We start from the raw sequence: 72,089 nt of genomic DNA, 5'->3' as shown, positions 1-72,089 counted from the left end.
ATCAGAGCGGGTTGCTCTTGAAGGGTCTAACAACCTTGAGCTGATCCTATTGACTTTGAATCATGTCTAAGTCTGAGAAATGGAACTCCTCTCGACCTCCCATGTTTGATGGTGTTAAATACGCCTTCTGGAAAAATAAAATGATGATATATATCAACTCCATAAGTAGGGACGTATGGAACATGATTGAGGAAGGTTGGGAACCTCCTGTGGACACCATAGAAATTAATGGTATCTCCACTACTGTTCCAAGACCATCAAAGAATTGGTCTGAACAAGACAAAATTGATAGTAGTAATAACTTTAAAGCACTTAATGCTATAACTAGTGTTATTTCCGTTAATGAGTATCAAAGGATATGCACGTGTTTGTCGGCCAAACAAGCTTGGAAAATCTTAGAGGCCGCACACGAAGGAACTAGTATAGTTAAGAAGTCCAAACTCCAACTCCTCTGAACTAAATTTGAAAACATTAAGATGGAGGAAAGTGAGACTGTCCAGGAATTCTATGCACGGCTAAGTGACATATGCAATTCTATGTTTTATGTCGGAGAGTCTGTCCCACAAGGTAGGATATGTGCCAAAATTCTTAGATCCCTACCCAAGAGGTTCGCCTCTAAAGTTACCTCAATTGAGGAATATCGAGATGTGGAAACCATGACTGTTGAGGAACTCATGGGTTCACTCACAACCTTTGAACTCCATCTCGACGGTCCTCCCTCTAAAGGGAAGACATCGGTCCTTAAGACCTCTTCATCCAAGGATCCATCTAAACGGTCTTCTCGTCATTCTATCGAATCCTCCTCCCAAGACAATAGTAAAATCGTGTATGAGGAAGATGACGAGAGTGACCTTGAAGAAGAGGACTTGGCCTTGCTTGCCTCAAAATTTAATAAATTTTTCAAGAGGAAAGGATCCCATAGCACTAGTAGAAAGAGTTATCCGGTGGATAAATGACCAACAATAGGAAAATCTTCGTCTAAATCCAAGGAAGATACCGAGTGCTTCAATTGTGGTGGAAAAGGGCATTATTCCACTGTTTGTCCCTCCAAACCAAAATCTAAAGGTACACAAAGACCTAAATCTAAGGGAAAAACCATGGCTGCAAAAGCCACGTGGGATGACGACTCAGATGAGTCAGAAAATGAGAAACAAAAATCATCGGATTCTGAAGACTATAAAACTCTTCGAATCCATATGGCCTCCACCACAGTCTCCATCCCAGATGAGGATGAAATTGAAGAGGGACTAGATTCTAGAAATCAGAATCACCCTCAAGATGCCTCTTCCTCTGATGAGGAAAGAGAAGATGAGGATGATGATGATGATGAACTCGAACTTCAATCAGCATTTGATCAATTGTTCATCAGTCATGTAAAACTGATCAAGAAACACGGTTAAGAAAAACTCCAAAAAGAACAGTGGCAGATTAGATATGATCAAGTCTATGAGGAAAAAGGGCTCCCTAGGACTTCAATTAGAAGACATTAAGATTCAACTCGCAACAGCCTTGGAAAGACAGTCTAGCATGCTCTCTGTGTCTGAGACAACCTCGAATGAGAAGGATGAGATGCTCAAAAATCTTCAACATTTCAAGAATCTTATTTCCATGGCCAACTCCACAATAGCCCGTCAAAACTTGGAATTAGCAAATCTTCGTGATGACAACAAAGTTCTTAAGTTTGACATCAATGAACTACAAAATCAAAACACTAGACTTGAGCATAACTACACTCACGGAAGCTTAGAGTTACAAAAACTTCTAGGAGTTCAAAAATCCTATGGGGATAAAGGAGGCCTGGGCTATGATAGGTATACTTCTACATCACCTCCATCTCCCACTGTATTTGTTCATGGAGAGTCATCAAACACTAAGAAAAACTCCAAGAAAGTTATCACATGCAACTTCTGTGATGGAATGGGTCACATGAAATTTGAATGGATCGAGTTCAAGACCATCTACCAAACAACCTCACAGACCCCTATTGGCAAATCATTAACGGTTGAAAAGAAGAAGCATGATAAAGGAAAGTCTCCTCTGCAAAACAAAATTGAAAATGCTAAGAAAGAAGAGTTTCCAAAGTGGAAGGGAGTAAAGAATTCATCTCCTCCCAAACAAAATAACAATATTGGGGAACTCTTCAAACAGATTGCTCGCCTGAACCTAAAAGCTAAAGAACTTGCTGAATCAAGTAGAGGCAATCAAGGTGGAAGAAGGTATCCAAAGAAAAATTCACCTTCGAGATCACCCAAGAAGAGTAGGTCCCCTAAGAAAAACTCACCTATTCAGGAGAAAACTGAGTCGAAAAGAAAAATTCCTTCCCCTCCTAAATGTAATCCTCAACCCCCCAAGATGACTTTACAATGGAAAATCAAAAATGGGGATAACAAGTGCCTTGTAATTCACACAGCCCTCAAGGCTGGAAATCTTTCGTGATGGTACCTTGATAGCGGTTGTTCCCGACACATGACGGGTGACCGAAGTCAATTTAGCCACTTGGTTGATTTTGACGGAGGGTCAGTCACCTTTGGTGATGGTAGCACAGCTAGGATTATTGGGCGAGGAACTGTCAGTGGTCCTGGATTGCCCACGGTGGAAAATGTGTTGTGCGTTGATGGTTTGAAACATAATCTTCTTAGCATATCCCAAATATGCGACAAAGACCACCGGGTGAGTTTCAATCGTGAAGTCTGCGAGATCTCTACCCCTAACGGTAAAATTATTATGAGAAGCCTTCGCACTTCTGATAACTGTTATGTTATCGAAAACACAAGAGAAAACATCGTCTCCTATGTGAGCGACATGGCTCAAGTTGATGAAGTCCAGTTATGGCATCAACGACTCGGTCATGTTCACTACAAGAACTTGTTTCAACTTGCCTCAAAAGGTTTAGTTAGAGGATTACCCAAGTTGGGTAAACAAGCAAGAGATGTCTGTGGGGAGTGTCAAATTGGTAAACAAATTCGAAGTACTCACAAAAAGACAACAACTCTTGCAACCTCAAAACCCCTAGCTCTTTTACACATGGACCTTGTGGGCCCCACTAAAGTACGAAGTCTAGGTGGTAAGAGACATTTCTTGGTGATTGTTGATGATTACTCGAGATTCACTTGGGTTGCTTTCTTAAGAGAAAAATCTGATACTTTTGATGAATTAAAAAAGATTATTGAGCGAATCCAAACAGAAAAAGAATCTGTCGTAAGTAGAATTAGAAGTGATCATGGTGGAGAGTTTGAGGATAGTCGGTTTACACAATTCTGTGAGGAAAATGGAATCCGACATGAATTCTCAGCTCCTAAGACCCCTCAGCAAAATGGAGTTGCTGAGAGGAAAAATCGCGTTCTTCAGGAAATGGCCACAGTCATGTTGCATAGTAAAAATCTTCCCAAAAGTCTGTGGGCTGAAGCTGTAAGTACTGCCTGTCATATTATTAATCGAGTGTATCTTCGAGCAGGCTTAAATAAAGCAGCTTATGAACTGTGGAACGGCAAAACTCCCAGTGTCAAACACTTCAGAGTCTTTGGTAGTAAATGTTATATCTTAAAAAACTGCGAACACTTGGGAAAGTTTTATTCAAAGAGCGACCAAGCAATCTTTCTAGGATATTCTTCAAATAGTCGTGCTTTTCGAGTCTTTAATCAGAGGACCTCATCCATCCAAGAATCCATAAATGTGGTAATCGATGATAAACCCATCAAAGACAATGGTCCTTCTGATCCAGAGGTTGATGATGAGGGTATATTCCCAACTCCATCCACACCTCCCCCAACATCTCAGGTTCTGGAAACATTACCTGTAATCAAGGATCATCCCGCCAGTCAAATCCTTGGAGATCTTAAAATAGGTGTTAAGACCCGGAGACAACTTGAGATGTTGAACAGTCATCTCTACTTCACATCCAAGATAGAGCCAAAAAATGTTGATGAAGCCCTCACTGATGAATATTGGCTTCATGCCATGCAGGAAGAACTTCTTCAGTTTACTCGAAATCAGGTGTGGTACTTAGTACCAAGGCCAACTGATAAGAATGTTATTGGAACCAAATGGATATACAAGAATAAGTCTGATGAACTTGGCAATGTTGTCCGAAATAAAGCTCGTCTAGTGGCTCAGGGATATTCTCAGATTGAGGGTGTTGATTTTAATGAAACATTTGCCCCTGTTGCTAGACTAGAGTCGATTTGGATTTTGATGTCCATAGCGTGCTCCATGAAATTTAAACTGTTTCAGATGGATGTCAAGAGTGCATTTCTGAACGACATTTTAGATGAGGAAGTATATGTTGAACAACCCAAGGGTTTTATTGACCCTAAGCATCCTCACAAAGTTTTCAGACTAAAGAAGGCACTCTACGGCCTTAAACAAGCCCCTCGAGCTTGGTATGAACGGTTGACTCAATTCTTGATCAATCATAACTATACTAGGGGTAGTGTTGATCAAACACTATTTCTTCAAAAGGTCAAGGGTCACACCCTTATTGCCCAAATCTATGTGGACGACATCGTGTTCGGATCTACAAATGAAGAGATGGCTCACAAGTTTGCCCACTTGATGCAATCTGAATTTGAAATGAGTATGGTGGGTGAGCTCAATTTCTTCTTGGGGTTGCAGGTTAAACAGCTCAAGGATGGTATGTTTGTCTCCCAGACTAAGCATGCACGAGAATTGGTAGATCACTTTGGTCTTCAGTCTGGACGAATTCACCACACTCCTATGAGCACCACACTTAAACTTTCTAAAGATCCATTTGGTAAAAGTGTGGATCAGCACCTCTACAGGAGTATGATTGGCAGTCTCATCTACTTAACATCCAGTCGACCAGACATTTCCTATTATGTTGGAGCCTGTGCCCGTTATCAAGCTGATCCTAAGGAATCACATCTCATGGCTGTCAAACGAATCATTCGCTATATAGCTGGCACCTCCGAGTATGGTCTCTGGTACCCTTTTGATTCATCCTCTATTATAACTGGGTACTCTGACGCCGATTGGGTCAGAAATGTTGATGATCGAAAATCCACTAGTGGTGGTTGTTTATATGTTGGTAACTGTCTCGTTGCTTGGCAAAGCAAGAAACAGAATTCCATTTCTCTATCCACCGCTGAGGCTGAATACATTGCTGCCGGAAGTTGTTGTGCACAACTTCTGTGGATGAAGCAAATGCTTTCGGACTATGGGTTACCTCAAGATATGATGAGCTTGTTTTGCGACAACACTAGTGCCATCAATATTTCTCGGAACCCTGTCCAACACTCTCGGACTAAACATATCGACATTCGCCATCACTTCATACATGAACTTGTTGAAGATCACGTTATATCTCTCGAATATGTTCCAACCGAGCGTCAACTTGCCGATATTCTCACAAAACCTTTGGATTCGATGCGGTTTGAACACCTTCGAAATTCCATTGGGGTGTGCTCCCTGTGAGCCCCCGATTCGAGATTTTGGCAGAGTGCTTGATAGCACTCCCGGAAATTCCAATTTTTGGATTTTCGCCCACTATGGGCACTTTTGAGTCCTATGACTCATTTTTTAGGCTTCCTAGTTACATCCGAGGTTTTTGACCTCTCCTTGTCGCCACATGCTTTTTGGTAGTGTCGGTCAGACAAAGGCACCGTCGCTTGAACCTTCACAAAATTATGAAAATTGGTATATTTGGGTTCCTAGACCCATCATAAGTTGGTTCTTGCACCTTTGTCATCTTCATTGAAAATTCGCTTGCAAATTCTTTATCCTTCAAATTTTTGATCGAATCTCGTCGCAACACACTTTTGTAAAAATTCTCTAGCCTTAACAAACGAGAGTTGCGGGACGTACAGTACCTTTTTCTTTAAGTAAAGACCTTGGGGAATTCAAAAAAAAAATTACAAAAAAAAATTTTGAGCATTTTTTTTTCACCTCGGCAGCACCGTGCCCATGCACTGCGGCTCACGGCGGCACCGTGCTACAGTGACGGTGGCACCAACAGCACTCTATAAAGTGCTTCTTTTGCTGTTTTTTTCTTCATTTTTTCTTGCTCAACTTCCTCTCCACTCCTCCTCCTTAGCTACTCTCTCTAGGTATCATCTCTCTCTATCCATTTTCATCATTTCCCTCTTCTCCATCATCATATTCACACCATGTTCTTCCTATGGATTCTCCTTTCCATTTGTTCCATCACCCTAGTGACCCTCTTGATGGCAAAAAGAGGTACTAATCCACCAAATCCACTTACTCGACGCTCATTAAGGGCTAAGAAAGCAAAGACCGCAGCTTCTTCTTCTCGTCGCTCCCCGACACCGCCCTCATCTTCACCATCTCTTGATGATGCCTCAGACTCGGAAGGAGATATATCACCGGAGCATGCACATTATCTCTCTCGTTGTATTGCCCTCAAGAATCGCCCGTCATATGCGAACTTATCGTTCAAGAATCCACGGCTCTCAAGTGTGGCGTACTTGATATGCTTCATAGAGTGGGATGGGACGCGTTGCTCAACTTCGGAGGTGACACCTACCCCATGCGCGTGACGAATTTCTATGCCAGTGTAACGAAATCCACAGAAAATCCTCCATCCTTAGTCGTCACGGTGTTTCATCTTCGTCCTCCTGTTCACACTGTGGTGACTCCCCATACTATTGGTCGCATCTTAGGGATTCCAGTCACCGGTGAACCAATGCCTACTCTGAACCCCGATCCATCAATTCGCTATGATCAACTTCAACACATCCTCGGTGGCCCTAGCAATCGGCTTCGTTGGGCTAGTAATGGTGCTCTTCGTGTAACAAGTCTGCGTACTCCATTGCGTATCCTTCATCAGATTTTGCTCCGCAACCTCTATCCTCGGGCTGGCAACTTCACCGAATTGGCCGCACACCAATATGACATCTTATACTATGTGGCCTCAGGTATACCTGTGTGCTTACCAACACTTATACTTCAGTATATTGTAGGTACACTTCAGCTCCACTCCAAACGAGGTCTAGGTTTTGGTCACCTCATTTCTCAGCTCGCCTTTGAATGTCAACTTCTTGTCGGTCTCCCCCGTATGATTTCGGCTAAGACTTTTGGCGATGCTAACCTGGCTCGGTTGCTCCGATCCCCTACTGAGACACCTCCGCCGCCATCTTCCCCTCCCTCCGAAGAGGAGCCCCAACCTCGCCTTGATACTTCAGAACCTCCCCTAGACAGCCTTAGACAAGAATTTGATATCGAGGCTCGCTTGTCTAGTATTGAGCGTCAGCAACAGGTACTTGGTGAGCAACAACACCGTATACTCCTGAACAAGGAGTGGCTGGAACGTAATGTTGAATCCCGCATGAAGAAGATCCAGCACTACCTTCGTCGTCTCATTCAGTCCTGTGGCCCCATGGCCCCTTCTCCCGATGAGAGCCCTGCTTCTTCTGGTGCCTCGGGTGACGTCTAGGTCACTCCGAAGATGTTAGAGTCTAGGCTTAGTGTGTTTTGAGTCGTAGAAGGCTTGTCTGTCTGGTTGAGTCCTGTTCATGTACCATTGACTCACATTTTGTAATTCAGACAATTCAATATAACTTTAATAGTAACATCTTTTGGTTATGTTTCGTGTGAACTGGATCGATTATTTGCATTTCCTTTATTTCGTGCACGCACATATGCATGTTTTTGACACGGCTCTATCTAGTTATATATTTTTTTGTGTCATTTATCATGTCATGCCCATGCTTCATAGTCATACTATCTTTGGCATGTTTATATGTGCTTCCGCCATGCATCTAGCTCTGATAGTCATATTAATTGCGTGCATGTATACTTTCCCCTGTGCTTATTGGTATATATTTTGTATCGGTTTTGGGTTGATTACGCCTTTTGTCAAATACTGACAAAAAGGGGGAGAATATTATTTCCACCCATGTGTACTGTCTCAATTGATTTTTACAGGTAAAACATTCAGGGGGAGCGAAACAGTTAGAATCTTAGGTTTTATTTTTAAAACACATTTGTAAGATTCTAATCGGGTGTAAGTCATGTTGGTCAGTCTGGAAATGTTTCCCAGTCTTTTTGATCTACTTTAAGGTTTTGTCTCGTAATTGACAAAGGGGGAGATTGTTAATTCCATATTTTGTCCATTACAAGACATATGTTGAGTGTCAGATCGATCTACCATTGAAGACTAATGAAGACTCCGGTTAAGCTTCTCAATCGCACGTGGCTCGACAAAAACCTCCATTGTATGTACAAGAAGCCCAAAAGGTAATGAGACCACCCAAGACCATTTTCCAACATTTAGATGAATGATAGGTCGACCCATAATTATTAGGGAAACTCGTTCTTCGACCCATTCTATCATCCGACTTTTTGGGAACCAAATGGCCATAGAGGGGACATTAAAGTTTTTGACCACCCTAAACCTATTTTCTATCCTTAGTGCTTTATATGTGGCATTATATAGATAATATCTAGTACACCTTCGAACCATTTTTGCACCGGCCTTCCTGAAAGCCCAATTTGATCCAAAAAGGTAAAAAGGGTATTTTGATCATTTCACTCATTATTCTTAGATATAACCCTTTGTTTCAGTTTGGGGATGTTCTATATAGTAAGATCTATCACCTCCCCGAACGACATGCAAAACAGACTTACCGTTTGGAAGTTATGGCCAAAATACTCCTCCAATGGCATTTCTGTAATTTTCACGGTAGCACTGTTCATTAGGCACGGTAGAACACTGTTGGAGCACGGTTCCACCAAAAGAGCCGTTGGAACTTCGAAAATGACTTTAAAAAGGTATTTTTGGCTCATTTCTCTTATGGTTATAGCTCTAGAGAAAGCTCACACTTCATATCTACATCCCCTTGCTCTCTCTAAGTTTGAATAGGCAACATACTTAGTTGAACAACCTTAATCCAAGTTTATTCAATGGTGAACCTCTTCATCTAACCACACCCTTGCTTGTGCACACATTGGTGAACCCAAAAGGAAGCTTAAAGCATCTCTTTGAAGCAAGGAGTACAACAAGATGAAGATGTCACTCTCAAGGACATGAAAGAACTCAACGTTACATTGTGGTAGATCGATCCATTGAGTCGAGTCGTGTGAGTATGATTTGTTGTTGTTAGATTTCTATTTTTCTACAATCAAAAAGGAGTTTCTTGGTTTCATCCTAGAACCAAGCTCTTGAGAAGAGTTGAGGACTCTACTCAAGAGAACAAGGTTCTAACTTTTCCAAAGAACAAAACTTAGTGTTTGGATGAGGTGGTACCTCATTTGAACAAATCGATGTGGGGATTCTACCGATAGAAAAATCCCATTTCGAGAGAACGTCATTTTCTCGATCTTAAGGTTTAGAATTTGTCCTAGGCTTAAAAAATTGTGTGTAAGGTTTCGAGGTGAACCATAAACCTCCATTTTGATAGTGGAACCCAAGACCCAAGAGTAGGGTACTTGGTAGTGGATGTAGGCAAGTTGCCGAACCACTATAAATCGTGTGTTTCCTTTACGATTATGTTCTAAGCGTTAATTTATATGAATGCAACTACTTGCTCATCAAATGCTTGATAAAATGCTTATCTTGTGATGTATGATGTATGATGTAGGCTTTAGCTCATAAGATATTATTCTTGTACATCTCTAAGTTGTATACATTTTAGTATAATCGAGAAAGTTGAAACTTCGTGGGGTGTTTTGTAGACTTAAATTTTAATTAACCTATTCACCCCCCCTCTAAGTTTAGACACGGTTAGACCACTTTATTCCTAAAAATTCTCAAAAAACTTTATAAATAATCCTACTTTCTATGAACAATGCATGCTCTCAAGCCCCCATCTCTCGACGTAAAACTCTACTAAACTCCTTACTCATTCTCTCATCTATCAACCTTTAACTCCTTAACCCCTAACTACATCATTCAATTCTCAAGTTCATCTCTCAAAGTTCAAGTTCATTCAAGACTTTTAAAAAGACAATGTGGGTGTAGATTAGGTCTTTCTTTTATTTTATTTTAATTTTTGCATATTCTTCTTCTATTCCTTTCTTTTCTATTTTAGAAGCCTTAGGATGTAATAGAGAATCCTTCTTCATCCTGAGTAGATTGAACCCCAACCTTGGGCATAGAATGCTTGAAGCAGTTTGGTTGAAAGGATGGAAATTGAAGCCCTTTTAAACCCATTTTATCCCATGCATCATAATGTACACTATGCAAACACACCACACATATTTGGTCGTGATAAAGAAACGTGTAACTCTCTCGATAGGGTTGAAACACTAAGTTTCTAGCCAAATATGCATACATTAAGGTTGTGGATCTAAGGAAACTCCAACCATGGAATTTCTTTAAAATCGTAAACCAATATTTCAACTCATGCAAAAAATGTGTTGACTCCTTAAAATATCCTCTTTCATAGGATATTTCTCATGTCAACACTAACATTGAACCCTCTTTCAAGGGGGTACATACTCACCATGTGCACACACTCACTTTGTGCATTTCATGCATTTTATTGTTATGTTAATCTTTTAAAAAATGGACGAAATTTAAAGGACCTTAGGTGGAGAGAATGGGGTGTTTAACACCTTTCTCATTCTCTAACTAAATCCCTTTACTTAGATCTTAAGTAGACCATGTCCTTTCCATGTATGAGAGTCACTACAATGACAAAATCAATTTCAAAAAAATCATTTTGGGTGCCCATTTACATTTATTTTCAAAAAAAATGGTGGCAAATCTAAACATTGTAGCATTGAGGTTTCATAATGAACTTCTCATGTCTATAGCTAGTAAATTCATCTTCTATGAAGGCGATTAGATTAGGGGTCATGATATATCCCATTGTTTTCTCTAACTCTTCTAGTGATGTAGTCTCAGGTATGTGTGCGCCACTAAGAATTTTAAGTAGTGTTTCCCGATGTTGTTCAAAATTTATTAAAAGGTCAAAAATACTAATTTGAGCTAGCAATTTGTTCAATTGTCTCACTATGCTATACTTACTTTTTTGAATGAGTTTAAGGAGATCAGATGCTTCTTTATCAGTTATTCTATTTTTATTTTTTTTACTCCCTTTGTGGTGTTTGTTCATTTTTCTTAAGCTTTTCTTTCCCTTTTTTCATCTTCCATAGTCTACTTTTTTGTTTCACCTTTCTTTTGCTATTTCTTTAGAGCTTATATCACTTTCCTGATTTGGTCATATGACAAAGTCTGTAACCATAGCCTCATTTGGCCATTCAATCCTAGTTGAGATAACAATCATCGCCTCATAACTCCATGGGACGGTTTGATTTGAATGGTATGGGAAATGTTTAAGAGATATGATGGTTATTGGTAAAGGTTCTGGATTTGGATGAAGGATGAGGTGCAGTAGACTAAGTTTGGTGATTGATGCAATGGGATTAGGGATTTGTGGGGTAGGACAAGGTAAGACGAGAGGAGGTTGTGAGGAAAAGTTTGAGATTTTAAAGGTTGGTATAGTAAAGGGTACGATAAGAGGTGGTTGTGAAGGATTCAAGGTTTAGGAGTTGGGGTAAATGGTGAGATCAACCATTTTGATAGGGAATTGTGAGACTTGGGATGGTAATAGGTTAGTAATATCTTGGCGTAAAATGTTTATATTTGAAGACGATGGCTCTCTTCTCAAGTTGATCCTAATCCCTGAACCAACGACAGCTATCAAAGTTGAAGGATCAAAGCTTGGTTCATCTCTATCTATAGCATTTAATATAGGACCATTGCCTCATTCATTATTTATTGGTAATAGATTCTAATTGATGTTCTACAGAGGTACTTGGGTTGCTGGTCCATCTAGGGCAATTTGTTTTCTATCTATCAAATTCAAGAGTTGGTGTTTAAGCTGCCAACATTAGTTTGTGGCATGTCCTGGTGCACCCATATGAAATTCGTAGAATTGATTAGAGTTGTACCCCGATCTTTTTATCGCTTTTAGGTTTGGTTGTCGTTTTGTGAGATACTCTATCCGTAGTAATACTAGAAGTAGTTCTGATAGTATCATGAAGTGAAAACCCAAGGGATCCTATTGTGTATGTGTTGCTCGACTTTATGGTTCTGAACAAATTATAGGTTCTGACCAAATTGTGGTTCTTATAAAACTAATGCCGCTTGAGGTGGGTTAAACCTAACAAGAATGCGAGGCGTTGTCAACTTCTAGTTTATTGTTGGTGCTGAGATGAAGAAAGGTCAAATGGGTTGCAGATTATTAATTTGGCATTCTTCTTTCTTCTTGCTCAAAACTACCAATTTTCATTGGGTAGACCCTAAGTGGAGATAAATATGGTATTCATCTCTTGTTTTGTGATTGGTGGTTTCACCTTAAAGGCAGATTCACACCACCTTTGAGCATAATCTTTCATGTTTTCTTTTGGCTTCTAAGTTATCTTTGCCATGTCGTTCTTGTCTAATCCCATGTCAATATTGAATATGTATTCCGACGAAAAGATTTCAACCAGATCTTGTCAACTCTTAATCCAAGAGTAATCTAGTTGAGAAAACCATGAGACTGTTGCTTTCGTTAAGCTTCTCTAAAAGAGTTGAACCAACAATTTATCGTCATCCCAAAATTGGCACATAGAACCATAATAAATATTCAAGTAGGAAAGAGGGCAACCGATGCCGTTATACTTCTTGAAATCATGGCACTTGAATTTCAGTGGTAACGGTGCATATGGGTATAGGTAGAGATCCTTAAATCTCATTCTGCTTATGGAATCTTTTTCTTCATTTTTTTTATTTCTTCATTAACTGGCTTAAGTTTGTTGACTAATTTCTCTGAAGTAGCGTTTCTCACTTCGGTAGCTTTAAACTCACATTCTTAATCTTGAACGACCTCATGTCATTCTTGGTTGCAGTGAATGGGAATTGAGGGTCTTTGATTGACGGGAGTCATGGGTGGTAAAGTATTTTGCATTGGTTGTGGCTGTTACTGCTGTTGTTATTTCAACATAGCCTGATTTGAGTAAGAAGCTTGATGCTGAACAACTTGAATAATTCTTGGATTTAACATTGACATATCCAGAATTTTTTCATATTTTTCTAACGCCTTCACTACCACATCTAGCTTAAGTGTAAGATATATTATTACTTATGTCATTGACTGTTAAGGTTGCTCCGAGCTACTCATGGTTGGTTGCGAACATAAAAAGTACGGATGATCATCAGGTAGCAAGTACTTCTTTTTGGGTCATTTGACCTATGAATAAGAGATGGAGCATTATTATATTATTTACATAATGAGAATCCATGATGATTCATTAAGTCAAGTTGGATTAATTAACAAATATTGGTAAAATTGAATTAAGAAAGCTCTAAATTGGGTTTGGAAGAACGATATTGAATTTGTAAAGGTTCATCAACACCGAGCTGGGGATTTATTAGCACGAGGCAAAAGGATAATCAATACGGAGTTGGATATTTATCGACACAGAGCTAAGGTTTGTCAGTACAGAGTAGGGGTTCATCAGCACGAAACTAGAGGTTCATCGTCACGGAGTTGGTGTTCATCGACATGGGACTGTGATTTATCAGCACGGAGCTAAGGTTTGTCAACATGGGACTAGGATTATTAGCACGAAACTGAGGTTTGTCAACGTGGAGTTGAGATTTATCAATACAAAGTTGAGATTTGTTAGTTGGTAATGAACCCAATTTTGGGTTGATTATGGGTAGTAGCCCTTTTTAGGGTCGATGAAGGTAGTAGAGCTAGTTAGGGCCGAAGGTAGTAGACCCAATTAGGTCCAAAGAAATATGATGGACTTGATTAGAGTAGAAGAAGGGTAAATAACTCAATTAAGGTTGATTTGATTGGTTGTGGACCCAATTGGGGGTCAAGAAAACGTAAACAACCCAATTAGAGTCGATTTGATGGGTATGGACCAAATTAGAGTCGAGGAAAAGTGAATAACCTAATTAGGGTCAACTTGATTGATGTGGACCCAATTATGGTCGAAGAAGAATGGATAATGATTGATTGAGCCTAAGCGAGATATGTTATCTTCTAGGCTTCATTAAGATAGGGTGGGTCAAAATCGAACCTTGCACCTATGGTGGGGCGTCGAACATAGTAGTTTATGGGTGGCTAAATGAGAAGTAGGTCCTAAAGAGGACTTGAATTCTCTCCTTGGAAAATTGAATTCAGATGGGCAAATTGGGAGGTTCATGTAATGAGGTATGAATTGCCGACTTTAGGAATTGATAATTGGTTAATAGAAGTCCCCAAATCCAATGAACAGTGTCTCAACCCATAGGTAAGGCTTCCTATAGTTTCTGGTCTGTGCTGGAGTGCCTGCAACTAAAAAAAAATATTGGTCCGTACTTACAATATGGACCGAAATGAAGTTCTCAAGTTTGTACTATAGATACATACCTTTGTTAATTTCTTCAATCCGTGTTGTATGCACAGATCAGTAGTTATATTTCAGATACCAAATGACTTTATTGCTTATTTTTTGGACTTAGTGCTCATTATTATTTTTTTATTATTTAGGCCTCAATCTTCATGGTCTTGTTTGTTTGTTAACATGCAATTGAGTTACAAAAGAAAATAGATTTTGAAAAGGTTGTTCCCTTTTTACTTAGTGGAAAAAACAAAGGAAATCCTAAGGTTTATACAACTTTACTTGCAAAGGCTAACAAAAAAATGACAAACTACCCAAGGGTTAATACATCTTGAAACATTTGTGACTTATGCCCCTAATCGTATTGATGCATGCGGTTAGAAGTGGTTTAAGGTTACCCAATCTTCAAATCTCCATGCACATTGAAATGTACATTTCTTAGGTTGGTGATTGGGATAATGTTTTCCTCCCAACCTCCCCAAATAAACGATCTAGGGGGTTTGAGAGTACCGACATCCTGAGTTAAATATTAAATAGGAGGGAATGGTTTGTGCATTGAGCTATAAAGCGAATATGTACAAGGGCATTTACAAATATGTATAAAACCTTACAACTTTAAATCCATATAATAAAACATAATAAAGAAATAAATATTACACACACTCCTACAAAGAAAGAAAAAGGCAATCCATATAATAAAAACAAACACGTTAGAAGAAAAAAACCCACAAAATAAAAAGTTGATTATTTTCGAAAATGGCTAAGTAAAATTGATTTGGACCCACAACTCCCCAGTGGAGTCGCCAAGTTGTAGAAATGAGATATTTGGGGATTTCTAAATGTGTTCCAAATTCCAAAGGTATTTCCTAGCGACATGACGTTTCTAAGTATGAATTTATCGTTAAGAGTATTTTGGTCCTTTTGTCAATTTGTGCAAATTTCGATGTGGGATTTCTTTCAGTCCCAATGTGATTATTTCTAAGTCTCGAGATAACATTTTCCTCACGCTACAAGGTTTCTAAGTTATCGAAATATATGGTGAACTTAAGCGTACGTACTTTGTAAATCGAATGTAGGATGTGACGATCTTAAGCATGTATAATTCTATATCGAGCGTGCCATGAAAAGAAGAAGGGGAATCACGAGGATTGGGAAAGAATTGAAGAAAATCGAAAGAGAGTCTCTTACAAGCCTTCAATTTCTTCATATAGTCTGCGCTCATAATTAGGAATTCACAACAATCGATAACGAATTATCGAATCAAACAAATGCAAAATGGGGTGTCTACACTCCCCTATACTCTTTGAGCTTTCGTTAATCGAACAATCCACACCACCACCACCTACTCCATTTGGATTTTCTTAGAGGATGAACTTCAAAGTAAAAGGTTAAAGAGTTAAAGAGTTTAGAGGTTAAAGCCAAATATTTGAAATGTTGAGTGTGCTTTTGGGGGAGTGATGTTACTGAAATTTTGATGCATAGAAGGTGTAGATGTTGGCTAAACTTTTCAACTGAGTGAAAAAGTATAAGAGAACTCAAAATTGTGTTTTACAGAAGTGTTTTGCTTCAACCAACCATGGTTTGATTAACCATGGGTTGGTTCAGTTAACAACACATGGCATGGGTTGAGGTAAGGCCACCATGTCTTAAGGAAGGCATGCCTTGTGACACTCGAGGGATTATGTGTTAACAAGACACTTAAGTTTACCCTAGGTTACCACATCTCCATCTAATGAATTCAGACTTTGATCAAACTCGGTTGATCTAGGTGATTTCGGAATTCTACTTCAAAACCCTTTATCGAGTTCGTTTCTCGTCGGATTCTGACATGCGTATAGTCCATCTAGATTAATTCTTCGAGATCTATCCAATGGTATTATCGGTATCCCAAAATTCTATTTTCTTCTATACCTTGTCCAAAAGACATATTCCCACTTGTATCAATTTTCTATCTATCTTTCGACAATACTTGTCTTATTTAGTTGTTACACAACTCTTATGTTACTTTTAGACTTATTAATTTAATGTTTTAATATCTATGGTCTCATGTGTCTTAATGGAGATTTTCACGAAATACACGATGACTCGACGGGGTCATCACACTTGCCTTTTGAGTAAAGTAAATTTTATTTGTTTGAAAGGAGTCTTACGACATCAACACCAAAAAAATCATCAAACAAATTCCTATATTTTATGAAATGGACTTCTTTTTTATTTATAAATTGGAGAAATTACCGTAAGATTTTTATAATTTTGTAAAAAAAGAAATCCTATGCTTTATCTGTCACCATATTATTACATCACCGTATTCTTACATCTATTATGTCTCTACAACCAACAATATTTATCTAAAGAGTCGTGCTGGAGAGACTTTAAATTTTACATTGATTCACACTTTGCTGACGTAGAGGTGTGCATGGAACCATAGATGCTTTTCACATGTATCTCGATGAAAAGCATCTATATGTTTCGTACACACATCCACATCAGCAAAGCAAGGTGTGAATCGATGTAAATTTTAAAGTTACACCAGTATTATTCTTATAAAAAAATACACACTTCAGTAGTAAAAGCTCATACACAATTGTAGTATTGATTGCCTAACATGGACCCTCCATACCATGTTTAGGCTGTCCCACACACATGATCAAGAGATGAATTTCAAGGGCCTCATCATAACATTGTCTTCATGATCCAAGATCTGCAAAGAGAATAAAATTTGTTATGCACTTCCATATTCCAAGTTATAGACAAAGCTTTTGATAGTTTTGAATGGCCCAGGCTTGATCTAATCATGAGCCTTCTCCCATATTAGGGTCAGCTAAGTGACTCATGGTCCTATATTGGGTTTCCGTTCACTCTTTTAAAACCTTCAAGGAGTTATAATTGGTCTCAGTTGAAATTCTCAAAACTATTTCCATCAACTTTACTTTCTCTTACCTTATCCCCTATTGGAGTCACTCCTATTTTTATGATTTTACCTTTCCTATAGTTTCAACTCATACTTGTTATGCTCAATTTATTATAATGATCCTTCTTGATCATCCAAAAAAGTACCTCCAATTTAACCATGAAGATTTGATTCCATGAAAACGACTAGAAAATGAAATTGCATAATTGGGTCCAGAGCCCACGTCGATGCCGATTCATCAATGGGCTACTTACTACAACTCGTGAGCTTCGCTGTTTTCTTTGAAAGCATAAAATGTAACAATGTTTTAAAACTCAGAAAATTAGATTCAATTTGACTTTTCCAAGTCGAGTCAACTTGACGAGTTGGAGAGTTTCTTAGTCAAACCCGGTCAAGTTTCTACCAAGAGAACAAATTGATTCCAACAAAAAATTTTAAGAAAAATTACTTAAAAGTCCCTGTAAAGGGATTTATTTTTAAGTAATCCCTAAGTGTTGTGCAGTAACATGATACGATATTTAGTAAATATTTTATTTCTTAATGGTACCTCATTATTTTTGTATTTACCATCGAGTTCACTAATTTTTATTTATTGTCTAACTCAATATTTTTTTTATTTAGAAAAGTCAAGGGTTGATTTTGAAAATGGACTTTATGTGATTCACTGATTTTCAACCTGGCCCGATCAAGTTACCAACTTAACTCGTCCAAGTTTCTGAGTTGCCTCGACAAGTTGAGCTTGAGAGTTTAGTGACTGAGTCACTTCATAATCCAATCGATTTGACTCAGTAAAATTTAAATTTAACCCACCCCACCCCAACCCACACCACAAGTTTTAATAAGGGTAATTTAGTAAAAGGAAAATGCTGCAGTAACATTAAATTGTACAGTGATTCCCACATCGCTGATGTGAATATATGTATGAAATCACAAATGCTTTTTATCGAGATACGAGTGAAAAAGCATTTATGCTTAGGTGTACACTTAAATGTAACAATCGATGTACCTTTCAATGTTAGTCCACCACGACTCTTTAGAAATGATCCAGCTACATGTTAGCATATTAAGTTTACCCCTACTAAATGCAAGATTAACATTGAAGTTTTTTTTTTTTTTTTTTAAATATAAATTTAATTTATTAAAATAAAATCTTAATAAAATAAAAAATTTAGAGTTAATTCATAAAAAGTAAGTGAAACTTTGGATCAACGGTAAAGCTAATCTTGCATTTTTCGGGAGTAAATCTAATATCATAAATTTTGTGGGGATTACTAAATTGCCCTTTTAATAATTATTATACTATATGTGAAAGTAGCACTAATCGAACGACTTTGAGAGTTGAAACTTACATGGCAGTGGTACACATAACCGGGCTCCGTAGTTGCATCGAACGGATAGGATGCATTAGAGTGGATGAAAGAGAATCTGACTAGTATTTTGGTTGAGAAACCGGGTCTCATCTTGAACACGTTTTTCCACCCCCGCTCGTGTGCTGGAACCGCAATCTGTTTACCACGTGCGTACTTGCTTATGTGGCACTTGATCGCGTCGTTCATCTTCATCATGCATTCTCGAAACTCGTCTACGTTTATTAGCTCCGTTTGATCCAGTGCTACAAACAAACCTAAATGAATGTGCAATGGGTGATTATCCTTCGTTAGATTAATCACATTCCACACTTCTGTGGTCCCAGTCTTAGGTGTCTCTGTTACTGGTTCGTCGTACGATTTCCCGTTCAAGTACAGATGAGTTGGCTCATCAATGTTGCTCTTGTACTCATACATCGCTATGTATCGCGACTTAGAAACAGTGGACATATCTGGTTCAGCATACTTGATCAATCTAGTAGGAACATGCCACGTGTCAGTCTCTCGTTCTCTCTTGATGAAAAACTTCATGACTTTTCCGTTGACTTCGTCAACAGAATCTCCGTCTGGGAAGGGATAAGGAGCATCATTGGCTAAGATTGCCTCGTCAGATGTTGATAAGGAGAAATCAACAATTACGTCAGCAATCTCTGATGGAGAGAGTAATAGCTTATTAAGGACGACTGGTCTTGCAAGGTAAGCCGAATCAGCTGCCACGTGGATGAATTTCATGCCGTTGGTGAAAAAGAATCTGAAGAATCTTGCGTTGCCAGCATTGAGGATCCGAAACCTGTACTTCCTACGGCGTACCGTCATCCTAGGCCAAGCTTTACCATTAACTATGATAACGTTACCAAAATACTCCGGTTGCCATTGTGGGTGTAATGTGGGGTTATTTCCAGTGGAGTTCATGTATATGGAGCCATCGTTGCGAAAGCTACGATCGAAGATGATCAGAGGATGATCAAACTCATCACCATGTGGGAGCCCAAGTGGGCCCTCGACTTCAGGTTGACGAATGATATAAGCACCCAATAGACCAGTTAGAAGGTTGACACGTGTCAGACCCATGGTGTGGTCGTGGTACCAAAGGTTACCTGGGTGTTGTACATTGTGATAGTGGTACGTTTTCTTGGTCCATGTGGGGCCTCTCTCTTTGAAACCAGCTGTAAACCAAGAATTAGGGTTCCCATCACTCTCTGGCTCGTGGATGCCCCCATGAAGGTGAACTACAGTTGGGATGCCTTTATTTGTTGAAGGTATGGCAGTTGGGATGGTTGGGTCCCACGGTAGGATATGTTGTGAAGGGAGGTGATTTCGCCACGTCACATAGGTGCTGACACCATGCTTGGCTTCGATAGTTGGACCTGGTACTGTGGCAGTTTTCTTGGAAGAACCGTAGGCGAAAACTTGTGTTGGAGGGAGGTCTCTGTGGAATTTCTGCAATATTTAAGATAAGATAAGATTGTAGAAGCAAATTAGATCCGTAGATTAACAATACTTTGACCACATTCAAAAGAAAATAGTTGTTAAACATGACTTTGGAGTATAGTTTTGTTAAACTATCATCTGCAAATTGGTCATTTGACTATTTCTCTAATATTATTGATTTTATTTAATGTTAAGTCATGTGGTCTGTTATTTTATCCTAATCCTTAGGAGGTTTTTTTTATTTGTTTAGAGTTTCCTAGTCATAAGGTTGTATCTCCAGTAGTGGGGAATGTGTTTTTAAGGTCCTACTTTTACGAAATAGTGGTTGAGTTCTTTTATCAAATCAGTTAGTTGTACAACCTATATTTAGGCCACTCTCAGTATGAATAAAGAATAGATTTTTGCTCTGTTTATCTTAAAAGTTCAGCAACCAACAGTGGTATCAGAGCTTGGTTAAAGTTAGAAGAGTGGGTACCAAAACACAGAGAGAGAGTTCGTGAGACAAATAGTCATATAGCAGCAGCTTTTCTTTGTTTTTTTTTTCTTTCAACAACAAAGAACAAAATAAAAACCATGGCATCTGACAACTTTGTGCAACTTGTAATCCCACGTTTTGATGGTCACTATGATCATTGGAGCATGCTAATGGAAAATCTCTTGAGGTCTAAAAAGTATTGGCAGATTGTTGAGAATGAAGTAGTATAACCAGTAACAGGAATGGCAATTACAACACAGAAAGCAGAGTTAGAAGGGCAGCGGTTGAAGGATCTTAGGGTCAAGAACTACCTCTTTCAAGCAACTGATCGTTCTATCTTAGAAACTATTCTTGGCAAAGAAACTTCCAAGCAGATTTCGGATTCTATGAAGAAAAAGTACCAGGGATCAATAAGGACAAAAAGGCAATAACTTCAAGCACTCCGATCCGAGTTCGAAATGTTTCGAATGAAGTTGGGAGAGTTAGTTTCTGATTTTTTCTCACGAACAATGGCAATCATTAATAAAATGCGGATTCATGGCGAGAAGATGGAGGATGTAACTGTTATTGAGAAAATTCTTCGGTCAATGACGCTGAAATTTAATTATGTCGTTTGTTCTATTGAGGAATCGAAAGATCTTGATGAACTATCACATGATGAGTTGCAAGGATCTCTATTGGTTTATGAACAGAATATTATCCAGGAAGACAAGGATGAGCAGGTTCTAAAGGTTTCAACTAACCACAATACTTGGACAACCAATAGATCAGCAGATCGGGGTAGAGGCATAGTCCGGGGAGCTAGGAATGGAGGTAGAAGGAAAGGTAGACGAGGCAATTTTAGAGCTGATGAAGATCAATCAGATTTTCAAAATAGAGGCAGAGGCCGAAATCAACAATTTGACAAATCTAAGGTAGAGTGATTTAGATGCCATAAATTCGGTCATTATCATTCTGAATGTTATACAAAATTGTAAATCGACAAAGAAAAAGGAGAGAAATCGAATTTTGCAGAAAAGAAAGAAGTTGAATCCTTGTTGATGGCTACTCAAGTCGATGAACAACCTCAGGAAGAAGTGTGGTATGTGGATACAGGCTGCAGTAACCACATGTGTGGAAGTAAGTCTTCTTTTTGTTCTCTAAATGAAGGCTTTCGTTCTATAGTGAGTTTTGGTGATTATTTCACTGTAAATGTAATGGGAAAAGGCAACATTAACATTAAAACCAAGAATGGTTTTGTAGAAACAATTTCCAATATTTTTTTTGTTCCTGACTTGAAAAGTAATTTGTTAAGTGCTGGTCAATTGCAAGAAAAAGGTTATGTAATAACTATTCAAAATGGTGTTTGTGAGATATATGATCCCTCTAGAGGAGCTATTGTTATTTTTCAAATGAGTTCAAACAGGTTGTTTCCATTAAAGAATGAAAGTGCCCAATCTTGTTTAAAACCTGAAGTGAAAGACTTGTCATGGCTCTAGCATTTACGCTATGGTCACTTGAATTTTGGTGAATTAAAAACTCTCCAATAAAAGAATATGGTGACAAGACTCCCTCAAATTGTCGTTCCGTCTCAAGTTTGTGAAGAATGCGTTATTGGCAAACAACATTGTTCTCAATTTCCTCAAGGAAAGTCATAGAGAGCAAAGAAAGTCCTGGAGCTGGCTCATTCTGACATTTGCGGTCCGATTAATCCAACTTCTAATGGGGGTAAAAGATATATAATTATCTTCATTGATGATTATAGTAGAAAAACTTGGGTTTCTTTTTTGCAGGAGAAATCCTAAGCTTTTAGTACATTCAAAAGCTTCAAGGGACATGTTGAAAAAGAAACAGGGAGATCCATCAAAATTCTTCGAACTGATCGTTGAAGAGAATATTGTTCAAAATAATTTGAACATTTTTGTGATAATCAAGGCATACGAAGAGAACTTACAGCTGCTTATACACCACAACAGAATGGTGTATCGAAGAGAAAAAATAGAACCATCCTCAACATGGTGAGAAGTTTGCTGGCAAAGGGCAAAATTCCAAAGAATTTTTGGCCGAAGGCAATGAATTGGAGTGTTCATGTGTTGAACAGAAGTCCTACATTTTCTGTTCAAAACATGACACCAGAGGAGGCTTGGAGTAGACGAAAACCAGATGTAGATCATTTCAAAATTTTTGGTTGCATCGCCTACGCACATGTCCCAGATGAAAAAAAGGAAAAAAAAAACTCGATGATAAGGGGGGAAAGTGTGTTTTTCTCGGTGTAAGTGAAGTGTCCAAAGCCTATAAACTGTTCAATCCACTTACTAAGAAGATTGTGACCAGCAGAGATGTCATTTTTGACGAGGAGAACACTTGGAATTGGAATGGGCAGCAGCTTACTTCAGTCATTTTTTATAGTGAAACTGAAGAAGAAGGGGAGCAACTACTACAACAACAATTTCCAGCAACTTCTATACCTGAAATTCCACCAAGTGAAGTTCCAACAACGGTCGAAACTTCACCACCACCAATAGTAGCTATTGATGCAGCAGTTGAATCTTGTATTCGTCGTATTCGGAAGAGGCCCTCATGGATGACAGATTATGAGGTAACTGGAATTGACCCAATTGAAGTTTCAATCACTTACTTTGCTTTATTTTCATATTGTGATCCCACAATCTTTGAAGATGCTGTCAAAGAACTAAAATGGCAAAAGGCTATGAATGAAGAAATTATAGCCATTGAAAGGAATAATACATGGGAGTTGACAGAACTTCCAAAGGGACAGAAGACGATTAGTTTTAAGTGGGTATACAAGACGAAGCTGAAGGAGAATGGTGAAGTTGACAAATACAAAACACACCTAGTAGCAAAAGGTTACAAGCAAGAGTTTGGTGTCGACTACAAAGAAGTATTTGCTCTTATTGCAAGACACGACACAATCAGATTGATGATTGCATTGGCAGCTCAAAACTCATGGCCCATTTTTCAAATGGACGTGAGATCGGCATTTTTACATGGAGAGTTACAAGAAGAGGTATTTATTGATCAACCTCCTGGTTATGTGAAATTAGACAGTGAGCATAAAGTTTATAAATTGAAAATGGCTCTATATGGACTAAAACAAGCACCTAGAACTTGGTATAGTCGTATAGATGCTTATTTTTTGAAGAAAGGTTTTCAAAAATGCCCATATGAGCATACTCTTTATATAAAAATTGGAGTTGGAAGAAAAAGGCTCATGGTATGCTTGTATGTAGATGATTTGATTTATACAGGAAATGATTGGGCCATGTTTAAAACATTTAAGGAATCTATGATGCTTGAGTTTGATAAGTCTGACCTTAGTAAGATGCGTTATTTTCTTGGCATAGAAGTAGTGCAATCAACCACTAGAATTTTTATTTTTGAAAAAAAATATGCCCAAGAAATTTTAGATAGATTTCAAATGAAGAATTGCAATCCTATCACCACTCCAGTTGAAAAGGGTTTGAAGCTTGTCATGGATCCACCAGGGAGAAGATTTGATAGTATTCTTTATAAGCAAATTGTTGGGAGCTTAATGTACTTGACAGCAACAAGGCCTGATACAATGCAAGCAGTGAGTCTCATTAGTAGGTACATGGAGAATCCAAAAGAAATCCACCTTCTAGCTGTGAAGAGGATTCTTAGATACTTGCATGGAACTACTGATTTTGGCCTTTTCTATAAAAAAGGTCAAAAATCAGATTTGTTTGGATATACAGACAGTGATTACGCTGGTGATTTGGATGATAGAAGAAGCACAACTGGATATGTGTTTATGTTAGGGTCTGCAGCTGTTTCATGGTCATCAAGGAAGCAATCAATAGTTACATTGTCAACAACTGAGGCTAAGTTTGTAGCAGCCACTTCTAGTGCTTGTCAAGCATTATGGTTGAGAAAAATTCTTGAGAAACTTCAGTTCAAGCAACCAGGATCTACTCAAATCTTTTGTGATAACAGTTCAGCTATTAACCTCTCAAAGAATCTTGTTTTTATGGAAGATGCAAGCACATAGATGTGCGATATCACTTCTTACGTGATCTCACGAAGGATGGAGTTATTGATCATCTTTACTACAGAAATGAAGACCAAGTTGCTGACATTTTTACTAAACCCCTCAAATTGGATAGTTTTCTTAAGTTGAGGGAATTACTTGGAGTTTGTACTCTGGAGGATGCAATTTGAGCTAAGGTTATTGCAGAATTGTTAAACTGAATATTTGCAAATGTTCAGTTTAAGGGAAGGTGTTAAAGTATCATCTGCAAATTGGTCGTTTGACTAAGTCTCTATTATTATTGGTTTTATTTAATGTTGAGTCATGTGGTCTGTTATTTTGTCCTTAGGAGGTTGTTTTTTATTTGTTTAGAGTTTCTTGATCATAAGGTTGTAACTCCAGTAGTGGGGAATGTGTTTTTAAGGTCCTACTTCTACGAAATAGTGGTTGAGTTCTTTTATCAAATCAGTTAGTTGTACAACCTATATTTAGGCCACTCTCAGTATGAATAAAGAATAGATTTTTGCTCTGTTTATCTTAAAAGTTCAGCAGCCAACAAGTTTTAATACTTTTGACTTAACTTCGATAGCCACTAAGACGAGTCGAAAACTAGCGAGTTAGGTATTATTGTTGACTAGTTGACTCAGAATAATGGACGATTTGAATCAACAAGTTGAAACAAACGAGTCACGAGGTTGAATCAACTCGAATTTCAAATGAGCCAAGTTGACAAGTTGAGTTTTGAGTTGACTCGACAATTTTATAGATTTTCTTTTAGAGTTTACAATTACTTTATCATAATAGTCCTTTTTGGGCTTAGAATTCCTTCTTAAACGTTTACTGTCGACTAAGATTAACTATGGTTGCTTTTTAAACTGAAAGAAAGAAAGATTAAATCAAGCCGCTCGGTTACTTTTATCTTTTCAAAGTAGTAATTGAAGTATGAGTAGGGATCCAGAATCGTGTCCCGCTCCCATTTTATTTTTTTATTTTCCTTTTTTTGTCATGTGACATATATATATGTGGGGTCCCGTTCGGCACCCAACCATTTACCCAACAATTTGCCCAATCATTTTTGTCTTACATGGGTTCGAAGTTTTGGAATGGGGTGATTTTTGGTGAGAGTGATCTCTATGGTGAGGAGATCATCCTCACCAAAAATCAGCCCATTCCAAAACTTCTAACCCCATGCTTACAAGTTGAAAAATCGTGGACCGTCCATTTTTTGTAAATCATTTGTGATGGGGTTAGAAGTTTTAGAATGGGCTGATTTTTGGTAAGGATGATCTCCTCACCATAGAGATCATCCTCACCAAAAATCAGCCCATTCCAAAACTTCTAACCCATGTAAGACAAAAATGGTTGGGTGCTGAACATTTCCCATATATGTATTTCTTTATGACCTACTGACCGTATAGATATGTGGTCCATCTCTTGGTGAATCTGCATACAAAAGATCAGTTTGACTGGTGATATGCATCCATTAATAATAGTATTATTTTAAGAATGATTTTTAATTGTTTTGATTTAAACTCTTTTTCAAGAGTTTAGATTTAGCGGAGACAAGTTATCAAACTTAATGATTTTTTTTTTTGCGTACGTTTACCAAGGGATGGACCACATATCCATGCAGTCAATGGATCTCCAAAAATGCCACATACCATAAAATGAGCTGCCACTTGAACTTGATTACAAACAGGACAATGTTTGCAATCTCTACTCTTGAATTATTTAGAACTAAGTAAGTGGTGTGGATACGTGTTTTCGCGATTACGATAGCCACATCTACTAAGGTTTGGAGTCGCCACCATTCATATTGTAAGTGGGTGTGAATTATCACCCGATGTACATTTTTGAAAAATTACCATTTTTGACATTTAGTGAATCTCGATAGATAAGGTATCAATCCAACTTTGAGATTCGGGGTAAGCGGCTCGATTGGAGAAAATGGAGGTGTTAGGCACCCTTTTCTCCCCGCCAAATGGCGGTAACCTCAACTTAATCCGGTCATTTCGATTAACAAGTGAAAAAAATAAAGTGTCACGTGTTGTGCATTTGTACCCTAAGTAGGGATTCATTTTTGGCTTTATTATAGGATCATCCCATTGAAGGGGATGCTCCTTATATACCTTTGCCTTGAGGACCAAATATGATTTGAAAAAATATTAGCTAAGGTTGAGGGTCCATTCTCATGAATTGAGAAGGAACCTCATACCAATGGCCTCAAAAATAGTTTGGGGGTTTAAAATTGATTTTGTTTTAAAAGGAATTACAACCCTTATACTTTCGATTGGACCAAAGTTTGATCTATCGGAGATAAAGTAGGGGGAGCATTCATCCTAAGTCCATCTAAAATAAAATAAAAAGAGGAGGGGATAATAGAAGAGGGAGGAGGAGAGGGTAGAGAGAGAGAAGGGGGGTATTTTGTTGCACCCACCTTGAAGCTTCAATCTTTCTTTTCTTCTTCTTCTTCAATGTCTTCTAAGATCCTTAGTAGTTTTGAAAAATGTTACTTTTTTGTGTAATTGAAGGAGTAGAGAAGAGATGATGAGAGAATTAAGTGGAATGTAATATTTCTTTGTGAGATTTGGGAGGATTTTTTTGAGTCGAAGTTGATAACCATTTTTGAAAAAAGGAAAAATGTATTTATAGATGTTGAGGGGTTACTTTAAGGAAATAATGGGATAAAGTATGGGAAGGTAGAGAATGTCACATGTTTTAAAGGTGGGGGATATGAAATTAGGAGTTGGGAAAGGGGTAATTATGTAATGGAGGTAAATGGGTTGTGTTTTGATCCAAATGATTTGAATCTTACCTAAACCATTTGCGTGGAGTGTTTGGTGAGGTAAGATGATGGGTGTTTAAGAGGGTGGTTGATTGATTGAGTGGTGTTTGATTTAATAGAATGGAAGGTGTAAGATGGTGGTTGGGATGGTAAAGAAGATGGTGACATGTGGCAAGATATGTGGAAATTAGGGGTTTAAACTTAATTGATGGGAGAGAATAAGTGTTTGACTTAAGAGGAGGGGCATAGGTTTAAGTTGTAGATATGGGTTTATAGGAAATGATGATGATAGATTAGGGGGAGGTATGATGATGGTAGGTTAGGGGGAGGTGTGGGTTGGAGGTGTGGGTTGGAGGTGTTTGATTTGAGATAATAGGGGTTAGGAAATTATGAGGATAGATTAGGGGAGGTATGGGTTGGAGGTATTTGATTTAAGAGAATAGGTTAGGAAATTATGAGGATAGGTTAGGGGAGGGTGTGGGTTGATGTGATTTTTTAGAGAAAATGTGATATGTGTAGTTAATTTTTTAGAGAAAAGTGATGAGGGAGGTGAGAGGGGGTGATGACATGTGCCATCATTGGATGATAAAAAAGTGATTGGTTGATGTGGGTTGTGATTTATGGGTTAGGGTTGTGAGTTAGATATGAATTGAATATGTGTTTGGGCTTAAGGGTATTGGACTTGGGTTTTAGAAAAAATTTTGGATTTTAGGAGTTGGTTGGGAGTTGCCTTGGAAATGGTTATGAGGGTTTAGGTTGGTTTTAGATTTTAGGTGATGTGGGATCAAGTTTATGTTAGGGGGGAAGGTGAGAAATTGATTTTGGAGGATTGAGGGTTTATGAGCCATAGATGGGCCTAAGTTTTTACAGATTTGGAGATGGAACGGTGAGGGTAGAGGAAGTGATAGGTGTCCCAAGTCTCACATTTTTAGTTTTATCCATTTTTTTTCTAGATTTTGAAATTATTGGGTTAATCAAAATGTCACGTGTTGGCAAATCAGGCTTTTTAGGCTAGTTGGTGAACTTTATCAAAAATTTGACATTTTTGATTTAGGAAGCGGAGCAACGAATATTGGGAAAATGTAGGGTAGGTCGAGTCCTTTTGATGGGCCTCCTAAACCATTAGGAGGTTTTAGGGGCCTTGATTCGATCAAAATGTTACTTTTCAATGACTTGGGCCTTTAAGGCCCGTTGGTAATTTTTATTGAAAAATATGTATTTTTGGGCCCTTTCGAGTAGGAACCCGTTCAAATTGGGGTGTCTACAGCTACCCTTCTTTGTAGGAATTGCGTGCAAAGAACTGCAAAGAATATACTAAACCCCTATTTGTACGGGCTAGAAAAATTCTGTAAAAAACGCGATCTTGAATTATCGATTGTATTGAAGATTTTTGTAAAAGATGACTATTCAAACATGGGGTCTAACAGAGTTTTGCCTTATTAATTTGATCTCGATGGCGCAGAGCTCGTGTCAGATCTTGGATTTGATGAAATTTTGATGAGTTTAGAAATTCATATATTTCTTTAGTCACATTTTAACAAATCGAAATAGAGTGCAATTCGAAAGGATTTTTGAAATTCTTTTGATTTTTTATTTTTGATAAAAAAAGTTTAGGTATAAGGTGCGTTCTTAACTTCTTTACTTTCTTTCTTCTACAACCTAAAATCCATTATTCATTACCTTCTTTTGTTGATCTTACTTTATTCTTACCCTAAGTTAATCCTCCCAATTCATGCATAATGACGCCTTTGATCTTTTCAACGGTGCAAGCAACAAGGTTGTTAACAGTTGCCACAGACCCAAGAGGGAGTTTTGTTATTGGAGTCGAATCAACCAAGACCTGAAGGGAGGAGGGCTACATAATTTGAGTCGTCCCCATTTAGAACCACATTCATTGCAACAATATCAACATGAGTAGAAGCTATGAACGAGCCTATTGCATTGGTGTTACTCTCTTGCAATATCAGCATGTCGTTCCGATTGGAATTTAGAGTATTTACTCGCAGTAGAGACACATAGTTACCAAGATCTTGGCCATTGAACAACACCACTATTAGAAAATATATCCTACTCATCACGAGAATTCTCATTCCGAAAGGAATCAAAGATTCTCTTTGGTGGAACAGGAAACCAGAAAGAAGTGGCTGCACTTAGCACAATACCAAGAGGTCAGCCTGGGTTGTCTATGCTCTTTCTGATCATGACCTTCACATTTTCAGCTCCACTTCCTGATCATGTGGTCCATGTGTGAGCGGTAGAAGCACTCACACTAGAACAAAAATTCATCACCATTATCTCAGTTAGCTTCAACATACTTTTTCGCCCTTCTTAATTCGTTAAAACACCAATATCTCTAGCTGGCTTGTTACCAGTCATAACACTTGCAAGGCATTTGCACTATCGATCTAAGGTACTAACCCATCGCTTTGCTTCAAATCCAAGGTCAGAGTTAACCAACGATTTATATATAGTGTGAACTGCTTTGTCATCCACTTCAACATATTCAATCCATACAACATTGGAGTAACCATTCGACATTTCTTGGATTACACAGATAGATGGCCTTCTTCGACATCTCAATATCGGGCTAGGACGTAAATGGTCCAAGGACACATCGACAACTACCCAAATTTTGTTGGAGCATTATTTACAATACCTTACAAAATAACTTCTTGGGTCGGGATAAGAGGTGAAGGGACTTGGAATTATGTTGTCATCACTTGAAGGGCTTCATTGTAATTTTTCGTTATGCCTGTTGATACGACCTCGAGAGTCATTGCTTTTGAAACAATGCTAGAAAACACAGTGGACCACTGATTCACATTTATAAGAATCTTAACAAGGTTAATATGATTCATGATTACAATTGCACTTTCTCGTGAAGCTTCTGTTTTCAATCCAAAAGGTTTCAGCCCAATTCTCTTAGGAAAAGTTCCCATGTACTCTTCTTCATTTAGAATCTCATAAGTGTCATCAAGGCCACGCATCCATAAGGGTTCCCCCAAGTTGGATAATTCGGATTTAACTCTTCCATTGTTGGTGAATCGTGATGCTTCGAATGCTGGGGTGGTGCTGATGGGACAAGCTGTCTAAATTCATGCCTTGGAAGAGAGATTTGATCGAAATGTGTGATTGGTACCATATATTTTTGTAATGTGAAACTTTTGAAATGAACATAAAATAGGTTTTTTACTTACTTGGCCTCAAGTGTATTTAATGTTTTGATCTTGCCAAAGTCTGGTTCTTTTACTCATAACGCCCTTTCAAGTTTTCATTATGCCCTTTCAGACTATGCTTGTACATATATATATATATATATATATATATTATATATATATATATATATGGGTCAGGTTCAAAGGACAACCATTTCTACACACATATAGACAACGTGTTTTGTCTTATATGGGCAAAAATATTTGGAATGGACTGATTTTTTGTGAGGATGATCTCTGTGATGAGGGGATCATCCTGGCTAAAAATCATCCCATTCCAAAACTTGTAACCCCATCAAAATTGATTTACAAAAATTGGACGGTCTATAATTTTTCAACAAAAATTGGACGGTCTAGAAGTTTCATAATGAGCTGATTTTTGGCAAGGATGATCTCCTCATCACAGAGATCATCCTCACAAAAAATCAGTCCATTCCAAACATTTTTGCCCATATAAGACAAAATACGTTGTCTATATGTGTGTAGAAATGGTTGTCCTTTGAACCTAACCCTATATATATATATATATATATATATATATATATTTTTTACAATTCTGCTCGGAGTCTCTGTGTCTTTGTGGCTTGGTGACTCAAGTTGAACCGCAAAATCGGCGACTCTAGTCCTTTTGTGGTGCTCTTTCTTGAGTGATCGATCTAGATTCTCCTCTCGAGTTTTTCGACGACTTTTCGTGGTTCAGTAACTCAAGTTGAGCCTCAAGATCGACTACTCTACACTTCAAGACACTCTGTTTTTTTTTTAATATCCGATTTACATTCCCCTCTCGAGTCTTCCAATGACTAACAAGACTTTGAGGTCCGGACCAAGTCGTAAGATCATTGGTGCTGCCATCATTACTATGTTGTCCTAGAACATTCCCTGATCAGAAAATACTTTTAGTGGGACGAAACATTGGCTTAGGTTTATGGTAGTGAAAGGATGCAAAAGGTTAAGGTCTGGGTCTTAGTTTATTAAAGTGCAAACATGGGATTTGTCTATTTTTATTTCAAAAAGGTGATCTATGTTTCCTCCCAACGTCTCTCGAACTTATTTAGGCTAGAAATTTGGGTCGAGCTTAGATCAAGTGTCCGAGTTTTTGATTTTTTGAATTTTTTTATATTTTTAGCCGTTCACAGTTTATCCTCATGCAGGCCAAGAGTATTTTAATGCTTTCTTCTTGATTTTTCTGATTTTTTTTTCTTCTGTCTTTTTGTTTTTGTAATTGCTGACTTGCCCTAGTTTTAGGTTAAGAAATGAATGTGATGGCTCAAAGAATTGATTAGGGTTAGATAGTTTGTTTAGGATAGCAAAGATGGCCTTTCATCATCTCAGGGTTAGATATCAAGCGTAGTACTTTTTAACAATGTCAGCATTGATCGGTTGTAGGAAGACTTGTCCATCTATTTCTGTAAGGATGAGAACTCTTCATATCATTACCTTTTGTACGATGAATGGTCCCTCATAGTTTGGTCGAAACTTTCCTCTAGCGTCTTCTTGGATTGGAAAATTTTTTTTCAGAACAAGGTCTCCTGGTAAGAAATCTCTAGGCTTAACTTTCTTGTTATAAGCACGAGCTATTCATCGTTGATAGATCTGTCCATGAAAAATGACTGCAAGGCGTTTCTCATTAATCAGATTTAGTTGATCAAATCGAGTTTGAATCCATTCAGTTTCATCTAACTCTACTTCCTTTAAGATTTGAAGAGAAGGGATCTCGACCTCTACAGGTAAAACTGCTTCTATTCCATAGACTAGTGAATATGGAGTTGCCCCAATTGAAGTTCTGAACGAGGTTCGATAGGCGTGGAGTGCAAAAGGCAACACATCGTGCCAATCTTTTTATGTAATTGCCATATTCTCGATAATTTTCTTGATATTTTTGTTGGCTGGCTCGAGTGCTCCTTTCATCTTAGGTCTGTAGGGTTCAGAGTTGTGATGAGTAATCTAGAAGTCTTCGCACATCTTGATCATATCCTTATTCTTGAAATTCTTAGCATTGTCAGTTACCAATCCGCTTGGAAGTCCATACCAACAAATGACGTTATTCTTGATAAACTTCAAGACGTTGCTTTTGGTGACATTGGCATAAGACGCTGCTTCTACCCATTTGGTAAAATAGTCGATAACAACGAGAATGAAACGATGCCCGTTTGCAACATTAGGTGAGATCTGTCCGATGACGTCCATTCCCCTTAGTGAAAAGGGCTAAGAAGTGGTCATATTATGTAATTCTGAAGGCAGAGCATTGATCTTGTTGCATATATCTGGCATAGATGACATTTGTGAACATGTTGATAGCAGTCACTCTCTATTGTTGTCTAGTAGTATCCCATCCTCATAATCTTCTTGGCTAACATATAACAATTCATATGGGGTCCACAGACTCCCCCATGTATGGTCTCGATTAGTCGTTTCGCTTCTACTTCTGTCACACATCTAAGTAAGATCTCATGGTGTAATTTCTTGTACAGAATACCGTTGCTCAAGAAAAATTGCCCTGCTAGCTTCTGAATGGTCATTCGATCATTTGGCGTTGCATCTGAGGGGAAAGTTCGATCTTCAAGATATGCCTTGATGTCTGAGTACCATGGCTTTTCTTTAGATTCTTCTACCTCGATAAGTAAACAGTAAGTCGGTTCATCTTGAATTCCAATCTAAATAGGATCAATGATTAAGTCTTTCGAGATACTGATCATAGAAGCAAGTGTAACTAGTACATCTGTAAACTGATTCTTAGCTCTCGGCATGTATGTGAATGAAATCCTATTAAAGCATGAGCTTAATTCTTCCCGATACTCGTGGTAAGGGACTAGTATCTGCTCTCGAGTCCTCCACTCTCTAATCGTCTGATAGACTACTAAGCTTGAATCTCTGAAAACGTCAATCTCATCTAACTCGAGGTCAGTGCTACTTTCAACCTTTCTATGCATGTTTCGTATTCAACCTCATTGTTAGAACATTGGAATTTCAATCTAATGACAATCGGTACATGGGACCCATCTGGCTTGATCAAAATTGCCCCTATTCCATTTTCTTTCTGATTAGCTGCTCCGTTGAAGTACATTTTCCAACCTGGTTCTTTGTCATCGTCCTCGACCTTAGTGAGTAGTATAGCTTCATCTGGAAAGTTCATTTTTAATGGTTCGTAGTCAAGCAACGGGTGCTCGGCAAGGTGGTCGACGATGACTTGCCATTTTATGGCTTTTTGAATGACATAACTGATGTCGAATTCAGATAATAATATTTACCATTTTGCAGTGCAGCCTGTGAATGTTGGTTTCTCGAATAGGTACTTCAGGGGGTCTGTTCTAGCAATAAGCATAATTGAGTAACTAAGCAAATAGTGATGTAGTCGTTGAGATGCCCAGACTAATGCACAGCAAATCTTCTCAAGTGTTGAATATTTTACTTCGTACTCAGTAAATTTCTTGCTAAGATAATAGATAGCCCATTCCCGTCCAGATTCATCGTGTTGTCCTAGTACACAACCCATTGACATTTCTTGCACTGAGATGTACATCAACAGAGGTCATCCCGGAGTTAAATGGACTAAGACTGGTGAATTGAACAAATATTGCTTGATCTTGTCAAATGTTTCCTGACAATCCTTGTTCCACTTCTTTGACTTGTCTTTCCTCAGTAGCTTGAAAATCGGTTCATAGATAGGTATGAGCTGAGCAACGAAACGGCTAATATACTATGTTCTCCACAAGAATGCCTGAACATTTATCTCTAAAATGAGTGCTTTCATCTTGAGGATATACTTGATTTTTACTGGATCTATCTCGATGCTTCTTCTGCGGACAATGAATCCTAGAAGCTTGCCCAATGTTGTTCCGAATACGTATTTGGCCGGATTTTAGCCTTAAACTGTACTTATTGAGTCTATCGAACAACTTTTTTAAGTTTATCAGATGGTCTTCTTCTATACGAGATTTAGCGATCATGTTGTCTACATAGACCTCCATTTCTTTATGGATCATATCGTGGAATAATGCGGTCATTCCCGTTGATAGTTCGCTCCTACATTCTTTAATCAAAATGGCATGACTTTGTATTGGAAAGTACCCTATGGTGTGATAAATGCAGTCTTTTCCTGGTCTTCTTCTGTCATTTTTATCTGATTATAGCCTAGGAAGTGATGAGTGTCTCGAAACACTCAATTATACGCACATTTTTTGGACATTTATCTTGATTTTTGTCCCTATTTCTCCGTATTAAAGTAATAATCATGATAAGCCTCAAAGTACCATGTTGTATATTAATTAGGCTTAATTATATATAAATAAATTTATTTACTAGATAAATCTAATTACGTGTGTTTCTTGTGTAGAAAATCAACAATTTGGAATCAAAATCTCAAGGTAAAAGCATTTGGACCCACTTTGGAATGCCCTAATCCTTTTTGAATGCCTTAATCCTTAACTCATATTCTCCTCTTTTGTCTTTTTGTGCAAAGAAAAGTGGAGGCTACTTTTAGACTCTTCTAAACACATTTTTCTCTATAAATAGACCCTCAATCTCTAGAGAAAGGGTCCCATCTTGGTTTTCTTATCCAAGACTCCTTTAATCTAAGGTTCTTAGCCTATTCTCTAATTTTTTATATTTTCATTTTCTAGTTATTTTCTTTTGGCTAAATAGTCTTGTGAGAAGTAGAAGAAGAAGAAGTTGTAAGTTTCTCCATGAAATAAAGAAAAGTTCTTTCATCTCTTATCTTCCCTCTCTTGCAATGACATTAGGTTAAGTTCCCCTCCATTGGAGAGTGGAAAAGCCTAGAGCAAGTTTTTGTGTTGTTTCTAATTTCATGCATTTCTTTTATTTAAAATACTTATGAGTTTTCTTTAAGATTTCTTACACCTTTTATTCTTAATATAAATACTTTATGCTTAGATTAGATTAAGATAAAGTATGCTTAAACTAGATAATTGATAGTAGGAAGTTTCAAAGAATTATACTTTGTTTATGTACCCTCATTTGATTTAATTTGCAAAACTTTATGATCTAAGGAGCTAACACCAGGCCCTTACGATTGAGTTATAAAAAGGCTAGAGATTAGGAATTGCTCATCAACATGTTCTAGGTAGATCCACCTCCAATGGTGCTTTAATTTCATAAGTTTACTTACTTTTAACATTATTTACTTTAATTCATTTTCTAACAATTTTACATCTTCTTATAAGTTCAAAAATACAAAGAAAAATAGTTTTAATTCCTTTTAGTTAATTTGAATTTTATCATCTTAGCTTAACTCTACTCCTCCTTTCTCTTGGGTTCGATCCCCTACTTGCCCCACAAATAAGGTAAAAATAAGATTATTATTAACTCCAGTGAAAAGAACAACGATAGTCTCATCAAGAAATCGTCCATGAACGAGAACATGTCGTGCCCTGCAGTACTATCAACTCAAGTGTCGATGTGTGGAAGTGGAAAATCATCCATAGAATTGGCCTTATTCAAGTCTCGGTAGTCAACACACATGTGTACCTTCCCATCTTTCTTGGTTACTGGAACGACATTAGCTAGCCATTCAGGGTACATAGAAACTGTAAGAAACCCTGCTTTGAACTGCTTCATGACCTCATCTTTGACCTTGAGGGTCCATTCTGACTTTAATCTTCTCAATTTTTGCTTGATTGATTTGTTTCTACAGGCAATTGGTAGCTTGTGTACAACAAGATTTGTATCTAAACCCGACATATCCCTGCACGACCATGCAAAGACGTCCTAATACTTTCGTAAGAGTTCAACCATGTTTTATTTCTACTGTGACATTAATAAGAATCCAATCTTGATAATTCGCAGGTCCTCTTCGATACCAAGATTGATTGAATTTGTATCCTCAATGTTTGGCTGAACACCTCTCTCATGACGTTTTACTAAGTCTTTTATTTCTTTGGGTGGGTATTCCATTTTGTCATCAGATTCTTCTTCGATCCCCATGAGGTCAAAGTCGAGTTCAAGATCGAAATCATACTCGTCCCTTTCAAATTCCATTTTATCTGGGTACTCATTTGATTGAGACAAATCCCTTGAAAACTCTTTTTTTGGTTTTTGAAAAATATCTATTTTTTTTATAATTTTGAAAGATTTTTTATTTTTTTATCTTTTGAGAATTTTTGATTTTTTTACTTTTTGAGGAATATTTGTTTTTTTGTTTTTCGGATACCTGAAATAAGAAGAACAATCATGCAAATTCATTCATAAAGATAGGGAGAACTCAAAATAGTCTTTACCCAAGGACGAGGGCTCGTTATGATCCTTGGGCAAACTAGATTCGTTTAACAACGTTTTTTTTAGGCCTCAGTAGCCTCAAGCGTTAACGGGAATTCTTCCTAGTTTTTCAAAACGTCCCCTTCTATGAGGGGGTGAATGAGATGAGAAAGTGATTTGTTGCTGATTTGGTTGGTGGTTTGGAGATGACCATGATCTCCGATTGATTTTTTTTAAGTTGGGGCATAGTCTCTCCCAAGCTTGGTAGGATGATGACTAATGCCCAGTCGATGCCAATAGGGAAGGGTAATTCTTTTTCTTAGCTTGTGGTGATTTCCACTTTGGTGAATTCTTGAATGATATCTGGTAGACTTTCGTTGGAATCCCCATTGAATTAGACATCAATGCCTTCTACGAAGGATGATTGGGACTTAACAACTGAGCCTTCTTGAATGTGCACAGGTTTGAAATTTATTATTTTTTACTTTTTACTAGTTTTGTCGGTAATGGTTCTAATAAGCTGTCGGGTCTAATCTGTGATTTTGAAAAGCTGACGCTGATATGAGAGACCTTACCTAGATTCCAAACATTTTGTTTACAATTTTGTTTTCTAGCTAAACGAAGTTCCCTCTTTTTGTCATTCATCTGTGATATATCCTTTTTCGTGGACCTAAACCCCAACCCGAAATAAGGAGTATGTTTCTTTGCTTCGACTAGTGTAGCTTTCCCTTTTCCTCCTAGTCCCAACCTTTGTCTGGGTCGATAACCCACTTTCTTCAGAACTCGCCCAACCATCAGATTTTTCCTTGATAGCTCTACCTTTACCTTCTTCTTCTCCTTTTCGACATGATTAACAGTAGCAAATTGATAGAAGTGATATAACGATTTGTCCTTCGTCATTTCGATATCAATAAATGGCACATCCGGAACTCTCCTAGTTGGAATAAGATTCTCCACCAATATTGATATCATCCTTTACCCCATGATAAATTTGACTCTTTGGCGCAATGACGAAGGTACAGCCCCTGTAATATGGATCCATGGTTTGTCCAGTAGCAAGTTGAAGGTTGTCGGTATCTCCATGACCTCGAATGTTACCTCGAAGGTACAAGGACCTATAGTGATCGGTAGATCCACCTCTTCCAAAGAATCCCTTCTCGAGCTATCGAAACCTTGAACATCCTTGTTGTTAGGTTTGACATATAACCAGTCGGTGTTGAGTTTTCGAAAGGTTTTAAGAGGACAAACGTTAAGAGTTGATCCATTATCTATTAACACCCTAGCCACCATCATGCCCTTGTACAAGACCATGATGTTTAACGGTTCTACGTGCCCCTGTCCATCTGGTATGAATTCACTTTCTATAATGATGATGGGATTGGGAGTCATTATTTGACCAATCGTTTGTTCTAGTTGTGCGGCCGAAGTGGTTGTAGGTACATGCGATTTCCCCTGAATTTTCAGTAGTACTTCTTGGTGCTCTTCTGACTTCTGTAATAAATCCAAAATGCTAATCTGAGCCGGTTATTTTTTCAACTGGTCCACTATATTATGCTTACTCTTACGAATGAGCTTAATGAAGTCTGCAGCCTCTTTGCCTATCACTTTTTCCTTTTCTTCCTTCTTATCATATTTATACAACTTACCATTTTCCTTTGTTTTCCTTTTTTTCTTCATCTGTCAACTCTTTTACGGTCTCTTTTGTTTCTTCTCTGATGCTTACCCCATTTTCTGGTAATTTTTGGCATCTCCCTACCTTTTTCATATGGCTGATATCAACCACCATTGCTTTCTTCATGGTCTTAACCCTTGCGGTTGTGGTAATGATCATTTCGTAGCTTCAAAGAACTGCTTGGTTGGAGCTATAAGGGAATGATTTAAGTGAGCGCATGGTCATTGGAGGTGGATCAGGTTTTACGTTGAGAATGAGGGGTGGTGGTGATGATTTGGATGTGGTGGTGATAGGAGGAGTTGATGGATTGTATGGAATGATGAGTGGTGGATGTGAGGATGGGGTGTATGGTGTATGAAGGGGGGTCAAGTCGTATTTTGAGGACTTGGCAATGTGTAAGGTATGATGAGAGGTGGTCGAGTAGTAGTATTTTGATGAGTGGGATGGATGGTGAGATAAGCCATTTTGAGAGGCAATTGTACGTTTCGAGGTAGATTTGTCGTGTAATGGTTGACGGTGCTGACTGTCAGTGTTTCTAATCCCTAGGTTAAATGGATTCTGACTTTCGACCCAATCGAAACTATCAAAGTTGACGGATTGAAATCGAGTTCTCCGATAATGACATTTACTCCGTGCCTACTTCCCCCTCCATTGTGAGTAAGTAGGGGGTTTTAGTTGATATTCTGTTGTTGATTGGGATTTACTGGTCCATCTAGTATGAGTGCTTTCTTGTTTATTAGATTCTGCACCTGATGCTTGAGGTTCCGACACTGGTATGTAGAATGCCCTAATACACCCATATGGAATTCACAAAATAAACTAGGATTACCCTGGTCCTCTCACAGCCTCTAGATTTGGTGGTTTTTTCATGAGATACTCTTCCCTGAGCAGCATTGGGAGCAACTCTGACAACGACATGGGTAACCTGGTAAACACCCTGTTAACTCTATTTACCATATTAACTATGTTAGGTTGTGCCTGCTGACCCTACCCATACTGCGTGCCTGCTGTGTGATTGGTGGAGGGTTTGCCCTAAATTGGTTTTGGGGCACAGGGTTCCATGCTGGCAGGGGAGTTGGGGCCCATGAAGTTTACGAAGCTTGTGGTCTTGGTGTTGGTGAAAGGATAAAGAGGGGTCGGTTTGGCTGTATGTTGTTGATATGTATTTCTTCCCTCTTTTTTCCCACAAGCACTGGTTTTTTTTTTAGAAGGGACCCTTTCCATTGTCCCTAAGCTCGTAAAATCAAATATCAGACCGGTTCGGATCCCGTCCTCGATCTGATCTACTACTTGTACCAGATTTGAGAATGTGTTGTAGTGTGCGACCAGATAAGTATAAAAGGCGTGCCCTAGTGTAGAAATAAACGTAGTATTCATCTCTTTCTCGGTCATTGTAGGCCTTACTTGTGAGGCTAACTTTCGCCATCTTTGTGCATACTCTTTCACCTTTTCCCTTTACTTTCTTGTCGTCTTCACCATGTCATTTTGATCTAGACCAATATCTGTATTGAACCGATAATTATGCTAGAACATTTCTGTTAGGTCTTGCCAGTTTTTTATGAGCGTGCGATCTAACCCAGAAAACCATTTGAGTGCCGACCCTGTTAAGCTTCTTTGGAACAACTGCACCAACAACCTGTCGTCCTCGCCATATTGGCACATAGATCCGCAATATAGTTTCAGATGTGATAAAGGACATCCCACCCCACTATACTTCTGAAACTCCGGACATTTGAACTTGGCCGGTAATTGTGCATTTGGGTAAAAGCAGAGGTCCTTAAATCGAGTCCCGCTTATAGTATTAAGGCCTTTCATCTTCCTCATTTCTTCTTGCAAAGACTTGATTTGTTGAGCCAACTTTTCATCTATTGCACTTTTAGCCTCTGTGGCCCTATACTCATATTCGTCATTAGGAATGACCACAAGGAGTGGTCCATTCTATGGAATATAGAGCAGGGGTTCCTGGTATTCTAGCCCTACAGGAGGCATAGTAGTCTGTGATCCCTGTGGAAGTTGCTTGGGTAGGTCTTGATTCGACCTTGATGCATGGTGCTGCATTGTCTGGGCTTGTATGACGCTGGCGTTGGCTAACACCGCACTCAGCATGTTTTCTTGCCTCTCAATCATTTTCAATAACGCTGTTATTCTAGGATCAACATTTGACGTTTCAGCCACTGCAGGTTGGGGAGCTTTAGAAGTATTCACAGTGATGGCAGAAGATCTGAGAAAATATGGGGGTACCTCTGACTGCTTATATTTCTTTTATTTGGCTACCTGTGGGTACAGAAGACCAAACGTTACTATCATTATTGACAAAAAGAAAATGCATGACATTTTATTAGGTCGAGAAAAGTTATTTATTTTTAAAGTGAATGAGTTTTTTCTTGGCGGGGAGCCGGCATCAACATGGAGTTGGTATCAACATGGGACTGGCATCGACATGGAGTTGGTAAACATTTTGAAAAATGAATTTCATCAGCATGGAGCTGGCATCGACACGGAGTCGATTAAAATATTTTGAAAAGGAGAATTTCATCAGCACAGAGCTGGCATCGACACGGAGTCGGTAAAACATTTTGAAAAAAGAATTACATCAGCATGAAGCTGGCATCGGCATGAAGTCGGTTAAAATATTTTGAAAAAGAGAATTTCATCAGCACGGAGCTGGCATCGACACGGAGTCGGTAAAACCTTTTGAGAAAAGAATTACATCAGCTCAGAGCTGGCATCGACAAGGAGTCGGTAAAATATTTTTTTGAAAAAAAAAAAATTATCTCAGCATGGAGCTGGCATTGACACAGAGTCCGCATCAACACGGAGCTGGCATCAACACGGAGTTGGCATCAACACGGAGTTGACATCAGCACGGCGCTGGCATCAACACGAAGCTGACATCGACACAAAATCGATATAACATTGAGAAAAAATAATTACATCAACACGGGGCTGGCATCGACACGAAGTCCGTATAACATTTTGAAAAGTGGATTGCTGCAAACAAATTGAGTTGAAAAGACATTTTTTTTGTTAGCCCTCAATCCAATTCTATGAAATCAATGTCGGCCAATCAGATCTCTAGGGAAGAGGCGGAGCACAATGGCACTCTTAAATCACCTCATTTCCTTTAATAGACGTAGTCTATCCCCATCGTATCAACAGGGCAAGATCTTTTTAGGCATCGACTTTGATCAAAGACTATAATTGGCGCTTTTAAAACTATTTTTTTTTAAATGATTGAATTCATTTGAGTTAATTGATCGATTGTTAGTCTTGTTAGATCATAGATAGATCGTGGACTTGGTTCGATATGGGTCATGGACCTAGTTGAAATGGATCTGGGTTGTGGACCTAGTTGAGATGGATCTGGATTGTGAACCCAATTGTGGTGGACCTAGGTCATAGACCCAGTTGTAGTAGATCTGGGTTGTGAACCTAGTTTGAATGGATAAGAGTCATGGACCCAGTTGAAACGGATCTAGGTCATGGACCCAGTTGAAATAAATCTGGGTTTTGGACCCAATTGTAGTGGATCTGGGTCGTGAACCCAATTGAAATGGATCTGAATCGTGGACCTAGTTGTAATGGATCTGGGTCGTAAACCCAGTTGAAATGGATATGGGTCATTGACCCATTTGGAAGTAGATATGGGTCGTGTACCCCTTTAGAAGTGGGTATAGGTCGTGGACCCCTTTAGAAGTGGATATGGGTCGTGGCCCATTTGAAAGTGGGTATGGGTCGTGGACTCCTTAAAATGGATATGGGTCGTGGCCCATTTGAAAGTGAGTATGGGCCATGGACCCATTAAAATGGATATGGGTTGTGAACCCATTTCGAAAGTAGATATGGGTGGTTGACCCATTTGGTGGACTAGTGAATATGGGTCGTGGACCCATTTTTTATGTTTGGTGATGGACGGTAACGAATTTGATTGAAGGCGAGATTGATAGTATACCACGTTAGATGGGGTCATCTTTAATCGATAGAATGTATGTGAGTTTTGTTTTGATCAAACAAAGAAAAACGGCGAAGAGTAGGCTCTAAGCTTAATTAAAAAATGATCCATTTAAGTATTTTTAAGCTTTAAACGTCAAAAGAAAAATAAACCCGAGAACAAAAGTTGTCAAGACTGATGTCGGAAACAAAATGAGCAAATTTTTTTTTAATCCGTATTTCAAACACGGATGGGCATAGAATATATCTACCCGTACTTGAAATACGGATCAGTACGAATTTTTGGCTAATATATATATATTTTAAGTCAATGAATCCAAAATTGAGGTACATTGCCTCTGGTTTTTGGGTTGGGCCAATAAAAAATACATTTTTTTATTTTTTTGTTTTTTGTTTTCTTTTTTTTGTTTTTGATGATATGCATGAAAAAAAAACTAGTTTTTCCCCTCTTACCAAGGGAATAAGTAAAGAAAGACATACCCCTAAGCCTATACAACTTGTCATTATGGGCTTACAACTTGGGCTTCGAGGCCCGACAAAAACTTCAAGCAAATACAACTTTTTTCGGGGGTCGATATGAATTTGAGAACATGTGTCCTAGCTAATCTAATATAGCACATGCATGAGTTTAATAGGTGGTTTCACGGCTACCCGATCTTCAAACCTCGATGCATACCAAAGTACGCACGTCGTTAATTGGTAATCTGATTTGATGTATTCATCCCCGATACTTGAAATAACGATCTTAAGCCGTAAAACTACTAGGTATCGAGGCTAAATATATTGAGCGTGGGGTGGTCGTGGAATGGGGCTATACTCGCAAGTGCACGTGTGTATTTTTTTCATTTAATTTTTTTTATTGACCCCCTTACAAATATGTAACAAAAGCAAGAAAATAAATAAATATTACAACTTGTCACGTGTACATAAAAGAAATAACATAAATAAACAAACAATGTTAGCAAACAAAAAATGAAACCATTTTTTTTTATTTTTTTCAAGATGGCCGAGTTGACACAAGGGTAGAACCTTACTCCCCAATGGAGTTGCCAGCTGTGGATGCGTGTTTTCACAATTACAATGACCACATCTACTAAGGTTTGGAGTCGCCACCATTCATATTGTAAGTGGGTGTGAATGGTCATCCGAAGTACATTTTTGAAAAATTGTCATTTTTAACATTTAATGATTCTCGATGGATAAGATATCGATTCAACCTTGAGATTCGAGGTAAACGGCTCGATTGGACAAAAGGGAAGGTGTTAGGCACCCTTTTCTCCCCGTAAAATGACGGTAACCTCAACTTAACTCGGTCATTTCGATTAAAAAGTGGAAAAAATAAAGTGTCACGTGCTGTGCATTTGTACCCTAACTAGGGATTCATTTTCAACTTTATTATAGGATCATCCCATTAAAAGGGATGATCTTTATAAACCTTTGCCTTGAGGACCAAATATGATTTGAAAAAATATTGGCTGAGGTTGAGGGTCCATTCTAATGAGTTGAGAAGGAATCTCATACGAATAGCCTCAAAAACAGTTTGGGGATTTAAAATTGGTTTTATTTTAAAAGGGATTACAACCCTTATACTTTCTACAGGACCGAAGTTCGATCTATCGGAGATAAGGGAGGGGGAGCATTCATCCTAAGTCTATCTAAAATAAAATAAAGAGATGAGGGGATAATAGAAAATGGAGAATGAGAGGGTAGAGAGAGAGGGGGGTATTTTGTTGCACCCACCTTGAAGTTTCAATCTTTCTTTTCTTCTTCTTCAATGTCTTCTAAGGTCCTTAACAGTTTAGGAAAATGTTACTTTTTTTGTGTAATTGAAGGAGTAGAAGAGAGATGATGAGATAATTAAGTGGAATGTAATATTTTTTGTGAGACTTGGGAGGATTTTTTTTAATGAGAGTTGGTAACCATTTTTGGGAAGAGGAAAGGGGAATTTATAAATGTTGAGGGGTTACTTTAGGGATATAATGGGGTAAAGTGTGGGAGGGTAGAGAATGACACATGTTTTAAAGGTGGGGGTATGAAATTAGGAGTTGGGAGAGGGGTAATTATGTAATGGAGGTAAATGGGTTGTGTTTTGATCCAAATGGTTTGGATGTAAATGCATAGTGATAGTCTATCACTATTTTATTGACTATTGACCACACCCACTACAAGAATCTCATCTAATCGTAAATTCTCTCCAGTTATTTATTTTAGATATTTCATTGGTTATTTATATTATTCCGGTAATCTTATAAGTTTGCAAGTTGGATCGTGGTGAGTATTAAAAATTATTATGGAGCGATATTGTGAACACCCTTATATATTATTTTTCATTTATATGAAGAATAGGCAATCTTGCTGAACCAAATCAAAATTTTTTTTTATTGTTGTAATTTATCTACATTCAAATGAGATAAGGTTGTGAGTGATTTTTATTTACTTTAGATCTAAAAAGTTGTTCATGTTGCAAATCTCTAAAATGACAAGTCCCATGAAATTCAAAGTTCAAATATTCATCAGTACCAATTATGATAAGATGCACGTCGTTCTCATAAAGGAAGATTATCCAAAAGTGACTAATGATAAGAAAAATAAGCCTATTGACATGAAAGATAATAGTTTTGATTTAAAAAATTGATCAAATAGCTGTGGAAAATATGTTTCACATGCGTGATGATTATGCTTAATTAAATGTATCTCATCAAAAAATTGCTAAATGTTTGTCTAATAAGGAAAATCTACGTTAAGTATGACTTATTGTCTTTTGTTGGGACTTACAAGAAAAAGAGACTTGCCTGATTTCTCAAGGGACAATTGAAAATAAAAAAGAAATATGCTACACTTTCGATAAGGTTAAAGGTTGAAAACGCGAGGGGCACCCATTCACTCGGCATCATGGTTGATAAATTTGGGGATCCAATTCAAAATCAATTGGCAATGAGTGGAGAGGCCAAGGAGCTTATAAGGGGAGAGACAAGGCAATTTGTGTCCAAGGTTGGAGTAAACTCAACATACCCTACACGTGTAAGCCAGACAGGACCAAAACACATGGAGATATGAATTAAGTGATATGTTGGTGACAAAGGCCCACTTTGATACAATGATAAATCTAGGGGTCCCACTCAAAATCAATTGCCAATGAGTGGAGAGGCCCAAGAACTTATAAGGAAAGAGACAAGGCAATGCAACACACCCCTACAACTGTGGGCCGGACTGGGGCAAAGCACGTAAACATACAAACTGGGTGATGTGGAGGAGAAAAAGGCCTACTCTGATACCATGATAAATTTATGGGTCCAACTCAAAATCAATTGGCAATGAGTGGAGAGGCCCAAGAGCTTATAAGGAAAGAGATAAGGAAATGCAACACATCCCCGCAAATGTGGACCGGACTGGGTCAAAGCACATGGACATACGAATTGGGTGACGTGGAGGAGAGAAAGGCCTGCTTTGATACCATGATAAATTTATGGGTCCAACTCAAAATCAATTGTCAATGAGTAGAGAGGCCAATGAGCTTATAAAGAGAAAGACAAGGCAATTTGTGTTCGATGTGAGACTAAACTCAACAATGCTTAGCTCCTATGAGCCTGTAAACATTATTGAGTACAATAATCAATTTTTGTTGGAGTTAGGCTGCTTAAAAAGTGACGTCTTCTCCCTTCATTTGAACAATATTTTGATCGTCTAAGGCATTTCTTAACTTGGAATTATGCCCTGATGTCATGCATATCAAACTGGTAGGCCTCGTCAAAATGAAACTTACTGATTTGAAAAGGAAAAAAAACCTAGAAAAAGTAGAAGATGAGAGAGGGAAAGAAGAAGAACATGAAGATGAAGAAGAGGAAAAGGAATAAGAATAAGAAGTGGATGGCATAAATCCGATGATCCACTCACAGTGCACAAGTACCTCCCTCCTCTCTCTCTCTCTCTCTCACTCTCTTCTCTTTTGGATCTTTCACTCAAGGAAAATAACCGAAACTAACTAATATTTCTCTTTCTCTGTGGTTCCGTCTCAAAATCTTGAAAATTTGATACATTTCAACTGAAACATTCCGAAACTAAACAAAACTTTAAACCATGCTTAGAACATTAGGGTATTCCCAATTAGGTTTAGGTAACGGGGAAGAGTTTCTACGAAGGACAACCCTTCCAAGGTAGGAAAATCATAGTCTGCCTTAATTTTTAACTATAGGGGGGAAAATAACGACATGAGGTTTGGTAGCTCTTATCCTTTATTATTTCTTCCCTAAGAGAAGAGGAAGTAATGGGAAAATGGACCAATGGCACCTTGTGAAGCTTGGAAGGAAGGAGCAGAAGTAGAACTTGAGTAGGCCGCCCGCGATCAAGAATAATCAATAACGAAATGAGCAAGTTCAAATGGATAGGAAAGGTATAAATAGGAAAAATTACTGAAGATCAAATAAAAATCAAAAAAGTGTCAGTCGCTTAGGGAATCAAGGATGATTATAAGACATAAAAAGTAATGTCAAGTATGGTGGCAAGAGACTCGAAGCTTTTCTCAGATGGTGTATGTAGGGATCAAAACGATATATATACATATGTGTCAATCATGAATAAATGTACTATTCTCCAAAATTTCCCTAAAAATCCGTGTAACCAAATCAAGAAAGGTTGTCCTATGTAATTATATTACAGATCATCCAAGGAAAAGATACGCGATTCTAACTCAAAAATTCCTCTCATACTTTAAAGAGTGTTTGCTTGGGTGTCCAAGAGGAGCATTTAAGATTACTAATTGAGGATTTCGTCAATCAAGTTTTAACCTCGAGGTGGATTATCAAAATTGAAGCCAGAATCCCCACAAACAGATAGCCCGCCTTACCTAAATGATTTATAGAGAATTTATCACAAAATTTTTGTGATGTAATTGGTTCAAACAATTTGAAATGGTTGGGGTTATCCGATCAAATCGATTGTTGGCTTCTTAAAATGTCTAAGTGGGGGGCTCGTTTGAAAAGTCGATTCACTCAGAATTTGAGTTACATGGTGACAAATGATGGAAGGAACCCTTTTTTTTCTCCTACCTAACCGTGGATTTCCTCTAAATTTCAAAACCTGACTAGACCAACCCAACATTACTTATTACATCCTAATTTATTTATCACACCCCAATTAAAATTTAAAACCCATCATTCAAACATTACAAAGGTTTGGCTAAAATTATTATCTCAATATCACAAAACATTAGAAAATTCATTCAAACAATTTCGGTGGCCGTTTACAATTATGCTTAGGCTCATATGAAATCTTAAACCCAAAAAATAGAAATCTAGCAAAAAGAGAGAGAGAGAGAGAGAGAGAGAGCTTCTATTGGGACTCCAACTTTTACTTATCATTTACTTATTTTCTTTATTTGTAATTCGGGTGTAATTAGGTTTGCAACCTAGGCGGATTGGAGGATAAACCTAGGCTCAATCCAAATAGCATAACCCTCAACCCAACTCAACTCAACTTGACCATCAAGCCTAAGCTCACTAACCCAAGCTTGATATTCTAAAATTGGGTTGAACTTGGGTTAGCTCAAATTTAGATAATTTTGGGTGATTTGGTTAGGTTCGATGGGTTGGACTCCTTAAATAACCCTAATTTCATTTTAATTAGCAAATAAATTTAATATTTTATACAAAAAGATTATACAAAATAATTAAAAAGAAAATTACTAGTAAATAAATCGCATACAACCCTCAAATCTATCATTGAGAGAATATTTAGATAAATCATACTAAATCAAAGCTTACCTCAATATTAACTAATTATCCACAAATCTTATTAACAAGATGGATTAAGGTTGAGTTGTGTTGATCGTACCCTTAACTTGAGCTCAACCCAAATTGAAATCGGGTTGAAATATTCTAACCCAAGCTCAACTCATTTTCTACATAACTCGACCCAAACTCACCCATCTATTTAGTTGAGCTTAAGTTGAGTTCAGGCTTGGTCTTACAGAAGCAGTTGTTCAACCGATAGAACCAAAGAACCACTGATCAAACCAATTTAGCAAAACAAATTAGAAAATTTCCTTTTTAGAATAAAATTTTAGGAAAACAAAGATAAATCAAAATTCCCTAGTAAATCAATTGCGTATGTTCTTAAAATTATTTAGTACTTGCAAACGAATTCAAGCGATTTAGGTTGAGTTTGGTCCCACGGTGGAACAGACCATTTGGCATGTTTTTGTTCCAATAATGAAGTCCAAAAATATTGATTTTCTTTTGGTCAAGATTTATTATTGAAGTTAGAATTGAAAACTATGCCATAATTGGTACAATTGACCCTTACTAAGAGAGAGAAAAAGAAATTGAAGAAGTCCTATTCTCATTTATACGTGAAATAACACTCTTAAAACTCCAGACTCGACTAGTCTTGACCATAGTTAGCAATTCGGTGGACAAGAAAAAAACGGTACGAAAATAAATCGGGTACCATTCAGAATAGTGACGCACCGGTTCGCTCGAAAATTCAGCGAAAAAAAAAAATGCAGGACGGTAAAAATATGATACGGAAATAGTTTGAGAATGATTCGGATCTAACAAATTCTAAAAGTTTCAAAAATTCGAATATGTATAACATATGATATGACCTAACAATTATAATCTATTAATCAAATTATAAATATTTAAATTAAAAATATCTTAAGTAACAAATAAACAATCCACAATCATATTTATCCAATAAAATATATATTTGTAATTAAAGATTTAGTTTTAATCCATCTAATAATCAATGTAAATGAAAAATATAAAACATGATATATTAATTAATGTCAAATCATCATGTCCCATGACCTAATTAAATTCAAAAAAAAATTTATTATCATTTCTAAAAAGTTATTAATGTGAAGTAGACGAAAATTTCACCAGATGACGGATGGCCAACGAGTAAACTCCACAGTGGGTCAATGGGGGCGATTTTCAACTTAGGGTTTTTTTTTTTCCCCTTCTCTTGAGTCTTGAGTTTTGAAGTGAGAACAAGGAAATATAACGTATTTTAATAAAATACGAAATATACGTACAAATTACGATTTAGTCGTTGGGATTCAAAGATCCGCGAATTAATTTGAATCTTTGAATCCAACGGCAGTTCTGATTCGAAAGAGTAATATACGTCTAATTCGTGAATCAATTGCGAATTTACTAACTTGGTCTTGACTAGAATGTTCCAAGTCAAGGAAAAAAATTGTGAGTCGACTTGGATGAGTCAAATAAATTATATTTTATTGCTAAGCAAATAAAAACATATTAATTTATAAAAGTTGTAAAATAAAAATACTTATTTTGTATTTTCCACAAAAATATTACATATAGCCAAATGAAGTGGGAAAAGTTTCTGACCCGACTTCAGCTGAGTCATCCTTTAATCGAGTTAACTACTTGATGACCAATGGAGCGACTCGACTCAACCAGGTTTTAAACTATTATGTATACAACAACTATAGAAATGACAAGGGGTTAATTCTAAAACGAGGCAGGGAAAGATGAAGTCCTCATGACGTTTGAGCCATTTGATTTCCTGGAAAACGCACAACTTTTTTCCACTAAGGGTATGTTTGATTGCACATGGAAAATAAGGTGGAAAATCAATTTCCATGGAAAATGACATTTTTCAAGTGTTTGATTGCACATAGAAATGGAATTCATTTTCCACCTCATTCAAAAAGTCCACTAAATCATGGATTTCACTTTCCCACCCATATGGGTGGGAAAATGAAATCCACCCATGTCCTTCTTTCTCTCTCTTCTTATTTTTCTTCTTCTCCATCCCTCACCTCCTCCGCCACCACCACCACCAAGTTCTCCCCCCATTTTCCTCACTTACTTTCATCGTCGCCGCCGCCACCGTCGTCGTCGTCGCCGCCGCCACCGCCTCCACCATCGTCGTCGTAGCAGACCACCACTGCCACCATCATCGTCGTCGCCGCCACCGTCGCCCTCGTCGTCGCCACATCCTTCTTCTCCTCTTCTTATTTTTTCTCATATTTTTTTCCATGATTTTATCCAAGTGAAATCAAACAATGGAATTTGATTTTCCAACCCTACCTATTTTCCACAACTAATTTTTCATGGATTTCAAATTCCATGGAAAGTGACTTTCCATACAATCAAACATACTCTAAAATGATAGCAAACAAACCATGAAACAGAGTTAAAGTCGTGTGGCTCCAATTGATTTAATCAAAAAACATGGCGCGTGTTAGAGCTTTTGATAGACCATTAAGATATATAATAATAGCTGTAACAATTTTTTTTTTTAAAAGAAGAAGAAAGAAGTATATTTAAAAATAAAACAAATAAGAGAGAAGGAGGGTCACATACCCATTTCTTGATGAACATGCCGATCTTGAGAGATTTGGATGTTGAGCTTCCATTCTTGATGTTGTAACCTAGGACCCTGGGCATGTCTGGTAGCTCATCTACAAACATTGTCATCTTTGATGGACTTATGAGTCCTTGATCAAGAGCTTCTGTGAGAGCTAAAGAGATCAAAATAAGCCAAATCACATCCTTGGTTACCATCTTGTTTTAATCAGAGAGAGAGAGAGAGAGAGAGAAAGAAGTAGACTGAGGGGGAGAGAGATTAGGTTGGAGACAAGTATGTATAAAGTCAAAAAAGCTAGAAAGAAGAGGAGGTATTGAGGTAGAGAAGTTATTTAATTGTTTTATTCTAGGGAAGTCATTGCTGGGTGAGAATGAAAGAAAGTATCGTTGTCAGGTGGGGGATTCGATGTTTCGCAAAAAGTCAGAAAACTTTTGTGATATGAAAAGCGTTATTAGCTTTTACCCACACCTACATTATTATAATTAGTATTTGAGAAATGCTAAATGGAGGCCATTTTGGCCAACCCTCCGTACGCCTTATGACGTGTTCACTCACAGCTGAATAAAAATTTCATGTGGTGCAATGACAGAGAATTGTCCGCTGCTGCTCATATATTTATCATTTTAGATTTTAAATCTTAAAAAAAAGTCGGTGAACCCACATTAATTATCACATCGGCAATCTAACATCAAAATCTTTTAAATTTCAAATATTTATATTTAAAAATAAAAAGTTAAAAAATATTATTTTTCGACATTCAAAATATTGAAAATAGTTGACGACTAGACATCCAAATTTAAAAATAAAATTAAACGATAAAAAATAATTATCAATTTTTTTTTTCTTAAATTCATATAAGTTTATCCTCTACAATTCTATTCCATTGGATAATATTTTTGAATGTCACAAGATGATCAAATTAGAATGTTTGTTTTTTTTACTATAAATAAAAAAGAAAAAAAGGCGTTGGCAAAAAATAAAGTACATTTAGCATTACTCTATTATTATTATTTGTAATTTATATTTACTTTGACTAGGTTTTCCAACCTCTTTTGGAAATGTCAATGGGTCTGTTCTCAGTCTGAATCTTTGTAGATTGTAAATAGTATAGGTAATAATGATTAGTTTGTAAGTAGTAAATGTATCTCCAGGCTAGATTGGCTTGGACCTGGCTTGCACGAATTCGAACATTTTTTTTATTTTATTCAACTTTGTTTTTTTAAGGTTTCCTTATGCCACCAAGTTGGAATACGGGTTTGAAATGACAAGGAAAAACTTAGGAAAAGAAATGAAAATTTGGGAAAGAAACAATGACAAAAATGGGAAAAAGTGCAAAAGAGGTATTATCTAGCCAGAATTCAACATTGAGATTCAACTACTAGGTGAGAGTGGAGAAAATTGGCTGAAAAAACACTGGATATTGTCGACGTACAACATCATTGTGAATGGTCAAACACACTAAAACAGTTGAGCGACCACGTTAGGCCCATCCGGCGTTTTCTCCCAACGAAAACAAATGGGCTCTAAGTAAGATTTCAAATATTACTAAAGGTCGTTGGGCACTCATCGATTACTAAATTGACAATCCAACACCGCAACCCTAGGTAAATTGATAGCCATCGAACTCCTAAATTTAAAATTAAAATTCAACTATGAAAAATTACATTTTAATATATATATATATATATATGGGGGCGTTCAATGGCCAACTTTTTGGCAAAACATTTTTCAAAACATGAGTTAGAGGTTTTGGAATGGGCTGATTTTTGGTGAGGATGATCTCTACGGTGAGGAGATCATCCTCACCAAAAATCAGCCCATTCCAAAACTTCTAACCCATGTTTACAAGCTGAAAAATTGTGGACCATCCATTGTTTGTAAACTGTTTTTGATGGGGTTAGAAGTTTTGGAATGGGCTGATTTTTGGTGATGATGATCTCCTCACCGTAGAGATCATCCTCACCAAAAATCAGCCCATTCCAAAACTTCTAACCCATGTTTACAAGCTGAAAAATTGTGGACCATCCATTGTTTGTAAACTGTTTTTGATGGGGTTAGAAGTTTTGGAATGGGCTGATTTTTGGTGATGATGATCTCCTCACCGTAGAGATCATCCTCACCAAAAATCAGCCCATTCCAAAACCTCTAACTCATGTTTAAAAAAATGTTTTGCCAAAAAGTTTGCTCAAAAGTTTGCCATTGAACGCTACCCATATATATATATATATATATATATATATATATATATATATTTAAAGTGATGTACTCAAGGTGAAAATTTTTAATATTTTTGGAGGCCTCAAGGTGATGAGCTCTAGAAATTCTTCAATGTCTTATTTTATTGGTTTTTATTTTTTTTTTGGTAATCGAGGGAGTATCCCATCAACACTCTCAAGTAAGCGTGACAGACTAATCTTCCTTGGGGGCCTCGCATGACCAACCCCATACAAGTTTTTAAGGGGACAAGACCTGAGGAGCACACCTAGTCTTACCATCAAGATTGGTAAGCATAAGATTTTCTAGGGATAATATCCTTGGATATACTTTTAGAGAATATCTTCTTATCTTAGCCATTCGTTTAACAATCTGTCTCCAACATTGTTGGACAGTAGAACTTTCCTAAAAATTATCGTTGTGGTCTTTCAAGTGGAGTATGTTTCTTTGAACTATGAAGTTGTCAACCAAACATTCATGAAGTTTCCGTACCTGATTATATTATTATTACAAGTCATGCTAGAGTGACCTCAAGCTGGTAGGAACCATATATCACACTTTTTGACGTGAAAGTAGATAGGAACCATAGATGTTTTTTCACTCGTATCTTGATGAAAAGCACCCATTGTTCTCATACACTTTCACATCAAGAACTGCAATATGAGGTTCTAGTCTGAGGTCACTTCAGCATTATTTTATTATTATTATTTTTATTATTTTTTTTGCTTATCGTGGATATCCCCACCCTTCGGGTGGGACTAATCCCACAATCACACGTGTTGGTATTAAATAGATTCTTGGGCCTCACCACTTATTGCCAATTGATTTTGAGTTGAACACCAAAATTTATTATGGTATCAGAGTGGGCCGTTCCCTTCTCCACATCATCCAGTTCATATCTCTATGTACTTTGGCCTAATCTGACACATGTGCGGGGACTCAAACATATCAATACGCATCACCCCCTTGAAAAATCCTAAATGCAATTAGTTGAGTTGAGGGTCAATTAGACCTTGGAGGGTGGTCCCAAGGAATTCATTTGCAATGTAGGCCTGCTTAGTATCATGCAAATCATTTGCAAATGTGAAAGATATGCAACACTTTTTAAGTTACAAACTATTTAACGAAATTTATGTAGGATTTAAGAGGTTCACGTAAATAATTTGCAATGCAAAAAAAATTCAGAATGTTATCTGTAAATTAAATTTCAACGAATCACTTGTATTTGCATATGATTTATTTCGTACCAAGCAGGACCTTGGATGATATCTTTCTCGGGTTGGAAGCGGATTATAAAATTCATTTCTTCGATGTGGATATCCCAAGTGTTGCGCACAAACGAGAATAAGAGTAAAGTGGCATGCGGGTGGGGCATAGTGTCTCGCGAATATATTTGTGGAATATTAAAATATTTCATTCCAATCATTTAAAATTCAACCAAAGTCATTTTCTATTCATCCTAGAATTTTAAAACATGGTAATCCATCTTCCAACATTGCTACCAAAATGACTCGTCTGAGTCATCCCTTGTCAAGCCAGACCCATTGATTTTATTATGCGGTACATTTCATCTCCCCACACGGCTACTGAGTTGACTCGCCTTAGACATCTCATCTCAAATGAGATGGTGAAATAGAAGATACTTATTGATATGATCATATAATTATATTGTCACACCCGGGTGGAAAAATTCATAACTTAGTCTACAAAGTAGGATCCGCACGACTTGTTATCCAGAATTTCAAGTCATTAGAAGAAATACAAAATAAATAAAATTAAATCTACTTTAGAACATAAAATTATACTTTGAAACTAAACATCTATCACTATATATTGTTAACTGTCTACCAAGTCCTTGTAAAACCTATATCGAATTAAAAAAATAAAAATAAAAAATCATTTAGAAATGAAATGCCAACTTTAAAGAGTAAAAGTTTTTCACTCAATATCAATTTTCAAACTAAAAGAAATAATACTATGGGCTCTTATGCTAATGTTTCCAAATCACACTTCGTAGCTACTTCAAATTTGGAAAAACAAAAATGGTAAATATAGAGCATGAGCTTTACAAGTCAGTGAGTTAAATCTAACATCCTAAACATAATTGTTAATACTTTTGAAAACTATTGACTAAACAAAATACCTATTCTAATAATTTTTTATGAATATAAACAAATAATTAAAAATTGTAATCAAGCCAAACCATCATTCAAATCATCAAATTCCCTTTTTTTTTCCTCTTACAATGAACACCTTATCGATTTAACCACTTTTAAGAAACTCTTTAGTTTTCTATTTCTAATTTTCTGTTTCTCTTAGGATTCCTATCTTCTAAGAAACTCCTTCTAAATCAGTTACAAAAAAATAGAAACTCTATATAAGAACAGTCACTACGCACATAGGTAGCATTGCTGATTTTGCTGAAGCACGTTTTCTATATTTTGTGTTCTATCTCTGCTACATGGTATTAGAGCAGATTTTGTTTTGAATCAGTTCACTCGAACTTGGGTGAGTTGAAATCGTTGCTTCTCCTTCTACTAGTAATTCGAGAGAGGGTTGGCTAGGTACTGCCTCCTTCTGGTTCCATTGAAATAGAGAGAGAGTCGTGAACGAGGCATACTCAAGCTCTTGGTGATTTGCTTATTTTTTTCTGTGGAGATTTTTTATTTCAACAATGATAGACTCAGATGGAAATCCTGGTTGGAGATTGTCATCTGTGTTATTGAATGGTTCCAATTACATTCCGTGGTCTAGAGTCGTGTCCTTGTCTTTAGGCGGCAAAAAAAAACTTAGGTATGTCAACGACAAGATCACTTGTCTGACTGCTGCAAATCTGAAGTTTGAAGAATGGATATGCAATGATCAACTTGTGAGATCGTGGCTTCTCAACTTGATGCAACCACATATAGAAGAGATCTTCACTTTTTCAGATTTAGTAAAACAATTGTGGGACTCTATGGCGAAGCTGTACGGTAATCAAAATAATGTAACCCGCATTTTCGAATTAAATGGTGAAATCACTACTGAAGAACAAGGCGAAAAAACCTTTATAGAACATCTTGGGCATCTAAAAAAATTGCGAGACGAGTTGGAGATTTATCGTCCGTATACTGTTGATGCTAAAACTCTCTTGAAGAGGGCTGAAGAAGATAAGATTTTCTCTTTGCTTAGTAGTCTCAAGCCTGATTATGAGAATCTTAGAAGTAATATTCTCATGAATGCGACTCTTCCTTCTCTGTTTAGTGTTTGCTCTACTATTCAACAAGAAGAAACTAGAAAAAAGACTATGACCAATGAATCAAATTCTCATACTAATAAAATTGAAGCAAACGCTCTCTTTGTTGGAAAAGATGACAAAAAGATATTATTTAATAAGGTGGAGAAAGATAATCGACATAAGCCAAAGCGAGATTGATATCGATGTGATCATTGCGAAAAGACAAGTCATACCAAGGATCGTTGTTGGCAGCTTCATCCTCATCTTCGTCAAACTTTTGACAAAAGTATTGAAAATAGAGTGAGCAGCAGTTGCTGAGACCTCTATCTCATTAAATCATCTCACTCGTCTTCTACAACAACTTAGTAAGAATCTTCCCTCAAAATTTGATTTCTCTTCTACTACTCATGCGTCAGGTAATCTTCATGCCTTTCTTACTTCTTCTCATAATAATGTTTGGATCATTTATTCTGGGGTCACTAATCATATGGCCAATGACTCACAATTTTTACATGATCTTACCCCAAGCTTTGACAATCAGACAGTTTCCATAGCTAATGGAACAACAGTGCCTATTCAAGGCACTAGGAAAATAACTTTTTTCTCTAGCTCACCCAGTTCTAAATCTCTTCTTGTGTCGTCATTTCCTACCCAATTGTTGTCAGTTGGGAAGATAACTAACTCATTAAACTGTGATGTCATTTTTTCTCCTACAACTGTTATTTTTCAGGACCGAGTGTCAGGGAAGAAGATTGGTAAAGGAGTTTATTTGAATGGTTTCTATCTACTTAAACCTATCGACAAAGCCTGCCATACTAGTGATTTGTCTGAGAGTCGTCTCTTTCATCGACGACTTGGACATCCATCCAGTCGCATTTTATCATCTTTGACCCGTGGGCTTACTTAATTGATTTTATTTGTTTAACAATTTTAATTTGATTTATTAATATTTCACTTTACGTTAATTAATGTTTAAATTATTCGTTTCAGATTTTTTATTTTTAGGATTTGAAAACTTATCGTTTTACCCTCAAAAAGGACTTTTGAGTTGAGAGATTGATTTTCGAGGTTTTGAAATGTTTTGGAAACAATTTTTTGTAAGGAATTTAATAAAACTATCGATTTTTGTGTCATTTATGAGTTTTCGGCGTGAAATGATCGTAAACCATATGAGGGCGTTTTCTTAATTTTGTCGAATTTTGTGAAAATTGACAAAATGATTTATTTGATTTTAATTTGTTGTTTTATGTGTTAGAAAGGATTTTCCTAAACGTAATGTATGCTTTAAGGATGTTTTGATGTCAGGGGTATTTTGATAATTTAATCATTTTTTAGTAATTTTTCTCATAAGGCTTCTTTTTGTCTTAAAATGATGATTTCTATGTTTTTAGTCATATTTTCCTAGCGTAACATGATTTCTAAAAATTTTCTTATTTGAAATATCTCATCCAAATTTTCGAAACATATCTAATAACAACAAAAAACATTGGAATATTCATTCATCATTGGGAATCGTCGCAATCGGGTTGACAAGTTGATTAGTCAGACGAGTGCAAAAAATGGGGTGTCTACACAATCAATCATGGGTTGGTTCAGTTAACAACACATGGTATGGGTTGAGGTAAGGCCAACATGTCTTAAGGCATGCATGCCTTGCGACCCTTAAGGGATTATGTGTTAACAAGACACTTACTCATCTTGACCAAGGTCAAGATTGTTGGACTTAGGTCAAATAATCTTAGGCTAGTTAGCTAATCTCAATCCTAAGTTAGTTAGTTAATTTGGTTGAAGTCTTGGGTCTACCCTAGGTTACCACATCCCCATCTAATAAATTCTGACTTTGGTCAAACTCGATTGATCTAGATGACTTCGGAATTCAACTTCAAAACCCTTGATCGGATTTGTTTCTCGTCAAATTCCGACATGCGGATAGTCCATCGTGATTAATTTTTCGAGATCTATCCAATGGTATTATAGGTTTCCCAAAATTTTATTTTCTTATATACCCTGTCCAAAAGACATATTTACTCATATCAATTTTCTAACTATCTTTAGATGGTACTTGTCGTATTTAGATGTCAGACAACTCTTATGTTACTTGTAAACTTTATTTTAATATTTTAATATCTATGGTCTCATGGGTCTTAAAGGAAATTTTCTCGAAATACATGATGACTCGACCTAGTTATCACACTTGCCTTTTGAGCAAAGTAAATTTTATTTGTTCAAAAGGATCTTTACAACATCAACATTTCACATCAACACCAAAAAAATCATTGAACAAATTCCATTCACCCAGGTCCTTTAAGTTTTTAATAATTTTGTAAAACAAGAAAACCTACACTTTATCTATCACCATATTATTACATCTATCATACCTCTACAGCCAACAATATTTATCTAAAGAGTCATGCTGGAGTAACTTTAAAATTTACATTGATTTACACTTTGCTAACATTGAGGTGTGCATGGAACCATAGATGCTTTTCACATGTATCTCAATGAAAAGCAACGATGGTGGTTCATACACGCATCCACATCAGCAAAGCAAGGTGTGGATTGTTGTGAATTTTTAAGTTACTCCAGTATTATTATTCTTATAAAAAATACACACGGCAATAGTAGTATTGATTGTCTAACATGGACCCTCCATACAATCTTTAGGATGTCCCACACACACATGATCAAGAGATGAATTTCAAGGGCCTCATCATAACATTGTCTTCATGATCCAAGATCTGCAAAGAGAATAAAATTTGTTATGCACTTCCATATTCCAAGTTTTAGACTATCTAATAAATATGGTTATCAATGAGCTCTAGCCAAAGCTTAGGTTTTGATAGTTTTGAATGGCCCAGAGGCTTTACCTAATCATATTGGGGTCAGCTAATTATGTGAATCATGGTCCTACATTTAATTTTGACGAGAGAGCCAAAATTCTTTTGGGTTTCTGTTCACTCTTTTAAAATCTTCAAGGGGTAATAATTGGTCTCAGTTGAAATACCCAACTGTTTCCATCAACTTTCTATTACCCGATCTCCTATTGGAGTTAGTCCTATTTTTCTGATTTTACCTTTCCTAGTGTTTCCACTCATACTTACTTGTCAACATCCACATCTCTTTTATGCTCAATTTATTATAATGATCCTTCTTGAGCTACATCTGTATTCCGAAACCAGAAATATCAATGACCCAAATTGGATTTGGGTCCATGAAGCTGGTCTTATGTTTCGTTTGGATCTCTTGGTCCGTTTTGACTCATGTAAGACCCGACCCGTTCCTTGTGAAGAAATTAAATATAAATATGTTGAAAAGATGCCAAAACAACTCTTGGAGGCCGCAATATAGTCTACAGGACAAAAATATAAATTTAATCGAGCATAAGATGGGACAGGTTGGACAACAGTCACAGCACAGCAGGCTTTTGTCCTCAACTTTATACCACAAAACTACATACAACTCGTGAGCTTATCTGTTTTCTTTGGCATTACTACCACCTACGGCTACAAGACTTGTCGACCATTCTTTGAAAGCATAAATAACTCAGAAAATTAGATTCAATTTGGCTGTTCCGAGTCGAGTCAACTCGACGAGTTGGAGAGTTGTTTGGTCAAACTCGGCCAAGTTTCTAATAAGAGGGCAAATCAGTTCCAATTTTTTTTTAAAGAAAAATTACTTAAAGAACCCTGTAAAGAGATTTATTTTTAAATAATTCCTAAGTTTTATACAGAAGCATGATAAGATATTTAGTGAAGTTTTAATTTCTTAAGGTCCATCATTATTTGTGAACTCGCTGCTTTTGTATTTATCATCGAGTTACCATATTCTAGTCATAATTCATTGCGTCAATCAAGTCCGACTAGTTAAAAACCATTTTATTTTACTATTTGTAATTACAAACATGATATGACTTGTGGCTTGAGGTGCACCATTTGTTGTCTAAGAAAAGATAAAAAATTTAAAAAGCTTAAGATGATGATTTAAATTAAATCATGGTTTGAAGATGCTGATATTTTAATAAAATATAAATTAATAGTTTTTTTTTCAATATTGGAAAATCCAGGGTTTTCTTTAAGATTGTATTTGGATTGAGAGAAATGGAGAGAAGAGAAGAGAAAATAAAATAAATGAGTTTTTCTACATTTCTATTATTTGGATTGTTAAATGGAGGGAGAAGAAAAAAGAATTGGAGAGGAGAGAAAAAAAATGTGAGTTTTCTTTCTCTCCAAAAATGGAGAGAAGAGAAGAGAAATGGACAAAAATCCTTTTAAAATATTTTATAATTCCAACTCTACCCTTAGATCTCCTTCTAAGATATTTTAAAATTTCAAAGTTATCATAAACTCTCTCTTGTCAATCCAAACATGGTGGAAAGAAATTGAGTTTATCTTCTTCTTTTAATGAGTTTCTCTTCTCTCCACTTCTCTCAATAACCTAGCAACTTATAGCTTATGAATTGAAAATTAGAAAAAATATGTTAAAAAGACCTACAAGATGATGGTTTTGTGGGAGAGAGATCAAGGAGGTTTTATGGATTTTTTATTTATTTATAAGAAAAGTCAAGGGTTGATTTTGGAAATGGACTTTACGTGATTCAGTTAATTTTAACCTGGCCCGATCAAGTTCCCAACTTAACTCGTCCAAGTTTCTGAGTTGCCTCAACAAGTTGAGCTTGAGAGTTTAGTGACTGAGTCACCTCATAATCCAATCGATTTGACTCAACAAAATTTAAATTTTAACACACACACACCCCAGGTTTTAATAAGGGTAATTTAGAAAAAGGAAAATGTTGGGGTAACATTAAAATGTATATTGATTCCGGCTACTGTGGGTATGTGTATGAAATCATAAATACTTTTCATCGAGATATGAGTGAAAAAACATCTATACTTATGTGTACACTTAAATGTGAGAATAGAGGTACCTTTCAATGTTAGTCCAACACGACTCTTTAGAAAGGATCCAGCTTCATATTAGCATATTAAGTTTACCTCTCCTAAATGCAAGATTAACATTGAAGTTTTTTGGTTTTTTTTTTTCAAATATAAATTTAATTTATTAAATTAAAATCTGAAAAAAATAAAAAATTTAGAGTTAATTCATAAAAAGTAAGTGAAACTTTGGATCAACGGTAAAGCTAATCTTGCATTTTTCGGGTGTAAATCCAATATCATCAATTTTGTGGGGATTACTAAATTATCCTTTTAATAATTATTAGAGTCGTGCTGGAATGATACAAAGGGTGACAAAAATGATGTGGTGTCGTGAAGGAAAAGAAAATGCTTTTCTGCGGGATACAAAAAGTCAAAAAGCATCTAAGGTTATGTGCGCGCCACCGCATCATTCTTGTGTTTCCGATTATGTCATTCCAACATTTTCCTAATTATTATACTATATGTGAGAGTAGCACTAATCGAACGATTTTAAGAGTTGAAACTTACGTGGCAGTGGTACACATAACCGGGCTCCGTAGTTGCATCGAACGGATAGGATGCATTAGAGTGGATGAAAGAGAATCTGACTAGTATTTTGGTTGAAAAACCGGGTCTCATCTTGAACACGTTTTTCCACCCCCGCTCGTGTGCTGGAACCGCAATCTGTTTACCACGTGCGTACTTGCTTATGTGGCACTTGATCGCGTCGTTCATCTTCATCATGCATTCTCGAAACTCGTCTACGTTTATTAGCTCCGTTTGATCAAGTGCTACAAACAAACCTAAATGAATGTGCAATGGGTGATTATCCTCCGTTAGATTAATCACGTTCCACACTTCTGTGGTCCCAGTCTTCGGTGTCTCTGTTACTGGTTCGTCGTACGATTTCCCGTTCAAGTACAGATGAGTTGGCTCATCAGTGTTGCTCGTGTACTCATACATCGCTATGTATCGCGACTTAGAAACAGTGGACATATCTGGTTCAGCATACTTGATCAATCTAGTAGGAACATGCCACGTGTCAGTCTCTCGTTCTCTCTTGATGAAGAACTTCATGACTTTTCCGTTGACTTCGTCAACAGGATCTCCGTCTGGGAAGGGATAAGAAGCATCATTGGCTAAGATTGCCTCATCAGATGTTGATGAGGAAAAGTCAACAATTACGTCAGCAATCTCTGATGGCGCAAGTAATAGTTTATTAAGGACGACTGGTCTTGCAAGGTAAGCCGAATCAGCTGCCACGTGGATGAATCTCATGCCGTTTGTGAAAAAGAATCGGAAGAATCTTGCGTTGCTGGCATTGAGAATCCGAAATCTGTACTTCCTACGGCGTACCGTCATCCTAGGCCAAGCTTTACCATTAACTATGATGGCGTCACCAAAATACTCCGGTTGCCATTGTGGGTGTAATGTGGGGTTATTTCCAGTGGAGTTCATGTATATGGAGCCATCGTTGCGAAAGCTACGATCGAAGATGATCAGAGGACGATCAAACTCATCACCATATGGGAGCCCAAGTGGGCCCTCGACTTCAGATTGACGAATGATATAAGCACCCAATAGACCAGTTAGAAGGTTGACACGTGTCAGACCCATGGCATGGTCGTGGTACCAAAGGTTACCTGGGTGTTGTACATTGTGATAGTGGTACTTTTTCTTGGTCCATGTGGGGCCTCTCTCTTTGAAACCAGCTGTGAACCAAGAATTAGAGTTCCCATCACTCTCTGGCTCGTGGATGCCCCCATGAAGGTGAACTACAGTTGGGATGCCTTTCTTAGTTGAAGGTATGGCAGTTGGGATGGTTGGATCCCACGGTAGGATGTGTTGTGAAGGGAGGTGATTTCGCCACGTCACATAGGTGCTGACACCATGCTTGGCTTCGATAGTTGGACCTGGCACTGTGGCAGTTTCCTTGGAAGAACCGTAAGCGAAAACTTGTGTTGGAGGGAGGTCTCTGTGGAATTTCTGCAATATATAAGATAAGATAAGATAAGATTGTAGAAGCAAATTAGAACCGTAGATTAACAATACTTTGACCACATTCTAAAGAAAATAGTTGTTAAACATGACTTTGGAGCATAGTTTTAATACTTTTGACTTGACTTCGATAGCCACTGAGTCGAATCGAAAATTAGCGAGTTAAGTTTTATTGTTGACTAGTTGACTCGGAATAATGGACGATTTGAATCAATGAGTTGAAACAAACGAATCATGAGGTTGAATCAACTCGAATTTCAAATGAGCCAAGTGTTGACAAGTCGAGTTTTGAGTATACTCGACGATTTTATAAATTTTCTTTTGGAGTTTACAATTACTTTATCATAATAGTCCTTTTGGGCTTAGAATTTCTTTTTAACGATTAGTTAAGATTAACTATGGCTACTTTTTAAACTGAGAGAAAGAAAGATTAAAGCAGGCCGCTTGGCTACTTTTGTCTTTTCAAAGTAATAAATGAATTATGCGCAGGGATCCAGCATAGTGTCCCGTTCCTAACCAAGGTTAGGTAGCACCTGAAAAAAACAAAAAAAAAAAAAAAACTTCGCATATTTTTTTTTCCACGTGACATGTATATATACATTTTGACCTGCTGTCAATATGGATATGCGGCCCTGGTGAATGTTCATACAAAAAAAATCAATTTGATTGGTGATGTGCATCTATTGATTTTTTATGCATAAATTTATTAAGGGATGGACCACACATCCATGTAGTCAATGAATCTCAAAAACTGCCACGTAACATAAAATGAGGTGCCACTTGAACTTGATTACAAATAGGACAATGTTCTAGATCATACTCTTGAATTATTTAGAACTAAGTGGCATGTACAAACCCGCATGTATTACAAGGATTTATATAAAATTTAAATTTTTTTATAAATATTTTAAAAAGTATGTTAAAAATATTGAATAGATAATCTAATTTTACATCTTACTTTTACCATTTAATATATAATAAAAATATTTATGTTAATTTAAAATATTAACTAAGATCATTTTTAAGATAAAATTAAATATATATATATATATATATAATTTTAGGAAGTTAAAAACTAACAGGAATTCGTAGATGAAAATGAACATGATAATAGTGCAATTAATTTAAAATATGGATATTTCCAAATTTTAGTTTAAATAAAAACTTATTGGTCTTTTGTCATTATAATAGTATAGAGATAGTTTTAAGTTTTGGTGTATATGTAGACATGTGGAAATGGGTTATTTTTGGATGTAAATGCACAGAGTATAAAGCACGTGGCTTTCAAGAGAAATAATTATCAAGCCATCGAGTTATGTGGGAAATGCATCGAGTATAAAGCACAAGTCGATTCACTTAGGGCTGACGTGATAGAAGTGACAACACTATCACTGACAATGCGACAACTCACAACCTAACAGATTGGTTGCGACTGCCCTAGAACTGTCAGGGTAGTTGTAGCAACTATTGCAACTAACAAGTTAGAGAGCAATTTAACAACTCTTAGATAGATCACTACGAATATCTTAGAAAATTCATCAATTACAATCCCAATAAATACCAGGTTGTAACTCATGTCAAAGGTTAGAATTTTTTTTTTTTTTTTGAGAACTCTTTATTAGTTCGGTACTAATTCTAACTTGATCGTCGAAGTGGCCTTGTATCAGGTTGCCCACCGTCCTATGAGTTTTCAAGGGATATCTCGAGGTAGAGCGAAAAAACGCATCTACAGTAATCTATCACTATTTTATTGGCTAGTGACCACACCTACTACGAGAATCTTATCTAATCTTAAATTCTCTCTATTTATTTATTTTATATATTTTATTGGGTATTTATATTATTCCGATAATCTTATAAGTTTGAAAGTTGGAAAGAGGTGAGTACTAAAAATTATTATGGAGTGATATTGTGAACACCCTTATATATTATTTTTCATTTATATGAAGAATAGGCAATCTTGCTGAATCAAATCAATATATATAATTTTGTCTACTTTCAAATGAGATAAGGTTGTGAGTGATTTTTATTTACTTTAGATCTAAAAATTTGTTCATGTTGTAGGTCTCTAAAATGACAAGTCTCGTGAAATTCAAAGTTCAAAAATTCATCGGTACCAATTATGATAAGATTCACACCATTCTCATAAAGGAAGATTATCCAAAAGTGACTAATGATAAGAAAAATAAGCCTATTGACATGAAAGATAATAGTTTTGATTTAAAAAAATGATCAAATGACATGCGTGATGATTATGTTTAATTAAATATATCTCATCAAACAATTGCTAAATGTATGTTTAATAAGGAAAATCTACTTTATGTATGACAATAAATATGACTTATTGTCCTTTGTTGGGGCTTATAAGGAAAAGAAGCTTGCCTGATTTATCAAGAGACAATTGAAAATAAAAAGGAATATGCAACACTTTCGATAAGGTTAAAGGTTGAAATGCGAGGGGTACCCATTCACTCGGCATCATACTTGATAAATTTGGGGGTCCAGCTCAAAATCAATTAACAATGAGTGGAGAGGCCCAAGTGCTTATAAGGGGAGAGACATGGCAATTTGTATCGGAAGTTGGATTAAACTCACCATGCCCTCACACGTGTGGGCCGGACTAGGCCGAAACACGTGGAGATATGAATTGGGGTGATGTGGATGTAAAAAATGCCTGCTTTGATACCATGATAAAAATCTTGGAGTCAAACTTAAAACCAATTGACAATGAGTGAAGAGGCCTAGGAGCTTATAAGGAGAAAGACAAGGCAATGAGTATTCGATGCGGGACTAAACTCAACACACCCCCACAAGTGTGGGCCAGACTGGGCTAAAGCATGTGGACATACGAACTAGGTGACGTGGATGAGACAAAGACCCACTCTGATACCATGATAAATTTGGGGTTCCAACTCAAAATCAATTGGCAATGAGTGGAGAGGCCCATAAACTTATAAGGAGAGAGACAAGGCAATTTGTGTCCGATGTGGGACTAAACTTAACAATGCTTAACTCCTATGAGCCTGTAAGCATAATCGAGTACAAAAATCAATTTTTGTTGGAGTTAGGCTGCTTAAAAAGTGATGTCTTCCCCCTTCATTTGAACAATATATTGGTTGTCCAAGGCATTTCTTAACTTGGAATTATGCCCTGATGTCAGGCACATCAAACTGTTAGGCCTCCTCAAAATGGCCATTCACTTGTTCTATCATTCATATGGGACAATACAAGGTACTTTGATCAAGGGCTCTTTTGTTAAACTCTCGTTTCAATTTTTTTTCTAAAAATAGAAATGAGACTGAAAACATGATCGAAACATACTAAAACATTGTTGAAACATTTGGTACATTGATTAACTTTTAAATAGAAGTCTTCTATAAAGGACGACGGTAAAAAAAAGTGTTATTAGTTTAAAAATATAGGGGTATCTCAAATACTTAGCAAAAATATGGGGATCTTCTTAAAATGGTCACATCTTTAAGAGAAGACTATGGTCAAGGGTTTTCCATCGAGTTACAAATGAAACATTACTTATTTGAGAAGGAAAGAAAAAAAAAAAAACTAGAAAAAGTAGAAGATGAGAAGGGAAGGAGGAGGAGAAAGAAGAACATGAAGATGAGGAAGGGGAAAATGAATAAGAATAAGAAGCAGGTTGCATAAATCTGGTGATCCACTCACAGCCCACAAGTACCTCTCTCTCTCTCTCTCTCTCTTCACATTTGAATCTTTCACTCAAGGAAAATAACCGAAACTAAGTAATATTTCAATTTCTTAGTGGTTTCGTCTCAAAATCTTGAAATTTTGAAACGTTTCAACTGAAACATTCCGAAACAAAACGAAATTTTAAAACCATGCCTAGAACATTAGGGTATTCCCAATTAGGTTTAGGTAACGGGGAAGAGTTTCTACGAAGGACAACCCTTCCAAGGTAGGGACATCATAGTCTGCCTTAATTTTTAACTATAGGGGGGAAAATGACAACATGAGGTTTGGTAGCTCTTATCCTTCATTATTTCTTCCCTAAGAGAAGAGGAAGTAATGGGAGAATGGACCAATGGCACCTTGTGAAGCTTGGAAGGAAGGAGCAGAAGTAGAGCTTGAGTTGGCCGCCCGCGATCAAGAATAATCAATAACGAAATGAGCAAGTTCAAATGGATAGGAAAGGTATAAATAGGAAAAATTACTGAAGATCAAATAAAAATCAAAAAGGTGTCAGTTGCTTAGGGAATCAAGGATTATTATAAGACATAAAAAGTAATGTCAAGTATGGTGGCAAGAGACTCGAAGCTTTTCTCAGATGGTGTATGTAGGGATCAAAACGATTTATAAACATATGTGTCAATCATGAATAAATGTACTGTTCTCCAAAATTTCCTTAAGAATCCATGTAACCAAATCAGGAAAGGTTGTCCTATGTAATAATATTACAGATCATCTAAGGAAAAGATATGCGATTCTAACCCAAAAATTCCTCTCATACTTTAAAGAGTGTTTGCTTGGGTGTCCAAGAGGAGCATTTAAGATTAGTAATCGAGGATTTCGTCAACCAAGAAAATTGAAGCTAGAATCCCCACAAACAGATAGTCCGCCCTACCTAAATGATTTATAGAGAATTTATCACAAAATTTTTGTGATGTAATTGGTTCAAACAATTTGAAATGGTTGGGGTTATCCAATCAGATCAATTGTTGGCTTCTTAAAATATCTAAGTGGGGGGCCCCTTTGAAAAGTCGATCCACTCAGAATTTGAGTCAGGTGATGACAAATGATGGAAGGAACCCTTTTTCTTCGCCTACCCAACCGTGGATTTCCTCTAAATTTGACCGATAATAATTTATCATATATATCACACCCCAACATTTACTTATTACATCCTAATTTATTAAATTATTTATCACACTCCAATTAAAGATTAAAACACATCATTCAAACAATTTCATATAAAATCTTAAATCCAAAAAATAGAAATCTAGCAAAGAGAAAGAGAAAGAGAGAGAGAGAGTGTTTCTAGTGGGACCCCAACTTTTACTTATCATTTACTTATTTTCTTTATTTGTAATTCGAGTGTAATTAGGTTTCAAACCTAGGCGGGTTGGAGGGTAAACTTGGGCTCAACCCAAATAGCATAACCCTCAACCCAACTCAACCCGACCACCAGGCCTAAATTCACTAACCCAAGCTTGATATTCTAAAATTGGGTTGAACTTGGATTAGATCAAATTTAAATAATTTTGGATGGTTTCATCACGTTAGGTGGGTTGGACTCCTTAAATAATCTTAATTTAATTTTGATCAGCAAATAAATTTAATATTTTATATATAAAAAAAAAAAAGATATAAAAGTAAAAAAAATAAAACTACTAGTAAATAAAATCGGATACAAACCTCAAATCCATCATTGAGAAAATATTTAGATAAACCATACTAAATCAAAGCTCACATTAATATTAACTAATTGTCCACAAATCTTATTAATAAGATGGAATAAATAAAAAATCTATAATTAATTTAAAAATATTTATACATTAGTATATAGCATTGGGTTGAGTTAGTTGATCATACCCTCAACTTGAACTCAACCCAAATTGAAATCAGGTTGAGATATTCTCCCAAGCTCAACTCATTTACTACATAACTCGACTCAAACTCACCCATCAATTTGGTTGAGCCCAAGTTGAGTTCAGGCCAGTCCACCCAGGTTGCAGCTCTAGGGGTAATAAGTAAAAGTTAGAGTGCCAATGGCAGCTGTCTATTTAAGTTAAGTGAAGGCTTGGTCCAACAGAAGCAGTTGTTCGACCGATAGCACCAAAGAACCACTGATAAAACCAATTTAGGAAAAAAAAAAATAGAAAATTTCCTTTCTAGAGTAAAATTTTAGGAAAAAAAAACATCAAAATTCCCTAGTAAATCAATTGCATATGTTCTTAAAATTATTGTTCTTAAAATTATTTAGTAATTGCAAACGAATTCAAGCAATTTAGGTTGAGTTTGGTCCCACGGTGGAACAGGCCATTTGGCATGTTTTTGCTCCAATAATGAAGTCCAGAAATATTGATTTTCTTCTGGTAAAAATTTATTATTGAAAGTTAGAAATGAAAACTATGTTATAATTGGTACAATTGACCCTTACTAAGAGAGAGAAAAAGAAACTGAAGAAGTCGTTCTCATTTATATATGAAACAATACTCTTAAAACTCCAGACTCGACTCGTCTCGACTCAGAATGTTCCAAGTCAAGGAAAAAAATTGTGAGTCGATTTGGATGAGTCAAATAATTTATATTTTATTGCTAAGCAAATAAAAACATATTAATTTATAAAAGTTGTAAAATAAAAATACTTATTTTGTATTTTCCACAAAAATATTACATATAGCCAAATGAAGTAGGAAAAGTTTCTGACCCGACTTTCTACATTTTTCAGCCGAGTCATCCTTTTATCGAGTTGACTCCTTGATGACCAATGGAGTCGACTCGACTCAGCCAGGTTTTAAACTATTATGTATCCAACAACTATAGAAATCACAAGGGGTTAATTCTAAAACGAGGCAGGGAAAGATGAAGTCCTCATGACGTTTGAGCCATTTGATTTCCTGGAAAACTCACCACTTTTTTCCACTAAAATGATAGCAAACAAACCATGGAACAGAGCTAAAGTCGTGTGGTTCCAATTTATTTAATCAGAAAACATGGCGCGTGTTAGAGCTTTTGATAGACCATTAAGATATATAATAATAGCAGTAACAATTAAAAAAATAAACAAGAAAAAGAAGAAAGAAGTATATTTAAAAATAAAATAACTAAGAGAGAAGGAGGCCACATACCCATTTCTTGATGAACATGCCGATCTTGAGAGATTTGGATGTTGAGCTTCCATTCTTAATGTTGTAACCTAGGACCCTGGGCATGTCTGGTAGCTCATCTACAAACATTGTCAGCTTTGATGGACTTAAGAGTCCTTGATCAAGAGCTCCTGTGAGAGCTAAAGAGATCAAAATAAGCAAAATCACATCCTTCGTTACCATCTTGTTTTAATCCGAGAGAGAGAGAGAGAGAGAGAGAGAGAGAGATTAAGTAGACTGAGGGGGAGAGAGATTAGGTTGGAGACAAGTATGTATAAAGTCAAAAAAGCTAGAAAGAAGAGGAGGTATTGAGGTAGAGAAGTTATTTAATTTTATGTTAGATTATCTAGGGAAGTCATTGCTTGGTGAGAATGAAGGAAGGTATCGTTGTCAGGTGGGGGATTCGATGTTTCCCAAAAAGTAAGAAAAAACTTTGTTGTATGGAAGCGTTATTAGCTTTGTCCACACTTATTATAATTACTTGAGTTGTGCTGCGGTGACACAAGATTTACTGTGATTCTCACAATTCTGACGTGGACATGGATACATAATCATAGATGATGTTTACTCGTATCACAAGAAAACACATCTATGATTAGGTGTACATCACACGTCAGACTTGTAAGAATCGCAGTAAGTTATTTTTGTCATTTCAACATTTTCCTAATTAGTATTAGAGAAAAATATCAAATGGAGGCCATTTTTGATCAACGCCCCGTACGCTCTATGACGTGTTCGCTCACAGCCCAATAAATGACATTAGTAACGGAGAGAATTTCTCTCTCTTGTCCGCTCGCGATAGATTATCTTAAAAAACGATCAATGAGTCCACATTAATTACAACATTGACAATCTAACATCAAAGTGTTTTAGATTTCATAAAAATATTTATATTTAAAAATAAAAAATAAAAAAAATATTATTTTTCAAACTTGATCCAAGATATTGAAATTAGATGACAACTGAGCACTTAAATGTAAAAATAAAATTTAACGATAAAAAATAATTATACCTTCTTTTTATTATTTAAAGTTCATATAATTTTGTTCTTTACGATTCTATTACATCAATCATATTTTTAAATGTCCTAAAATGTGAAATTAGAATTGTTTTTTTTTTCACTATGATTAAGAGAAAGAAAGAGACATTGACTAAAAAATAAATGCATTTAACATTATTCTATTATTATTAATTTTCTCTTTGTAAGTTATATTTACTTTGACAAAATTCTAGTCGAAAAGCGATTCCCTGGGAAAACTGTACGTTTGTCTAATCTCTGCATACATTATTGTTATTGGAGTTTAAATAGTAGATTTTATAAGCCGTGACTAGCAACTTACCCTAGTTTTCACTGGGTTTTCCAACTTATTTTGGAAATCTTACTACTCAATGGGTCGGTTTTGGTTTGGATCAGTCTGAATCTTAGTAGATTACAAATAGTATAGGTCCAAGCCCAACGGGCCTAATTGAATCTAATAATGATTAGTTTATAAGCAGTAAATGTATCTCCTGGTTAGATGGGCTTGGGCCTGGCTTGCACGAATTTGAACTGTTTTTTTTCTATTTATTCACCTTTTGTTTTTTTTAGGTTTCCTTACGTCGCCAACTTGGGGAATACGGGTTTGAAATGATAAAGGAAAAGTTAGGTAAAGAAATGAAAAATTGGGAAAGAAACGATGACAAAAATGGAAATAGTGCAAAAGAGATTATCATCCAGCCAGCATTCAACATTGAGGTTCAACCACCTATTGAGAGTGTAGAAAATTGGCTGAAAAAAACACTAGATATTGTTGACGTACAACATCTTCGTGAATGGTCAAACACACCGAAACAGCTAAGAGACCATGTTAGGCCCATCCGGCTTTCTCCCAACAAAAACAAATGGGCTCTAAGTAAGATTTCAAATATTAGTAAAGGTCATTGGGCTCTCATGGATTACTAACTTGGCAATCCAACACTCCAGCCCCAGGTATGTTAAATAGATAGCCATCGAACTCTTAAATTTAAAATTAAAATTCAACTGTGAAAAATTATATTTTAATGTTAAAAAATAAATAAAAGAATTGTGTACTTTGTGGGCCTGTGGCATTGGATCATGTTTTTGGATGCCACAACGTTATGTGGTCAGGAATTTCTTCAGTCTCTTATTTTGTTGGAATTACTTTAGAGGTTTCATATAGCATTTATTATTCTGAGAAAAAGCATCAGATTTTCTAGGGATAATATCCATGGATATGCCTTTGGAGAATATCTTCTCATCTCAGCCAT

General features: G+C 36.8%; 3 protein-coding genes across 3 annotated transcripts; 1 reads left to right on the top strand and 2 right to left on the bottom strand.

Annotated features, from left to right (window-relative positions):
- Window positions 1-16,540: 16,540 nt before the first annotated feature.
- Window positions 16,541-50,951, bottom strand: LOC147394245 (multicopper oxidase LPR1-like). Its single transcript, XM_086454142.1, has 3 exons — window positions 50,637-50,951; window positions 18,559-20,016; window positions 16,541-16,999 (listed from the first exon to the last, which is right to left on the bottom strand). Exons 1-3 carry the CDS (start codon window positions 50,835-50,837, stop codon window positions 16,946-16,948), a joined length of 1,713 nt encoding a protein of 570 aa, XP_086310268.1. The 5' UTR covers window positions 50,838-50,951; the 3' UTR covers window positions 16,541-16,945.
- Window positions 50,952-55,528: 4,577 nt separating this feature from the next.
- Window positions 55,529-56,269, top strand: LOC147394244 (uncharacterized). Its single transcript, XM_086453254.1, has one exon. It carries the CDS (start codon window positions 55,529-55,531, stop codon window positions 56,267-56,269), a length of 741 nt encoding a protein of 246 aa, XP_086309380.1.
- Window positions 56,270-58,344: 2,075 nt separating this feature from the next.
- LPR2 (Cupredoxin superfamily protein) lies at window positions 58,345-70,153 on the bottom strand. The gene is made up of 3 exons (XM_086453916.1): window positions 69,804-70,153; window positions 61,513-62,970; window positions 58,345-58,809 (listed from the first exon to the last, which is right to left on the bottom strand). The coding sequence occupies exons 1-3, from the start codon at window positions 70,002-70,004 to the stop codon at window positions 58,756-58,758; spliced, it is 1,713 nt and encodes a 570-aa protein (XP_086310042.1). The 5' UTR covers window positions 70,005-70,153; the 3' UTR covers window positions 58,345-58,755.
- Window positions 70,154-72,089: the final 1,936 nt, after the last annotated feature.

The sequence above is a fragment of the Akebia trifoliata genome, chromosome 9, assembly GCF_017979445.1.
Source record: "Akebia trifoliata isolate Shusen 1 chromosome 9, ASM1797944v1, whole genome shotgun sequence".
Lineage (NCBI taxonomy): Eukaryota > Viridiplantae > Streptophyta > Magnoliopsida > Ranunculales > Lardizabalaceae > Akebia > Akebia trifoliata.
The sequence above is the reverse complement of the archived record's forward strand: the minus strand, read 5'-3'. Positions and strand labels throughout refer to the sequence as shown.

Excerpts from the sequence above, each read along its gene's own strand:
- LOC147394245 (XM_086454142.1), bottom strand. The coding sequence starts at position 50,837 with ATGGTAACCAAGGATGTGATTTGGCTTATTTTGATCTCTTTAGCTCTC. Across the intron at positions 20,017-50,636 it reads GCATGTTCATCAAGAAATGG|AAATTCCACAGAGACCTCCC; the intron begins GTATGTGACCCT and ends TAAATATTGCAG. Across the intron at positions 17,000-18,558 it reads GTTATGTGTACCACTGCCAT|ATCTTGGATCATGAAGACAA; the intron begins GTAAGTTTCAAC and ends TTCTCTTTGCAG.
- LOC147394244 (XM_086453254.1), top strand. The coding sequence starts at position 55,529 with ATGATAGACTCAGATGGAAATCCTGGTTGGAGATTGTCATCTGTGTTA.
- LPR2 (XM_086453916.1), bottom strand. The coding sequence starts at position 70,004 with ATGGTAACGAAGGATGTGATTTTGCTTATTTTGATCTCTTTAGCTCTC. Across the intron at positions 62,971-69,803 it reads GCATGTTCATCAAGAAATGG|AAATTCCACAGAGACCTCCC; the intron begins GTATGTGGCCTC and ends TATATATTGCAG. Across the intron at positions 58,810-61,512 it reads GTTATGTGTACCACTGCCAC|ATCTTGGATCATGAAGACAA; the intron begins GTAAGTTTCAAC and ends TTCTCTTTGCAG.